This window comes from Leiobunum rupestre, chromosome 4 (assembly GCF_980474605.1).
Source record: "Leiobunum rupestre chromosome 4, qqLeiRupe1.1.hap1, whole genome shotgun sequence".
Taxonomy (NCBI): Eukaryota; Metazoa; Arthropoda; class Arachnida; order Opiliones; family Sclerosomatidae; genus Leiobunum; species Leiobunum rupestre.
The window spans coordinates 17,476,798-17,548,886 of NC_143387.1; the positions used below are offsets into that span (position 1 = coordinate 17,476,798).

Sequence of the window (72,089 nt, forward strand, 5' to 3'; positions counted from 1 at the left end):
CATGCAACAGCGATGAGGACTAATTAGATTGTACTTTAAATATTATATACTGTATATTCATAAATTTAAAATATATAATATATTTAAAATTTCGTTCCTAAAATGGGTGTATTTTTTTATTTTTCACATTTCAATAGAGCGACATTCTGCCATCCCCCTTTGACTTTTATTATCGTAGCACCACTAATAAGTACACTAGCGACTAGTGAAATACCTTAAAATAAAGATAATAAGATACAGAATACATTGTATTCGTTAATAAAAATCTAGGTGGCGCTGTTTAGTACTGGGGAAGCCAAACGTAGATGTATAACGGAGTAAAAATTTGGTTTTTTGAATTTAACAGACAAACTAATCTATTAACGATAAATATGTACAAACATAAATTGAAGAATATATTAATATCTGTAATTTAAGGTACTGCACGTTGAGCTGCAATATTAGGCGACTAAGATACGACCGTTTGAAGATATGTTTCCCACGCCATCTTTAATGGGGCGCCATTTTTAACAGCTGGGCGCTAGAGGGCGCCGGCAAACGGTTTCTGACTCCTGATACACTACTGTATACAGAAATAATATTTTCGTTTGGTCAGAAAATTTATTGTCGAATTTTCACCTGGCTCACGGACTAAATAGAGGATCACCCAGTAGTCTCTCACAAATAGCGCAACCTAATGCTGCTCCCCCATTTGGCGTAAATCATGAAACTCAAATCCCAATCTTTTATAATTCTGATCTTCCAATGACTGTAATGTTCCAAAGAAGAGTAACGTGAATTTACTCAGAAAACAACTTTACTGCAATTTTAATTAAAATCAACTACCTTGACGCAATCAAACTGGGCTACAGCAGTTAAGAGAACTGGTTTATTGGTCGCAAGAGAAAAAAACCAGCCGCAGACAACATTACAATAAAACGTACTTTTAGTATCAGAAATATTTCAAAATCACTAACGAAAATAATGTTATGGCTTAATCGGGTTTCATACCACTATTAGGAAACCGATTTCCCCGATTTTTCCAGGTTTTCCTATAGTTTTGTCTATGATTCTTAAAGGTGCAAAGACACCCCTAATGTCTTTAGAAAACCTATGATCTTATGACGTATTAAACCTTACCTAGTGTAACTCTCTGTCATTGCTTACTTAACCAATCTTTTCATATATTGTTACACATTATACTAAATTGCTCCCATATCATTATATATGAGAGAAGTAATAAAATCAATAAAATAAGAAAAACTTATTGATTTACATTTTTACTGTTTCTGAACCTTCATGAATTTTCCGGTTTTTTAAATTGTAATTTCCTTGACTTTGTGGTCGCCAATCTATTTCCCAGATATTTCCAGAATTTCCATGTTTGTATGAACCCTGTTAGTTTTAAATTTTTTCTTTACTGACAAAGGCTAGAAAATGTAATTCATTAACCAACTCTACATGTATATCGAAATAGTATTTATACATAATTACTCTACTCTTATCAAGTTCATTATTTGTTTAATTATAAAAAATTACTTTTAAGTTACCATTTGACTTTTCAAAGATTAATAAATGAGCAAATTTCCACACATTCAACCTGCTAACAACAATAAAAGACTAAAAACCGTTAGGAGGCAGAGCTGGCAGAAGAAATTTTACCTCTATGGCCAAATGCCTCTCAAACTAGCCCGATTTCCGGAAATATAGGTATTTTTCAAACTAAACAAAATTCTAGCCCAATTTTGTGTATTATCAGATAAGAAAACACGACCAGTGATAGTTGATTATAAGATATTAATGTCAAATAACATTTTATTGTTATTATCCAGGTTTGTATCTTTAACTATAAGATATTGATCAGATACGCATGTATAGAACGCTCAATACTCTTTTATTATTTGGGTTTAAAAGGGCGAAAGCTGAAAAAGGAGTTGTACCTAGTATATGCAGTCTAAGACTGAAAAGAAAAGAAGAATTTTAGTTTTGAAACTACAAACGAACGAGTAAGTTAACCTACATGTAGTGCTTCTACGCTTGTTGTAAGTGCTACTTACAGTACTTCGGAAAATGTCCTTCACGTTTCTGAAATTGAAGTCTCCAGAGAAATTTATGAATAAAGAAACTCAAAGAAACATACCATCCAGAACTTTCACATTCAAACATTTGACATCGAAATATTTACTCGTTTCACTTGTAGCGACCATTTGGTCTTTCATCTCCGTCTGGCGGGAAAATGCCCAGTCTGAGACTGGTAATGGTTATTTTTTCAAACTCATAGACCCTTTTTTCATTTCAAAAGCGCTTTTAAATCCCTGCTTTCCAAATGCGTATTTCTTTGACCTTAAGCACTAGCTCTCTAGAAGGGTCGTCTTTAGACCTCTGGGGCAAAGCAATGCGCACTGGGCAGCATATTGAGATCCTAGGCGTTATCTAATTTTCCCATACATTAAAAATTTATAATATTTTCGAACTCAGAGCCACTTTTCGGCTAGGAACAGCCCTCAAGCCTCCATTCCAGTCGGTAGAATACTCGCATATAGTAAATATGTTTAGGCTATAGCGACGAGAGCTAATTTAGGTCGGCACTCGGAAATAAATAAATTGCTCATTTCGTAAGTATGTAATATTATAGGAATTTTTTATGCTAATCTCGGAATAAAAGTGTTTCTAAAGCCCGTCGCGCACTGACAAAACATTTCTTCAAGTTGACGCTGTCGACGGTTATTAATTTTTAATCTTAATTGTTTTTCCCCGTCATCGCCAATAGAAGCTGACGCTGATGTTAGTTTAAGTTTTGGCTATTGCACACTATGCTTTCGCTACTACCGGAAGCAGGAACAACGTAGGATGCACGCGCATTCGTTTGTTTTGATTGCCATGACTTAAATTGCGTTTCCTATTTCTCAAAATTCATTTTAACCAATAATAATTTATTATTATTAAATGATTATTGGGATACTTGGATAAACCAAATATAATTTTTCAAAATAAAAAATATAATAGATAAAAATACTTAAATTAATAATTTTATAAATTGATTTATATTTAATTACCGTTCTTTTCTAGTTGATAAAATATAACAAAATAAATAAATTAATAATATTAATAAATAACGTGGTTGAGTTAATAAATCAGTCTTTTTTATCCGGGATTGTAACGTGTGGGACAATTCAGTCCGCTCGTCCACCTGATTAATCAGGGCGAGATATGTGTAACGGCCACGCCAACGGGGGATACGTGGGGACACCGGTGGCGGAAGTATTCCGACCACCCGTTGGGGGATTGGTGGTCGTCCTCACACGGAAATCCACAAACTCTGCCTCCCAGACGCCACTACACCCGGCTATCAGTCTTTTTTACAACTCTACAATATCGAAGAACATAAAGAAACCAGACAACGTTACTTACGACGATATGCTACGTGATCAAATTTAGTTTACATTTTTGTTATAAGATGGCGAGGAAATGCCTGATTTAAACTTAAATGGTGGCCTTCTCTAGCTGGTACATCTCCCCCAATTCAATCGCGGTTCTAGTCTCATTACTATTTCAATGGGGTTTATTCTTCGGATGAATTCAACTAGACCTACTTTTATAGTGGTTTTATGAAAACGGATATTGTGGTCCAAAAACCTTTGATTAATTTACTTCTGACAGAAAACAAATAACCGAAGCTATCGGTAGGTTCTCTGAGCGGGCGACACTTTCCAGGCGGGTCTCCCCTTTTCTCAAGAAACGGGAAATTTTCCTCGACGCGCGAAAACATACTAACGCGTTAAAGATGCAGAAACGTTCATCGGCACCTACTCGGCGTCTCGCGAGGAAGAGTGCGGGATGATGCTCCGTCGGGGATATCATCGCCGATTTCATAATAAAGGCTAACCGATTGATAATGTTTCATTACTTCTGCTTCTGACAAAATTGCATTTCGATTGATGCGATTTCAATCGACAATTTTAAATAAACAAACCAGAAATTGATAGCTCTAATATATATTTTTCGCGACAACTAAACTTCAGCGTTTGTTTTATTCCCCGTTTACGTTGTCGTTCGTTTTATAGAACCGTAAGGATATAAACGAGGTTGGAGTTAAGATCGCATTAGACCAGTTATTTGAAAAAACCCCGGATATTAATCATTTATAGGTCCACACCAACTTTTGGTATTTCCTTCAAATGCAAACGCCCTGATCGTAGCTCCTCCAAATGCATATACCCTCTTCAATCTGAACTATAACGTTTAAGCAATTTTCTATACCCATGAGTCTAGAGGAAATCTATCTCTATGATATGTCGATTCAGGGGAACATACTGAAATTAAACGTTCTAGGAGACTTTTAAAAATATTAGATGATGCGTTGTAGCTTTAGTGCAAGTCATGGTAGAAACAAAACACTAGCGATTGGATTCTTCATTATTTAAACATTTAATCATGAAGCACAAGAGACAATAAATTTGCGTAACTAGTATTACATATATCGAAAATCAATCAAGAATCATTTCTCTCCTCCTTTTTTTGACATTTCGTCAGCCTACGACGAAATAAGTCTGTTAAATTTCGGGCGTGATCAGCGGGAATCGCGTTAAACACCGCTGTTATCATACTTCTTAGGTCTCCGCTCGAAGTCCGTATCCTCTTTTTCATCAGCTAGAGAATTTCAGACCAAAGGTTGCAGGTTGGACAGGTGAAATAGCCTGCAGGTGCCGGTTGGGTAGATCATTGGTTTTAGGAAAAATTGCAGGTTGCAGGTGGTACAGGTTAGAAACTTGGCAGTTGCAGGTTGGACAGGTCGTCGCAAATTGCTGCAGGTCCCACCTTTGACGCAAGTACGTTTTGGGGCGCAATCGACATTCGAGCTGGTTTACTTGCAGGTCCTTTCTTTCTTTGGTTCCAGTTTGTCGAATAGAATGGGCTTTATTTTTAGCAGAACCAAAGTGGCTTAATTTTATCGAATTCCGTTCGAGATGTTTAATGGAGTTAATGCATTTGAATAGTTTGTTCTTAATTATTTATGGTGACACTAAATAAACGTACTAACATAATAATTATGAGATGGTTAAGAGGATTGAATACATTAATCAAGAGTTTAATTCTTAACCTGTAGGCCAACCTGTTACATTCACCAAAACAATAAACAGAGATATAACAAAAATTAAACAAGAAATATTTAAAAGTAATATTTTGTTCCTGAGGCCTTTCTTAACTTATTTTAAGTTTATTAATTTACTTTTATAGGGATATGAATCGTTTAATTTCATTGTTACGTTTGGTTATAAAAGATTATATTTGAAAGATAATTCCAATTTTCGCCATCTTTTATTTTCTCTGTGGATCCAAATAAACATTTTTACTACTTGTTCAATGGAGGCCTTACGACGTTTGTTTTAAATTCGGTAGGAATCTTTGTGTGGTCTTGTATTTTGTCTAATAATTAGCGTTACTCCATTATTTAATCTAAAATATCAATTTTATTTTAGCACTAAGCAACCTTTTTGGAAGATTTTTAATATTGTGTTAATTATTTACATTGTCATTTGAAATTCGAATTATTTTTACTTCTAGGTAGGTTATTTGAATAAATATTTAAACATTTTGTTTTCGTTTTCCCAAATATCTGCCTTTATTTCGTTCAATCCAAGATTCATAGGCATTCCCATCGAATAAAATAAATGTAGAATTATAAAATGTTTTGGGTTGATAATTTAACTTCCGGGATTTGATTTGATGTATGACTCTTAGTTTAACAAGAGCCATTAATAAGCCACAGTGTTAGTGAAGTATTGGCTTCGTTTGTCAAAACCCTGGGTTCGATGATCAGTCTAATTTAAATGACCAGGTAATTAAAGTTAAACATTAAATATTATAAAAAGTGTTGGTAGGGGAAACGGGAGAGCTGTGGCAAGGAGCTAGCTCAATGGAAGTCTACCTGTGGCGCTGGCGTTCAAATAGAAACTTAGGAGCGGCAGGTTCGCGGTGTGGAGTTTCTCAACCCGCACTATTCGTGTCATAATGAATCTCCGTTTCTAAAAGTTTTGTAAAACTTTAATTCAGTTATTATTTATGAAATCAACTCCACGACTGGATCCGTACCTCAGTGTCCTACCAGTCAAAGATTCCGGTGATTGGGTTGAATTGCAGAGGCAGGTAAGTACCTTCGTTTAATTTAAATTAATTTTTAGACAAACCGAAATTTTCGAGATACTTGATTTTGGAAATAAGGTAGCGAAACGTGGACCCTTTAATTACAATTAATTTTTAGACAAAACGAATTTTTCAAGTTATCTGGTTTTGAAAATAAGGTAGAGGAACGCGAACGAGTTATATGGCGCCTGTATCAATTGGCAAGAAATTCATAAGACAATAGTGCGTACGCGGTTTGAGGGATCCCGCGAATTGGTCAGAAATCTCACTTAAAATTCAACTTTCTAAATGCAACTGAAAGTAGTTCAGAAATAATCTGTACTAACTAAAAATATAAAAACCAAGTCGTTCCTAATCTAGGTTTGAAGGCGAAAATCGTCAAAAACCATTAAAATGGAAAAACGATTAACTTCTTAGCCTCAGATTAAAAAAATATATATATTGGAATACCGAGGCCTGTAAATGTAGAATCGAACTAGATATCGTTGAAAAATCTAACCATATCTTTTAAAGAGGTATGTACGACACGGCGGCACCGGATTGTGTGTAAAAAGGCGGGTTCAGGAAAGCCCAAGAAATAGGCACTCTTAATCGAACTAGATCCCGCCTTCCCCAGTCTGGGCATTTCGCTAAATATTGTATCTGTATAATTTATTTTTAAAGGGAATATAACTTCTTTATGGAGGACCCCCACAATTTTTGGTATTACAACAGCAGCAGACCACTAAGCAGCGCCGAAGATTAGAGTGTGACAGAAATACTAAATGTTACATTCCCTTTAAGCGTACTCATTTATTTTTCAAGTTTTTGTTGTACAAATTATATAATCAAATCAACTAGCTGGACAGTAGAAAAACGTCCTCATTTAGGAGTCCGTCACCTACTGGTCGGAAACACGCACTTCCTGTTCGAAATCGTGCGGAGCAATGTGGGTTACTTTAGTCATTCAAGGTCATCTGACGCCGCCCGCGACTACAAAGCTGCGATTCAGTGGCTAGACTCGCTACGTTTGTTTCCTTGGTTTTAGTTTTAGTTTTACATATGGTTTCCGACGTCGTTATTGGGCTGAGTAATAGGTGTGGTCAAGAACGTATATATGTATAAGAACGTTGAATAAAAGGCATCGCTTGGGTTATGATTTAATCAGTTTTAGATTAAATCCGCCCTAAAATCCGCGTGCAGCGCGCGCTTGAGCTAAAAACAGTTTTAGCCTTCAGCGCGCGCTGCACGCGGTTTTTTGGGCGGAGTTTTTCCGTAACCGATTGCATCATGGCACCAGGCGCCAATTTGATCGTTCAACGTTCTTATACATATATACGTTCTTGATGTGGCCATTATAGCTCTTTCATCAAACTGAGTGGGTCAAGGGGGGGGGGACAGACTCGCGCATGCGCAGATAGCCCTTGGGGGCAAAATTTGCAGACGACGAATTGTTTCTATGGCGATTTAGTATTGTTTACTTACGCCGAGTAATATTTTACACTCAAGTAATGTCTAGTTGAGTTATATAATGTATATTTTTATTTAAATACGTAAAATAAAATCAACATATAAATTGTTAATTTGTGCGGTTTCGTCAAAACTACCATTAGCATATTTGAAATAACTACCTGGAAGCCTTGGATAGCTAAGCCTTAGCGATATGCTTTCATGTTCGGTTGTCGGATGTAAGAGTTACTCTTCATCCTCCAAAACGGCCAAAGATAAAGTTATATTTCATTTAATAAACTTGTTTAAAATGTTGGAACTCGTCAGTAGGGTTTTCGAGCGGGTCCCGGGCCATATACAGTGGAAGGCCTCAACCGGTCCCTCCCGTCCCTCCCGTCCCTCCCACACCGCCCACGAGTACAGTGGTAAATACTTATGTGGTGAACAGCCAAAGGTAGGGGTGATGATGAAGGGTAAATACTTAGGTGGTGAACGTACAAAGGCAGGGTGGTGCTGGGTGGTGAATTTCAAATTCTTCGAGAAGGATGACATCCCAGGATCATCATGCTTTTTCAGCGGTTCTGAAGTGAAACGATAAACTTATTACTTTAAAAACCTTTTTAAATGAAGAATTTTGTAAATGTATGGTCGCTAAAATAGTCTGCAACGCTAAACAACTTTTGTGAATAAAAACTTTTTGATTTGAGAAAAATGTGTCATTCTTTAAAATGGATTTCAGCTTGCAACATCCTTTTAATGGTCTGATCGCGGGTGCGACACAGTCTGGGAAATCCTTTTTCGTGGCTAGTCTTATCAAATATACTTGTATTTCACCCCCACCAGAGATAATTATATGGTGCTATACGGAATATCAACCCAAACTGTTTAATTCGGTATTAGATGATACACCCACAGTTGAATTTCACGAAGGGTTATTAGACGTGAAAATTTTAGACCCAAATGTCAAGAATTTTGTTATTCTTGATGATTTACTTTGTGGAATATCAAATAACAAGGATGTCACGAATTTGTTTATAAGAGGTTCTCATCATAAAAACACGTCGGTTTTTGTACTCATGCAAAATTTGTATTATCCTGGGAAGGAAATTAGAGCGTTAAATTTAAACGCGCACTATCTGATAATTTTCAAGACAACACGTGACAAATCGGCGATATTTCATATAGCTAGACAGATTTCCCCAACTAACAGTAAATACGTCATCGAAGCTTTTCATCAAGCAATTGCTAGAGACTTTGGGTATTTATGGGTGGACTTGAAACCAACTACGTCAGATGATCACAGACTACGAACCGGACTTTTACCAGGAGAAGAAGCTGTCGTTTTTATCCCAAAATGAAGAGAATTCATAATCATAAGGAGTTTTTAAAATATCTGTTTAAGTGTAATTCGTGTCAGAGAAATGCTGCCATCAAATTTGCTAATAACGACGCGATTAAAGCTATTGTGGAATGTTGTATAAATGTTCTGCGTGGCAATGTGAAACTGTCAGATTATCATAAGAAGCGATTGAAGCTACATTGTCAAATTTTGCGTAAGATATCTTAACCCAATACCATCGCAAAACGGAAAAAGATATTAATACAGAAGGGAGGATTTTTACCGTCACTCTTAGCACCACTTCTTTCAATTGTGAGCAGTTGCGGCAGGCGCGGCTATAAGTAGAGCTATCAAAAATGGCTAGAAAGATGATCTTAGTTCCCGAAGACGTTTATCGACGACTCAATTCGCAACCAAAACTTGACGAAAACTTGGATACGAAAACAGTTTTAAATAATCAAAATCTTAATTAGTCACAAAAAGTAGAGTTGTACAACCATTTATTACAACGCAACAAAAGAACTAAGAAAGTGAAACTCGTTGAAGAACCGAAAAGAAAGAAAGACTGGTATTCGGAAATAGCTATCGCGATACCAGATTCGCATCTGAAACCCGTCATTGCTTTGTACAAGTGTATTGAAAGAAACAGTAAAATTGAATGGTCTACCAGTGGTGAACTTATTTATATAGTTAGATCTAATATCATGGACATTTTACAAGAATCAGTTAAAGGATACAAAACCAAACCGAAACACGAAATTGTTGGATTGGATAAATTTTATGAATTGATGTCAAAGAAAAATGTACCCAAATCACTTGTTAAAAATAAATTACCCTTTGAATCACCCATTGATAATGTACCTATTATTTCTAGCGATTCACCAGAGAAGGTATACGATAATTTAGATTATTTTCCCTCAAGTCCCGAATCAATGTATGGCAATGGATTATTGAGTTGGATAAATTTGAAATAAATAATATAACCATATATCAAGTTTCAATTCTTTCACTTACGTTTTCGACTTCAACATGGAAGGAGGCAACGATCCTACTCCGTCTGGGTTGATAGGCTCTTTATTTTTTTCTTATTTAAAATCACCTAAAGTTATAACGGCGTTTTGTTATTATTTATTATTATCGTTTTTGAGCTATTTGAGTTCGCGTACTGGTATTACGAACGGAAACTGAACTGTACGATGAATGGATAAGTTAGAAGAAATATACTTTAGTGTAAAGGACCCCGGAAGTTATGGTGGAATACACGGTCTTTATCGGGCTGCCCGAGAGAGGGGTCTTAAAGTTTCAGGAATTTCTAAAACGTCAGGATACGTATACTTTACACAAGCCGATAAAACATAAATTCAGAAGAAACAAGACAATCGTATAGACGAACAATGGCAACTCGACCTGGCAGACCTGCAAGATATCAAAAACCACAATAGTGGATATCGATACCTATTATGTTGTATAGACGTATTTAGCAAATACGCTTTCGCTGTAGCTACCAAGGATAAGAAAGGAACGACCATACTTAAGGCTTTTAAATCAATCTTGGAATCAGGTCGAAAACCAAAGATTGTACTATCAGACAACGGGAACGAATTCCTTTGCAAGGAGGTACAACGGGAATTAAAACGTAGGGAATCAAGTTTTTCGCAACGCACTCCGAAGTAAAATCTAGTATTATAGAACGATTCAATCGAACATTGAAGTCTCGAATGTACCGATATTTTACGGAGAAAGATACGTACATATATATCGACGTATTACCGGATTTATTGGAAGCTTATAATAACAACTACCACAAATCAATTAAATGCAAACCCGTTGAAGTGAAGAATGAAAATTCGAAACAAGTGTGGCAAAATTTATACGGGAAAGATAATTTTTCCCCTCCCGTTTCATCCCCTTTTGAAATAGGCGACTTGGTTCGTATAAGCAAGAATAAAACCACGTTCAAAAAGGGTTACAAAGCCAATTATACCGAGGAAATATTCAAAGTAGCGCACTGCATACCAAGAGACCCTCCGGTATATAAACTGAACGATTTGAAAACTGAGCTAATTTCGGGTGTTCTACAAGGAGAAAATACAGAAAATCGGGAAAGACCTCGACAACTGCTTATTTAAAATCTAAAAAGTTCTAAGGAAAAGAACAAAACCAGACGGAACTAAAGAACTACTAGTACGTTGGCGTGGTTACGGTCCAGATTTTGACTCTTGGGTGCAAGAAATCGCCACATTGTGAGTTTCTATATCACGTTACCGTCCGACTCTTCTATGCGCTATTTCAAAAACAATACTATAAGCAAGTTTAGAACGTATTTACCAGAATGTATACGGCTCGAGGGAGCTTACGAAGTTGGACTTGCTGAAATCAGTTACCCAAGAACTTGGAATAACGTTCAAGAAGAGTGTACAGTTCGAATTTGGAAAACTATATCTCTACCGGATTCCTTAAAAGAATCAAAGACTAAAACACCTAAGACACTGAGAAAACACACTGACATAGAAAATTTCAACGACGTAATGGATTTCGTTAATATAGTAATACCACCAGGATATTACGGAGTTGAAGATTTACTGGAAATCATGACTACTGATGACGACGGGCGAAATATTAGCTCTAGAGTCAAGTTATATTACAACAAACCAAACCATCGTGTAATTGTTGAACTTTATGAAATGAACCAAGTTTACATACCACATGAAATCGCCATCATATTATGATTCACGAGAACTCCAGGCCAAGATGTAACTGTAGTGACTTCCATGACGGCGCCTTTCAGCTGTGATATGGACGCTGGGTTTCATTCTCTGTTCATATACTCGGACATTATACAAAGTCAATCGGTTGGGGATTCAGATGTTCCATTATTACGTATTATAAGTATTCATGGAAAAGACGGAGACACTGTTGAGAAAGAGTTTTAACGACCACATTATATGCCTATTGCGCATAACAATTTTCAAACCATTGAAATTAATATTATGAGTGAAATGGGTCAGCCTGTACATTTCGAACGAGGAAAAGTTCACGTCACTCTTCATTTTAGACCCCGAAGAACCTGGGCTTATCTATAAAATCAGGTGTAAAATCTTACTTCTGTTCATTTGTGGTTAGCGAGTCAAAGGAGAAACATGTCTCCACGTAATCTAGATCACGTTTCTGTAAACGATTATAATAACTATTACTTAAATCAAATTGGACACGGATCAATTCCGGTATACCGTGGAGTAGCCGTGCAAAGAGGAAATGGTCTTGGAAATATATTAGCCTCGGCATTTCGGTCGGCCATGCCTTTACTCAAAAAGGGTGCCACATTCCTCGGTCGAAAATTTTTAAATACCTAAGCAAAAATTGCTTCCGACGTCTCGAGTGGTGTGTCTATTAAAGACGCGTTAAAATCTCGGGTGAAAGAGGCGGGGAAAGAAACCTTAAGAAGAGCCGCCGAAGCAGTGAGTAAACTTAGTGGAAATGGACGTAAAAGGAAACGAAAAATGTCTCCCATCATCAGTTCAGTTCGAACCAGGAAGACGAAAAGACGTTCTCTGCTTCAGTCTGATATATTCTCGTAATCATTGAACAATGTCGTTAGCCCACCCCAGTTTGCAGAACAGCATTAGCTCGGAACTTGATTTATTTCACGTACCTTATACTCAAACTGGCATAATAGGAAGTCAATGGGTTGAATATAATCTAACATCAAACATAAATGAAAACCAAGCAATTATCTTTAGTATCGCTGGAAACTCGGAGACGTACATTGATTTGAAAAATACTTTACTTCAAGTTCAAGTGAAAATTGTGAAAGCAGATGGAACTATACCCAAACCCGATATTCACGACGCTGTATCTAAAACCACAACTCCTGCGGACAAAGTTGGTCCAGAAAATCTGTTTTTACATAGTCTCTTGGCGAAGTTCATGTATCATTGAGTGATAGATCAGTTACGTCATGCCCTCAACAGTACCCTTACGAGAGCATGATTCAAACGCTCTTGGCACATGGTGGGCCAGCCAAGGAAAGTTTCTTAACTGCGTCTCTATTCTATAAAGACAAAGCTGTGAAATTTGACGAATTTTCCAATAACGACGGATTTAAGAAACGTGCAAAATTTGCCCAAGAAGGTGTTATTGACATGTTAGGAGTTGTACGAGCTGATATATGTCAACAAAATCGACTTATTCCTAACCTGATAGACCTAAATTTCAAGTTTATCAAAAGCTCAAACGAGTTTTATTTACACACAGATGGTGAAAAATGCAAAGTCATTTTCACACACGCATCAGAAAAGTTAGATTGACGCCAGAGATTGTTATCCCACGCTAAATCTTTAGAACTGGCAACAGTGAAATATCCAATCACCCGTACGGAATGTAATTCATTTTCAATTTCCCAAGGGAACAAAATATGCGTCAAAGACAACTTATATAAGGGTCAAATACCGAGTAAGGTGGTGATCGGATTTGTAGACCAGAATGCGTATTTGGGAGACTACAAAATGTCACCTTTTAACTTTAAAAAATTTTAGTTAACTCAAATTTCAATGATAAGTTGTTTATACGATCATACGCTAATCTCTTTCTTCAAACTGGTCAATGGAATATTGACGAAGTAAATTTCATTGACCGTGATGAATTCTCCAATGGAAACGCACTATTCGTATTCGACTTAACTCCCGATCTCAACGGAAGTTCAACTGACTGTTCAACCTGGTAAAGGACGGGAGCGTTCGTCTCGAATTAATATTCGAAGAATCATTGCCGTCAACAGTTAGCGTGATTTACTCTTCCGAATATCAATCATGGGTCGAGATCGACAAGAACAGAGCAGTTTTACATGACCAAAGTTCATAATGGACGCACAACAACTTGAAATCATACTCAAGAATGACCCGTATACCAAATATTTATTCAGAGGAGTCTTCCCTGCCGATAAACTTCCCAAGAATATGAAAACGTATCCTTCAATTTACATCGTGAACACTGATACGTCCAATGGGGTAGGAGAACATTGGTGTTTGATATATCTCTCAAGATCGCTCAATTGTACATTCTTCGAGAGTTTCGGGAAACGCCCTGATTTGTTTAAATTTAACTATTTTATAGAGCGAAACAGCATAACTGTGACGTATAATTCTGTTCAATTACAAGGAAATTCTAGTAAGACCTGCGGTGGTTATTGCGTTTATTTTTCTATTAACTTGTGTCGGGGAATAAAATTGTTTAGTATGTTGGAAAGATTTTCTGAAAACAAAAATGTGAACGATCGTATGATATCTGAATTCATGTATAAGAAATACTCAATAAATTTGTTATAAAAATATTTTATTTAGTTTTATAAGCCCATGGGCTAAAGTTGCGATACCGTCATCCAAAATATAACGTTTGTCATAACAGGGGTTTAGGCATAGTTTATTCTGGCACACAGTTGGCACAATATGTTTATTACTAACTATGCGCTTCATCTCCGCGATAGTTAATTTACTGTTTAGGAGACAGTCGTGATATTCCGCGTGCGGGACGCGCTTTTGCACCACGCGTTTGCAGACACCCTTTTTTCTCACCTTTGGCGGACAGGATGCTGTACATTTTGGGTCGAAGTCCGCAAAATTCTCCAATTGGTGTGCCGTCCATCTCGTCTTTAAACTTCCCGAGTCTCTTTTTATTGGTTTCGTCGAACAGAGGGTGATTTTTGGGGTACCCAGAAAAATCGTACATTTCTTTCTGTTGGGCAAAATCTTCGTACAAATCCAGTGTTTGGATTTGATATGCGAGGCTATCTGTATGCATCGAATAAAATATTAAACGGAGACTTTGAAATGGCTTTAGAAGATTTGTGTACTTACCAGTATCGGTAAAAAGTAGTTTGGCCTTTTCACTATACTGTTTCTTTATGATATCATATGGAATCTGTACATCAGGAGTTTAGATATATCCTAAATGGTGAACCCCGTGTAAAGAGATCGGCTTAGAATAAGATTTTTCATGGCCGAATGAATTCCCACGAGATCATTTTGAAAAATAGTGAATTTTTCAAACGCCGGGGAACTTGCTTTCTTTACCGCCTTTTCAGCTGAAGTGACTAGCTAGAAATCCTTACGTAAACGTAAGTTTTCCATGGTTTTTTCCTTAGGATAACCCAAAAAAATAATAATAATAATTTTTAATTTTAATTTTAATTTTTAATTTTATTTTTATTTTTAATTTAATTACTTACCGAAGACTGCATTGTTCATTAATTTAAAAAGAACCTTTTCAAAGTCATTAGCCGCCATCTTCCTTTCCTCCGTGTTGAAGTCGATGTATGTCTTTAACCAAGCCCCTGCTCAAATTTCAAAATTCGGTGAATTTTTGATATTTTGAGTCCCTTTTCTACGTAGTATTTCAGGTTTCGATAATGAACTACGTATCGTTCTTTATTGAAAAGGTTGGGGACTATATTTCGGTAGGCTTTCTTTGATTGGAATTTTCAATTTCGTCATCTTGGTTTTGGAATAGTCGGATAATAACTCGGGTTTAATGGACATTGATTCGGGTGCTAGCGGGTTACAATTATGTAACACGCTTGGATATTCTAGGTCTACTTCGACAATAAAACCTTCCGGTGCATTGTCAGGGCAAATTAGAATTTAACGTTCACTGTCTGGAGACTGCTCAACCCATTTGAAACCCTTCATGGGCATGGCGTAACACATAACGGTTCCATACAAGTTATTTGCATCTGTTAATTAAAATTATTATAATTAAATTTTTTATAATTTATTTTTTTTAATAAAATTTTTTAAATAATTTTTTTTATTAAATTTTTTTGTATACTTAAATGAATTATTAAAAGTTTGATTATTCATACCGAGATAACAAATATATTTATCAAGCTTGGACAAATGCATGTCCTCGTCTAGAAAGAGGTCTAAGCGTACTTTGGTCATAAAAAGGGCCGCCTGCCACGCAAATCCTGGACCGGTGTACGAATGGGCGGGATCTAGACAGTATGAGTTCGTACACATCTGACGGAAATTTTGAAAAACGTCCTCTAGTAGGAGTGTATCGGACAATACATATAGATCGTGGTACCCTCCTTTAAAGATATAAAATCGTTAATTTATTTAAACTAGCAATAATTAATTAATTCATACCCACATTTTCTATGTTAAACGTTTTCCAGACGCTTTGAGAATGTTCTTAGTCGGCTTCACTCAGAGGTTCATCGGTTAAATCATTGTAAAAACAGTTGATAGGTGGCAGTTGTGTTTCTTTGAAATGATCTTCAGAATCCATATATGCAGTGTTTCTTTCAGAAAATGTTCTTCGGGGGGGTTTCCCAGACATCCGGGGGTGCCGGTATCCAAAGGCGAGCGTAATACTCCCTGCACGCCTGGCAGTGGCTTCGGAAAAAGGGGAAGCTCCGGTGGGGCGGTAGACTTTTTCCGGGGAGATGCCTGAAGGAAACACTGCATATATGAATATGGATAAACCCCTTTGCGAAGGAGAAGTTTAACTTCTTCGGGACTAAACACAGAGTTGATCGCGGAAAATGTTTGGGAACCACCAACCAACGTTTCAAGGGAGGCAGGCAAGAATCGGATACTGTCAACAAAACGCAACTTGCCAAGCGTAAACGAAATGTACGTTTCGCTATTGGTAGCGATACAATCAATATTTTTATTTTTAATTTGGGAGATTTGTTGCATAATAAGATGCGCGTCGTATCTGTAAGATTTTCAACTTGAAAAATTGGTTTAAATTATACATAATATTTTATATTACCTGCTTAAGTTGTGAAGGAAAACGGGGATAAATTTCGGAGCTTTCAACTTCAGATTACAGCTTTGACACGCGCATCCTCTATAAACCCCCGTGTAATGATCATGGTCGCGGGTTTTGATGGAAGGTTTTTGAAAATTCATCGGGATATTTTCCTTCAACCCGGCCACCTGAATTATAGGCTTTAAAAGTCGCTCGATGACTTAGGCCGAAGGTGGTGCCTTGGGTATTAGCCTAGCTGATTATTATTATTATTATTATTATATGATCGAGGAGTCGTCCATAAGCATTTTCAAAAACTTCAACGCACCATCGTTTCCCCGATATGTTTCGTGTTTTACCAGTTCACCTATAATAAAATCTTTAGATAATGCCTTATTTATGTACTTTTGATTAACCTAACCTGTTGGTCCGATAATCACGTACGAGAACCCACACGTGACGTGCAAAGATAATCTCGTGGTTGAGGATAGAGATGCGTCTGGCAAACATGTAAATATCTTTGATTGCAATGATTCAAAATCCGCCAAAAATTGTGTAAGGAACCTAAAATGTAAGGGTAAAATTATTATTTTTGAACATAATACATTGAAATTAAAATTAAAATTTGGATCATCTCGTAGTTTTTGAATTTCAATATTGGTTCCTTGTGTGGCATTATCACACGTTGTGGTTGGTGAACATTACAGTCGCGCATATGGTCTTTGATAATATTTTCAGAATTACTCCTTTTTACCCTTACATCAATATTCCTTTAGATTCTTAAGAAAAAAAAAGGGAAATTTTTTTAGAAATTCTTAAGGAAAAATCATGGGAATCCTTGGTAAATTGGCACCTTTTTCCCAAGATCGTTCTTAAGAGTTTCTTTGGAACAATTCCTTTAGGATTTCTTTGCACCAAATCCTTAAGGAGTTCTTAAGAACAAATTCGTAAGGAATTCTTAAGAATTTAAGGTCAAATTTTCTTTAGAATGTGAAGAATAATTTTTCTTTAGATTTTAAAGAATAACTTCTTAAGATTTCCAAAGAGTATTTCCTTTAGAGATAACTTGAACAGAAGCCTTTTATTTTATTTAAATTTGCTTATACTTAGTTCTTCCATTTACATTCATTTTTCTTGTACATTTTCTACCTTTTCTACTTCATTGTCAGAGATTCTAACACAAAATCGGTTTCTCCCATTTCTGGCTTATCAACACACTGAAGGAATTCCGTCTTGGCGAGGAAGAAGCAGCCGATATCAGTTAAATAATATACATCCAGGGTGCCCTATATGTCAGCAGTCCATTTCTTTCAGAGAATAAGGTGAACCGTCTACTGTTGGAGTCTCTGGCTGAAATTTTGACTTTTGATATAGTTCTTAACGTTAGATTTTCAATCGGAAACCCGAGCATAAACGTTGTCTGCTGTATAGCGACCGCCATGCAATAATAGGTGAATAACTTCATTATAAATTTCAATGGATGGCTGACATTTAGGGAGCCCTGGATGTATATTAGTTTAATGATATCGACAGCTTCTTCCGAGTAGAGGCGGAGTTCCTACACAGTGTTGATTAGCCTCAATTTGTGGTAACGGTCTGCGGTTCGAATGTCCGACTGAAATTTTAACTCTGAATATATTTCTTAACGTTAGAGCTTCAAATAGAGGCTCGAGCCTAAAAGCTGTCTGCTGTAAAGCGACCGTCATGCTATAGAAGGTGAATAACATTGCTGTAAAATTCAATGCACCGCTCGCGTGTGTAATGGTTAGCAACAGTGGGAAATTTTGAATGGTGGAATAAGTACCTTCACGACTGAATATATATCAAATTTCTAATGGAGTAATCCAGTTCTTTGGGTCAAAAATATATATTGGCTCTTTTAATTGGGCTCTTTTTCAATCAACCCTTTTAATTGGGTATTATAAACTACCAAGATATTTGAGTTAAATTAAAAATTTAACCTTAAAAATTGGGCTATTTTGAATATAACTCATTTTTGGGTTAATATTTCATTACCCAAAATTTTGGGTAATTTTAGATTGACCCACATTTGGGTAATACTTTTTGCCCAATTTAGGTATTTTATGGTTTGCCCAACTTCTTGGATAGGTGCAATAGTGACCATAGTTTTGGGTAAAATTTTACCAATTTTGGGTACCATTTGACCCAACCTTTTTAAGAGTGAAGGAAATATATGTTGGGGTTTTTTGAGGGAAAACTACAGAAAATATTCGTAGGAAAATATACTGTTGCGATTTCTTAAGAAAAACATCAAAGAATATTTCCAAAGAAATATACCTTACGAATTTCCAAGGGATAACTTCGGAAAATATTCGTAAGGAAATATACCTTACGAATTTCCAAGGGAAAACTTCGGTAAATATTCTTAAGGAAATATACCCTACGAATTTCCAAGGGAAAACGTCGGAAAATATTCGTAAGAAAATATACCTTACGAATTTCCAAGGGATAACTTCGGAAAATATTCGTAAGAAAATATACCCTACGAATTTCCAAGGAAAACGTCGGAAAATATTCGTAAGGAAATATATCCTACGAATTTCCAAGGGAAAACGTCGGAAAATATTCTTAAGAAAATATACCTTTCGAATTTCTAAGGCATAACTTCGGAAAATATTCGTAACGAAATATACCCTACGAATTTCTAAGGGAAAACGTCGGAAAATATTCGTAAGAAAATATACCTTACGAATTTCCAAGGAAAACGTCGGAAAATATTCGTAAGGAAATATACCTTAAAAATTTCCAAGGAAACGCTGTAGGGAAAAAATCTTAAGAGATTATCCTTTATAATAGTTAAAGAGTTTCTTAAGGCATCAATGGTAAAATGTCCGTTAAGGATTTAATCCCAACAACACCTTACAATTCCCAAGAATTTTCCGAACAATCCCTTAGAATGTTTTTGTAAGGGTAGACATCGGCGACAATAAAACGTCTGGCCATTATGTTTGGAGAATCCACTGAACAAACGACTTAGGTGGCGGATCAAGACGTAATGATTATTTTTACCGTTTGTTACCAAAAGTAAATCAATTTCCCTCTACTCGGTTACACGATTTTCACTCACATAACGTGGAAAATAACCCTTTTCGTACGCGAAAGTGTTAATTGATAGGTTATTCGCCTCTTCGAACTTTTTCAATTTATAAGCGTCAAGTTCAAAAGGAAACGTAATCCCGCACAAATCGAGTTCGTTTTCGTATCGTTTATAATGACAAATACGGTTAGGGTGGTTTTTAGCTGGATGTAGTTTGGCCAATATTGACCACAGGAAACATTTCTTGTCACTTGGGTCTTCAGGGTCAACATTTACTGTGGCACGTTTACTTTCAATTACAGGTGGAAAGGCAACGGGTAAGTTAACGGGTGGGTTTGCGGGTGAGTTAGTGGGTGGGTTAGCGGGTGGGTTAGTGGGTGGGTTAGGAGCGATGACTGCTTGTTGGTCAACAACGGCTGAACCAACTGCGATTGGTTGTTGGTGTTGGGCTTGAATATTATCCCAATGCTCACCATGAGCCACTCGTCTTCCGCTTGAGACTCTAATAGATGGTTTAAGGGGTCGTAGATTTCCGATTGTTGAATCACTTTGTCTTCTTGACCATCTATAGAAAAAAAATACTTTATGTAACAAATAATAAAATTTTCTTTAAGAAACTTACCATTTTTAACTCTTTTACGAGAAAAAGAGTCTGGAGATGAGACCCTTTTACAGGCGAGTTTGGTGGTGGTAATTCATGTGGTGCGTCTGAACGAGTGAATGAAGGGCTGGCAACGATACGAGGTGCCAAATCGGACCGTAAAAACGTCTCTAGCCTCGGGGGCGGCTCGAGCCGGGAAAACGTTTCAGGTCTCGAAGACGGTCCGGGTTGAAGAAACGTCATCGGCGGCGGTGGATGCGGAGAATTCGGTACCATAACGGGGACCGCCCCGTGATTAAAATTACGTTGATGACGATTTAAAATGTCACGTCTCGAAAATGACTTATCACATACGGAACATTTTAACCTGGTATTACCATGAACTGATATCATATGACGGTTGATTTTACCCTTTTCGGAGAAAACGGTTGAACAGATACTACACGAATACATCTTGAATATACTTTTTTCACCTCGTACAAGGCCTTTTTATACCCTTTTTAGACATGATGTGATTTGCAAACTTCACCCTCACCCCGCCTTTACGCGTTCACCACCAAGATTATCATTGGTTAAAAATGACGTATGCCTAAACGGTGTCCGAGAGGGTGGTGAATTCTATGTTTACCCCAAACACAATATTGAGCAATTTTTCCGTTGCATCTCTCTCTTTAACCTTATTGGCTAAAAGTGACGTATTCAAAATTTAGAGGTCCAGTTAGGATAATGGGTTTCTTCGGGACACTTTGGGACTCTCTATAGCTTTACACGTTCACCACCACTGATGTCTTATCTTTACTAGTTCTTCACCCAACGAAAGCGGGGACTGTCAATCAGGATTATAACCCTTCTTTTCGACGAGGGGGTAAAGGGATGAGTGTCAACCATTAATACACAAAAAGGCTGCTGCCTTTACACGTTCACCGCTCAACCGTGTAGCTTTGGCTGTTCACCACCTAAGTATTTACCCTTCATCATCACCCCTACCTTTGTCTGTTCACCACTTAAGTATTTACCACTGTACTCGCGGGCGGTGCGGGAGGGACGGGAGGGACTTCCACTGTATATGGCCCGGGACCCGCTCGAAAACCCTACTCTCGTCGAGTATCAAAAATCATTTTTCATTTATAGTCGAGTTATCTTCAAGTAGTTCCTTAACTTTGGCGAAGGACTGGGCTAAATGTTCAAGTCTTAGAAATGGGTGAAAGCGGGTTAGAGTACTCGGGCTCTAACAGCCATCTTTCAAAAGGAAATAAAGTCAGCTGGTGGTATGAGGGCTTGTAGAGAAATGATCTTACAAGTTCTTCGGCATAAATGTAAAGCTGTTCGTCAAATTGCTCGTGGTCAAATCTGCTAAACCCAATCATTTGGAAAATGTCCTATATCCAGTGAGCATATTATTATTCAAAAATTTAACTCTTACCTGAGCAACAAATTTGGTAGCAAATGTCTCCTGCATTCTGGTGAGATATAATTGCCCTTTCCAATCCTTTTCGATCATTGCGTTTGTTATTCTCAAATGTAAAATGTTACGTTACTTCTCGCAAAAGAATCAAATATGTGATATATATTAGTGGCTGGTAAAACAGATATATCTTTAGTACAATTAGAGGGCGTAGTTTCATCCAGATCCGATATTATACATTAAGTTCGGTAAAATGGTAAATTTTCCAATATTTGGTTTTCAAGAACAAAATCATTTTGAGATGAGGAGGACGCACGAAATGTTAGTTTTCTACTATTTTCATCTTTTGTTTGTTTAGCTTTTGGAACTAAAACGCGTTCTTTATCGATATTATTAATGCATTTAAACTTTGAATTTTTTTAGCTAACTCTATTGAAGTCATTAAGCCTTGGTCGCCCGATTGAATGTTTTCAACGTCATAGAAGTGAAGATAAGCACATTGTGAAAAACTAAATGAAAAGATACTTAAAACGGTTTTAAAATTCACAATTTATTTATTTAAAAATAAATAAATAAATAAATTGTGAATTTTAAAACCGTTTTAAGTCTCTTTTCATTCAACGTCATAGCTTAAAAGTGAGTTATTATAAACTTGTTTCTTACAGTTCGATTTAAAAGGTATATTTTTAGTTAAACAAATTTCTTTGAGTTCCGAAATTTTTAATTACCCATATACTGAATTAAGTTTTCATCGACTGTCTTTCACCATTTATTTTCCCGTAGACAAATAGTCTTGTCTGATAACTAGGCCCCCAACGCCGTATTGCGCAGGCGTGCATAAAATTACGAAAAGGGCTATTGGTATGCCAGTTGACACTTTTTGAAGGCCTTCACGTTTAGTCTTGGCATTTTAGTCTAACATATACGTTTTTGAGGGCATAGTGATGGAAAATATAATTTACAGTATTGACAATGATAAGGAAGATTTAATTTATAACTAGGAAATTTCAAATGAAGGCTTTTGAAAATATCAATTAGTAAATATGGTATGATGAATATTGCGTAAAAATTAGAATGATTTCCACAAGAAGTGTATTATGTAGGCCTTTTAGTACTGCAATATAATAGATCATATTAATGCAATGGTATTTTTCGAGGTCTACAATTTTCTAAAATAAGAAAAATTACCTCCCATATAAATTTGAAAGAGCTTTACTATGTCATGCTTCATTAAACATTTTGGTTTATCGGAGACATGTCCAACAATAACTTAATTATTATGAGTATGCTACAAAAATGCATAATTCACTCAATTAATAGAGCTCTATTTCTCACATATACAAAAAAAGCTTTTGCGCTCAAACCAAATTTTAAATATATACCAGCTGTTCAATTATCTTACCTGCCTATTACTGTACAGAGATTATCATGGTGCCAAACAAATTATACAGATATCCTCATATCATATTATCATTAAATTTTTCAATTTTGAAATATATCAACATAAATGAAAAAAAGCATTCATTTAAGAAGAGGCTTAAACAATTGGTTCTTAGGGACTAACTTCGCTTTACTCGTTTTATAGAAATGAATATCATAAATATTTTAACATATTGGTTTTAATTTTTACAGTATTGTTTTTAAAAATGATTGTTATCTTGTTTACACAACTTTGATGTTAAAAGATACAAGTTAAGGGCTTACAACTTACAAGTCATTTCGGACTTAGCCCAGCTACTTCTTCATGTTCCGAAACTTTTATACAAAATAAAACGTATTCGGTTTATGACTAAAATCGTGACTTTTATTTTGATTCTGATTGTGGTTCTAATTCTGAATATTGTGAGGTAGTTTGTGACAGAACTAATTCATATGCTAATACCAGAAGTATATAAATGAAACAAGAAGTTTAGTACTTAGTTTAATTTTAAGCCTTCCCCATGCATTCCATGCAATTTTTGAAGCAGGTGACGGTCAAAATAGAGGTCACCAATGAGGATAGCAATTAGAAAAATTAGTGTTCCGAGGTCAGTAAACACGTAATGGCGTCACCCGATACGAATTTTCACGCTTTCCGGGTTATAAACATGTATTAATTTTAAAAGTCGTGTTACTTAATTTTAAAACCGATTTATATTTTAAAGGTTTTTATTGTCATGGTGTTTTAATTTGAATTGAATTTAACCCGGTATTTAGTGTTTTTTCGAAGTAATCCCAATGTCAAGGTCTCAGCCTTGGTGGTACCGTGGTATTTTAAAACCGGTTGAAACTAGTTTTTAGTTATCATGAAAATAACGTTATAATAAATTCTGTCATTAAATTTTGGTAAATAGGTACAATTTTATCGAGTTATTAATTTTTTTACCAAAGAAATGTTTATGGTGTTTCAACAAGTTCTGCTGCCTAAAACAAATACATCTGCTAGTGTATTACCTAGAACTTTACTAGTGCAATATTTCGTCTGTATCTAGAATATTCTAAATGTAATTTTTAACTAATAGACATAGTCGATAAATCAAAATGTCAATCGAAAAAACCGACTATCGTTTAAGGAAATTATTCAGGCTAAACAAACATCCACCATTTTTGATGTTAAGAAACCGAACCGCCAGGCAAAGAAAAGATAGCAGTGTTGTCAGACTCAGTTTATTTTGTTTCAATCTTCCGAATGTAGCCAGATTTCGTTTACTCAACAAATGTGCCGGTAGAAAATAAATATTAGGTGAGTACTATCGACTTGGACTATTGCGAGTAAAATTAATATTCCTCTATGATCTGGAAAGTATGGTCCAGGAGAATGACACTGCCCTTAGTGACACCACTGTCAGACCCAGAACAGACTCAGCATGGCGTTGACACTTAATTATATACGTTCCAGACAATGGTGCAACCAATTAATTTCACAACTTTGTAGGACGCCAATATTATGCATTTTGTGGAGTTCTTCTAGCGATGAAAGATTAGTAGGAAATCTCAAGAGTTACGCCTTTGTTATATTTGTAAGTATACATGGCGTTTCAGAGAAATCTGGCACACATTTTCTGCCTCGTTCTTTGGGTAACAAGGATTGAAAAAGGTCTTAAGAAACGTTTTACTGAATTAAACCGTATCCGAGTAACTGGCCTTCAAAAATCAGACTCCAAAACGTCGAAAAACGCAGTTTCTACTATACCTACTAGATACATAAGGACTTACTATTCGTCTATGAACAAAGCATAGTGATAATGTTATTATTGACACTAAACAAAAAAGTTAAAAGGTCAAAATAATTAATTACACCTATGTTTCAATAATTCCTCGTGCTGTGAAGCAGATCTCGGGCCAAGTAACATTATTGCACACAGAGGAAAAACGCTGTTTTTTTAACAGCAAGGTAGTGGCGTTCGTAGATGCCAGTAAAGTGCTGTTTTTATAACAGTGAATCGACATTGTTAAAATAACAGAGGAAATTACAGTTTATTTTTAAACAACCTCGCTGTTTTTGCAACAGCATTTTGGTAGATTTTTAACATCAAATGCAGTATAATAAACGGTTGCATATATTGTTCGAATGGTGTTTGCTACTGTTTGGTTAACTGTCGATTACTATTTTTTTTTGTAAACACCACGCTGTTTTTGCAACAACATTTTGGTAGATTTTTAACATCAACAACAGTATAATAAACGGTTGCATATATTGTTCGAATGGTGTTTGCTACTGTTTTGTTAACTGTCGATTACTGTTTTTTTTGTAACCACCACGCTGCTTTTGCAACAACATTTTGTTAGATTTTTAACATCAACAACAGTATAATAAACGGTTGCATATATTGTTCCAATGATGTTTGCTGCTGTTTGGTTAACTGTCGATTACTGTTTTTTTTAAATAACTCGCTGTTGTTGCAACAGCTTTTTGGTGCATTTTTAACATCAAATTCAGAATAATAAACGGTTGCATACAGAGGTGGGCATTTTACGAATATTTTTCTATTCGAATATTTCCTTCGCCCAGTGAAGTTTACAATTCCGCCATATGAAACCTTCTTATTCTGAAAGAAGAATAGGACTCTACCTTTCGAAACCACGGAAACCTTCCTTGCGCGAAGAAAACTATAACTCAGTGAACGAAACTTCGTCTTTACTACGCGAAACTGTTTTATATTCTTCCAATGAACATGGTCTTCGTTTGAAGGTTTTTACGGAGTTTTACAAAAGCGTTTCTTCGCAAGAAGATATACATATGCTGATAGGCTAAAAAAAAGATATTATGACGATTACAAGTAAACATTCGAAATAGTTTTGCTATCTAGAGTGAAGGTTACTCGGGCGATAAATTGTTGAAGGTTGATATTGATAAGAAAATATGTTTATTTACTTTTCAGTACTATTTTTTAAATAAACGAAAGGTGTTGATAAAATTTCATTATTTTTAATACAGTTTTCTAGTCAACTTTCCATTGAAGTTTTTCACTGGACAATAAAGATTAAACTTCAACTGCAAAACGTATCATCCGTACTGAGAAAAAAATTAATCTTTCAAAAAAGCTGAATTAGAGTTCAAGCAGTCGTAGCTTCAGCCAAGCTCATCATTGTTTCTAGCAGTGGCGTAGACGTATAGTCCTTTTTTAGAAAAAAAAAGTTATTTGTTACGAGAGTATTAACAAAGGAATCGTCCCCGGACTTACCTATTAACGTTGTCACCATTGTTATAAATTTAGAACATACTTGCTAGTTCGGGAGTTTGTGTTAGAAAAAACGGATTCTGTCGCTTCGAGTGTCGAAAAGAAAACTAAAGTTAACGAAGCGAACCCAACCGTTTTTGACACTGAATTTTCAAAACAATTACACAGGTCCCCTCTCCCGGGCAAGCATAATCTTAGGGAGATTGCACAGGTCTAATAATCAGCTAGGCTAATACCCAAGGCTAGGCCTAAGTCATCAAGCGACTTTTGAAGCCATTAATTCAGGTGGCCGGGTTACAACGCGTAGGAGGGTGGTGGAAAGCCCTACATGCCACGCGAGCCAACAGCTCCCTACACTAACTATTACCGTTAACCTCAACAAGGTCCCCTCTCCCGGGTAAGCGTGATCTCCTGGGAAATTGCACACGTTTCTCCCCCTTTCAAATGAAATTTAAAAGGCCCGCTTATCTCCAAGACCACTCTCGCTGTTTTGCCGTACACTCCTTTTTACACACAATCCTAAGGATTTGTGTGTATTAGTCTCACGTACAGTGTAGCCGTTGCCGATGCCGCCGATGCCGCCGTGTCACGCATACCTCTTCAACGGTTAGGGCTAGAAGAGTCAATGATATCTCGTTCGAATGTACAAACATCGGCATTGATAGCCTTTCATAAAGTTTTCAAATCGGAGCCCAAGAAGTTGGGCATTTGCCCAATTTACTATTTTCGGTGATTTCCTTTATGTGGTAGATATTTTCATTAAAATTAAGTCCGATAACGTTAAAAAAATATTATTGGATAGGTTAGGATTCACTTGAAATACAACTTCGGTTATATCAGTAAATATTAAATTTAAGTATAGTTTTCGGTGTTATTTACCGGACCCCAATGTTCGTGGTTTTATATTTCCGCCTGAAAGTCGACATAACGTTGCTTAATTTAAGTCCGATTTTCATGAAAGTTATATTTTTGAATAGCTGTGGTTTACACTTAACCTAGAATTGCAAATACGTTCCTTAAATTTAATTCTAAGTAAGGTTTTTTGGGCAGCGTATACGGACCCCCGCAATTTCCAACATTGTAAATCCGCGTGTTTATAGAGGTCTACGCGCCCGTTTCCCTCTGGCGTTTTTCAAGGCGCTTTCAACATATGAGCAGAAGTAACAATTAAGTATGACACTGATCGGCCTAGTCTTCGGCGTATGACCAGAAGTAACAAATAAGTGTGATCAAAAGAAACTAATAAATGTGATCAGAAGTAACTAATAAGTTACTAGAAAAAATAAGTGTGATCAGAAGTAACTAATAAGTTACTAGAAGAAATAAGTGTGACACTCAACGGCTGACTAGTAGTAACAAATAAGTGTTATCAGAAGTAAAAAATAAAAGTGACACTGATCGAAGAAATTTTCGATGCTTTCAAAGTATGACTAGTAGTAACAAATAAGTGTAAATATGTTTATATGTGTGACCGTGGATATATTTTGGTTGCGATACCGGCGTTGCAGGTTGCTGTGAATAGCTCAAACAAACTTAACACATTAGAAGGATTGTGTGTATTCCGACCGTCGTACGTCTTGTTTTAACTGGATTCTTAGATAAACAGGAGAAAAGCGCAATATTAATCTACCTATCGATAAAATGGCAATTGGACAGAGGTGGATTGGCCACAAGGGAAAGTAGGCCCATGGAGCCCAGTGCACCCTGGTACATGTAGGTCCAAATCCATTTGCGCCGTGACGACATTTTTCTTAAAGTAAGTATATTACAAAGTGCCGTGTTTTTGGTGGATTAACGAATTTAGCCTTTATGCCACCAATCTTAACTTGACAATTTTAGATTTTTCGCAAGTTAATTTAAAACCCAGTCATCACGGTTTCGATTCTCTTCATACTCCCTTAAGGCATGAGCCAATAAAAGCAAGACATGACTCTCTTATAACTACACGGACAATAAGATAAACAGATGAGCTGGTAGTGCCACCCAACGGTAAAACTTAAAAAATAAGGAAAACGTCAGACCTGAAACAAGTCACGTGAGTTCTTTTTGAATGGCTTCGGGAAACGTGAGACCAAGGCTTCATTACCGAATTGTCTTTTGTAAATTATAATAATTAAAAAACATTATTACAATGTAAATACCCTATTTTATGCGGACACCTAATATTTTGTATTAGTTCAGGTATTTGTTTTAAAATTAAGAATTAAAACCCCAACCATATTCTCGTCAAACAGTATCAATGTTGTAAGTCGGAAAATTTTCCGGAAAATTACCGATACCCTTTTTCCGGAAAATTTTCCTTTTTTTTCTACAAAAAAAAAATTTCCCATTGTCACTCGAAAATCTGCCTCAACATGGGCCAATAAATGATAAATCCAGGACATGACTGCTGTACCTTCCCACGAACTAAATCAGCCGGCCAGCCGAATGAACAAGCGGCTTCCCGGGAAACTTGTGGAGGGGAAGGAAAGGGGGATAAAAATACATTTTAGGGGCAAATTACGCCGGTTTCATGAGCGCCATCTAGCGTTAGATAAATCGGATTTTTGCACGCTAATATCTAAAAATTCGACATTTGAAAAAAAACGACGAAAGTAAACTGAATTTGACGGGAGCGTGTTTTGACTTAGTTTATTTAATAATTTCAAAGACTTGTTCGCGCTTTAAAATGGTTTCAAAAAAGCACTGCATTTTCCCGAAATGTAATAGTGATAATCGCTACTTACATAAACCGCATATGCTTGGAGTAGATTTTGTTGCTTTTCCTAAGCCTAAGCAGAAGCCCGTCCAATGTAAAGAGTGGGTTACCTGGTTATCAAAGTTTAAACGTGGCTTTACAGTTAAGAACGTGAATTATGATACCTTTTATCAAGAGTTTCAAAAGTGTATTGGCGAAACATTCTAAAAAAAGGGTATTCAATATAGCTTTATATGAACAACAATTTATATTTAAGTTAAATTAGTACTTACTTCAATTATTTTCTATAATCCCACGCGCGCGTTTAATAGGAACAATAAAACCGTTAAATTTTTTCCCTGCCCGCCGAAAATTCTTCGCTCCCCCCCCCCCCCCCCCCGGAATTTCTTCTCAGGTGGTCTTTAAAAATAAGCCCCTGATATGACCTTGGAGTAGATAAACATGGAGAGGAAATTAAAACTATAATAATTCATAAAATTGAATTCAAGCAGTAAACTGTTATTGTAGTCGAGTTTGTATACGAGCAGACGATAAGTATACGTTTTTTCGAATATAGGTGTCGCCGAAACGTAGGACCCTACCACAACTGCTAGGAATTATGGTAGTCCTTTGGTAGTAATGATGGGGGACGACACTCAACGTTAGAGATACGGAATTTTCCCCTCCATGTTTATCTACTCCAAGATATGACGTAGTTCGGCTATTGCGCTTTTTCTTTCCACCAGATGGCGATACTTTGGGTATTAGAGCTAGTGTCCGCGTTTTGGGAGAAAAGTCATGTCCTGTACAAAGAATTTAGACCCCAGGAATGGAACCTGCAGCTCCACCTAGTATAATTTGCTTGTCCCTAGCCTCCAAAGGCAAACCTAGGTTGACAGGCTTATTTCCGGTTCTATTGATTCGCCTAGCCGGAAGCTCTCCCGTCAACTCGAAACCGAGACATTAACGGTTTTTCTTTCCATTCCTGGGGTCTAAATTCTTTGTCCTGTATTTATCATTTATTGGCCCATGGCCTCAACAACCCCTTGATGCCCCGTCCAAAATTTTCCTCTGTACTCTCGAGCCACGCTTAAGTTTGTGCGAATAGTGCTTCTTTTAGGAATTTGGCAAATACCAAATACGTCGGTTTTTGGGAACAATCTGTCGGATCGAATTTCGAAAATCACTAAATAATTTGACCAAATAGGGCGACGTTTAAAAATTGGATCCAAATTAATTTTTTTATCAAATTATTCTATCAAATACAAAATTTCCGCTTTAAAACAAAGAAAGCCTTAAAGGTAATGCACCCTTTATTTATTATTAAAATTAATATATTTTCTTCTTTCTTGTCACCCTCATGAACAAAATAATATAATAATACAATAATAAGAATACAATTTCAAAAAAAGATAGTACATAATCACCCCTCCCAAAATGGTTTCTTCCACTCTACAGTGGCCGCGTTCAGTAACAGCAACGGTTGAACCGTTGAATGCACCTTCGTTACAGAACGATTTTGTCCACTTCCGGTTTTGACGTCACGTTTGTAGAATAAGCAATCCATAGAGCCGGTTATTTTGTTGATCAACGGAATCCGGACGTCACAGTCACAGTACGCGGGAAGGCTAACTGCGAACGACACAGCGGACGACACATCGGACGACATTTCCCTTTGGAGTTACTGTCTTTATTATTACAATACGCGCAAAACACCATCTACTCCCGGATTTGTGAATTTTCGATTCTAGAAGACGCTACACACAAGAAGTGGCTAGAAAACTTTAGCACCGCAGCGCTATCTAAAACTATTTCGGTCGCGAATTTACAAACGTCAAGATAATTTTAAAATTTAAATTTTGTTTGCTTCGTCAGAATCGTCATTCGCCACTAGTGACTCGGGTTTGTGTAGTGTATTGAATAGCGCTTTGGTGTGCCCTGAGGCTTAAATGCCCAGCTGACAGGTGCCATTCGATGGCTCCTGGTAGTGTCGATAATCGAACATTTAAAAACCAAATCCAAATTAATACATAAATTATCCAAAGGTTATTGCTAGAGAATCGATTTATTCCAGGTTCCTAGCCAGGATTTGGTTTCGGGAGGGGCGCACATTGAAAAAAGTAAAACAAAACATAAAAAAAATTGTATATAGAACCATAGGTTTCGGTGAGGCACGTGCCCCCTGTGCCCTCCCCTGGCTACGCCACTGATTTCATCCACCCTAGAATCTTAGGTCAAATAGAAGAATTAATTAGCAGTAGATCCACCTTCTATCAGGGTGTAAGTTACCTACTGGTGGAGGCGTAGCCAGAATTTGGCTATGGAGGGGGAACACAATTGAAAAGAAAAATTTAGTAAAATATTTGTTGGATTACGCCACTGCCTATACTCGACTTCTGTTGTTAACTATAAATCTTGTGCCAGTTACTTTTCTGTAATTGAAAGTGTTTATCTATTCGCTTTAGCTAATTTACGAAAGTTATTAATAAACCCGAGAGGAAACTATAAGTAGCATAATGCCTGAGTAAAATGCTTCCGTTTTCACTTGATGCTAGTTATTTAACGATGGTTTGTCTCACCAATCACAACATAAATCATTTATGTGGCTAAACACTAAAAACGGCTCATAATTGTTTGTTGTCTTTGAAACTGCCAGTTAACAATGCACTGAACTAATTTTCATTGTATTCCAATTAACATAAACATGGCAGCTGTCAGCACTTTAGTAAGCATCGGCTCAATGATGTCAGCAACGGTCCCACTGAACCATAAGCGGCCGTTCAATAGATTTCAAGAAATCACAATGGTCCACAAAACCAGTTTCAGGGGTGGGCTAAGGACATTAGTTCCGCAACTGCCTGCGATAATGGATAAACTTATTTGAATTTACAAAATATCAGTATCAATGTAGAGCAAGTAACGAGAAACCTATAGCTATCGTGTTCAATGCATTAAAAATAATAAAGCTGGCGTGACAGTACGGGTTATTCTTAATTAATGTGTACATCAGAAACGTCAATGAAACCCGAGGACTATCAGATTTGTCACTCCAGCGGCTCAAAAATGTCACCCATCTAATACGATAAAATCATAAGGGGTCAATTGTAAACGAACCATGTTTATTACGTTTTCCATCAAGTCCTGTAATGTCTCATTAAAATCTTACCGACGAAAAATATAGAGATTTTTAGGAAGTTTCGTGAATTTATTTCGATTCTATTGAAAATTTAAACGTTACAAGACTGAAAAAATGACCTGGTTGTGCTATTTGAAACTTTATTTATTTATATACCACGCCAAATATAATGACGATAAATAACAAATTATATTTATTTATAAAAATATGTCCACCAACAGACTCATAGTCTCTTTAAATACGGTAACTTTAAAAAACATTGCCTCACCAGGCAGTGGCGCTTTAATTGACATCCAGGGTCTTCGGCTTGAGCTTCAAAAGGGTCCTTAAAAGTTAGACTTTCCTTTCTACAATCCTCTCAGGCACTCGTCTTTAAGCAAGTTCCTGGATCTTTAGTTTTAAACCTTATAATTTTTGCGCTTAAAACATGTGTAAATAGTTTAAAAAAAATTATTTATGGCCTCACGAATTTTAATCACGTTAATACTTGCATACATTTTTCACACTATTGCGATGTCGCTAGAATCAAATAAGTATAAAGATAGTACGAATTTTAGTTTGAAGAATGAATGTTGCTATAGAAAGAACTAAAGCTTTATACTTCGAAGCTTTCACATAACTCATTCACTAAAAATTTCTTCGTTCGACGGTTTTCGAAGCACCTTTGCGTAATTTTTTAACGATTGAAGATATTTCAGACCATTTCGGTTAAAAATTAGTATGAAACATTTTTTACTACCATCTATAAAACCGAATGGTGTTCAGGAAAATGTTTGATTCACAACTTAATTTTTTTGAGGGATGATATTTTTAACTTTGAAATGTTGGAACGAATAAACTAGATACGTTTTATTGTTTTAAAACTTTCAACTTGTGAAGGCTACTCGACTTTTTTGTAGGAATTCGATTACTTCGCGAAAAAAGTCTAGTGAAGGTAAATTGTTTCTTCAAAGGCAGTCCGTGAAGCGAAAGTGCCCAACTCTGGTTGCATATATTGTTCGAATGGTGTTTGCTACTGTTTGGTTAACTGTCGATTACTATTTTTTTTTGTAAACACCACGCTGTTTTTGCAACAACATTTTGGTAGATTTTTAACATCAACAACAGTATAATAAACGGTTGCATATATTGTTCGAATGGTGTTTGCTACTGTTTGGTTAACTGTCGATTACTGTTTTTTTTTGTAACCACCACGCTGCTTTTGCAACAACATTTTGTTAGATTTTTAACATCAACAACAGTATAATAAACGGTTGCATATATTGTTCCAATGATGTTTGCTGCTGTTTGGTTAACTGTCGATTACAGTTTTTTTTTAAATTCATCGCTGTTGTTACAACTGCTTTTTGGTACATTTGTAACATCAAATGCCGTATAATAAACGGTTGAATATACTGTTCCTATGGTGTTTGCTGCTGTCTGGTTAACTGTCGGTTACTGTTTTGTTTTCTAAATACCTTGCTGTTTTTATAACAGCTTTATGCTGTATTTTAACATCACCTGCAGTTCAATAAACCGTTGCATATACTGTTTCAATGGTGTATACTATTCTAATGGTGTTAGCTGGTGTTTAGTTAACTGTCAATTACTGTTTTTTTAAATACTGATAGCTTCATTATTTACAATGCTCACTTTTTCTTGGAGCTGTTTGCTGTTTTAAGAACAGTAGTTTGTTACTATTGTAACTAATTAGGAAATGTTTATTGCACGTTGTCTGCTGTTTTCAAAACAGTTTTGTTGCTCATTTAACGATAACTACCGTTCTTAAAACTGTTGAATGCAAATTTGTTACTACTGACCATTACAGTAAGCTGCTTTTAAATAGTTATATTATAAATAAGAAAAATCTAGCGTTTTTAAAAATTAAAAAATAAAAACAGAACAGTCATTTTGAAATTTTATTAGATTTTCTTACAAAAATTTAGTCATCTTCTAAATTTCTGGAAATTAGAATAAAGTATATTAGTGATTTTATCAGATAATTATGACATGTTTATGATTAACACACTTTTCATTGGTTGAGTCGTAGTTTCCTATTATTGTTATTAGAGAAAGACCTTTGGGTTTGTTGGAGGTGGCTTTAATTTAATTTATTTATTTGAAATAAAAGAATATGGCTACGAAGCTAGTTATAGCTTGTGTGTAGCCTTACAGGAAACATTCTGTGACCATAGGGTACCAGAAAGATATATACAAAAGTATATTTACATACAAATAGTGAACCCAAAAGTTGTGACACTAAGACGGAGATAACAATGAGCGCGTGACACAGTCAAGGGCACTTGGGGGCAGCACGAAACGCAAGGTACCAACGGCGGACATTTGTCTTGACACGTGGCTTAAAAATCTTAGCGCGATGGCCCAGTGTCTTTACTCTTGTGGAGAGTAGAGAACTGGAAGAGAGTTGAGGCGGTTAGCGCAGATTCACCAGACCACATGCTCCAGATTTGCACAACGTCGTTAATTGCGTGGCGAAGTAGCGGGGCATCAAGGCCAAGGCGCGTATCCCGTTCGTCTGGCGGTAGAGTGGCAAGACCTTTAGTTAATTTGGTGAAGCGATTACGCGCCTTCGTTAGTCGAGTTTGGTCGCCTAGCAGCGGCGGGAGGCATAGTTAATTTGCTCAAGCACGAAGGAGTTGTATAGCGTGCGGATAAGCTTCGGGGAGCGAAAGAAAAACGTTCTACGTGTCAGGCCTTTGATTGAATTAAGTTTTTTGACAACACATGTTGTGTGGTTACTAAATGTTAAGGAGGGATCTATCCATAATCCCAAATCGCGAATGGGAGCGTCAGGGTTAAGAAGGGGGGAGCCATCTACGCGATAACGCTCGCGGGGGTTGTTGGTGCCCAGATGGTTGACACCACTTTTCTTGACGTTAAATGACATTCCGTGATTATCCGCCCATGCTGAAACAGCGGCCAGGTCTTTCTTTAGCTGGGCTCATTCCAAATCAGTCACTACCGCATATTTTAAAATCTTAATTTAAATATATTAACAACATGCAATTGTGAGAAGTTTATAACACTTCCCAAAAATACTGTTTACAATTAAAGCATAACTTTACCTCTGAAGGAATTCCAATGTGCATTTGCACTCTTCCGGGTACTCTATGTTCATCGTGTAATACCAAGTCTATCGTAGCAACACCTTATTTACGTCCGAAAGTAGATAACGAGAGCCCCTATGAACCACGGCGATCGGTTTTAAACGTCTCTTCCAGTTTCCAAACTAGAATTTCTCATCTCTCCGACCTAAGCCGAGAGCCCGACACAGCAGTCTGACAGTGTCCCGTGAACAAAGTTCAATGCTAGACTAGCGCGGTTTTTCCCCGCCTGCACTCGATGTCAACTTCCCGAAAGCTTTATCTCGAAAACGAAACTACAAATAACGCCGTAGGCCTATGACGCACCCTGTAAAATATTTCCAAGGTTTAAAAGATAGCTATCCAACGGCAAAAGTAAAAAAAAAAATAATTTAAGTTGTCACTGCATCACTGATGTTCCGGGTGGTACATTTGTACTTTTTTAAAACATTTTAGATTTTGAATACGTATTTAGTACATTTTGTAAATTTATTATAGAAAAGTAAAATTTTTGATACGTATTAAGTACATTTTTAGGAAACTTTGGACAGTTTTTTCATTCAAACCACACCAACACTGTAATACTTGGTTATAAAGCACGAACTCGTCGGTCTCTTGAAGCCTAGTCTAAGCTATCTGTTTAATTAGTGCTGATTTTTCTATCATTCCGCGCAGTAAGGTTCGCTGTTAGGTAAATCTGCATCGCTATTTATTCCTATTAACGTTTCGCGCCACCTAGTAGTGATTTTTGGAACCTGTGGAAATCTATAGGGGCAACTAAAAATTTAAATACATAAATATCATGCGGTTATTTAATAAATCTTGTGCCGAATATTGAAACATCACGCCAAGATTTAATAAATATCGCGCTGACATTTTAAATGCTAGGTGTTTTTATGAGAAATGTTATAGTTACAGTAATTTTTTACTAACCAATAAAGCTCGTGAATTATCTGAAATAGTTTTTAAATCGCGCTCTTTTATTTTATCGTATGTCTATTTTATTGAGGCAACGTTATATTTAGTTTGAAGTAACGTGCTGTTGCTTTGGCTGCAAGGTACTGTTTCGCTTGAAGCTCAATTTGAGGCAAAGTACTGTTTCGCTTGAAGCTCAATTTGAGGCAAAGTACTGTTTCGCTTGAAGCTCAATTTGAGGCAAAGTACTGTTTCGCTTGAAGCTCAATTTGAGGCAAAGTACTGTTTCGCTTGAAGCTCAATTTGAGGCAAAGTACTGTTTCGTTTGAGGCAACGTACTGTTTCGTTTGAGGCTCAATTTGAGGCAACGTACTGTCAGAGATCCTAGCAGTTATAGAGATGCGAAACTCCGCCGAAAACCTGACAAAAAAATGCAAGCATCAGCGCCGCCCTTCGGCCGGAAGGAAGCGCCCGTTTCAAGCCGAGAGACGCAAAAATTGTAAACAACGGTAACAATCCTAGGATCTCTGCGATTACTCCCCACGTACAGGCGTCGCTGCGATCGGCAAAAATTTGAAAAAAAAAAACTGGTTTGCTTAGGGTATAGGGAGTTTCGCCTCTCTATATCTGCCAGGATCTCTGGTACTGTTTTGTTTAAGGCAACATACTGTTTCGTTTAAGGCAACGTTTGGTGTATCTTGTAGCAATTTACTGTTCCAAAGGGAGTAGTGTAATGTTTATTTTTATACCATTATATTGTTATTTTCCTAAAAGGTTACTGTTATTATTACACCAACTATTTTTTCTCTCAAAAAACACTAACACATTGTGAATTTAACTGCAAGTTGCAATAAAGTATCGCAAACCACAAACTATTGTGTTTTGAGAACCCATAACTTTTAAATTAACAATATGAAGAAGTACTTTTGAGTGCTACATACTGTGATTGCATAAAACAGCATAATGTTGTATAAAATACTGTTAATGTTGTATATTTTCCAAAACAGCAGCATGCTTTTATTTAAACCGTAGTATTTACTATTGTTTTGACAGTAAGGGATGAGTGTGTGTGAAATGACCTTTGGAGTCACGATACGGCAAGAGACGATAATTATCTGGCCCAAGTCGTGAACCGTGGGGTAAGGCGTTTGATATACGTGATCCAAGATAAAACCCCGCAGGAAGGAGTCGGGCCATCTCTTGAGAAAGAGATACATCTGATACTACCAGCTTATGTAAAAAATTCGGATATCTGCGAGAAGTGTTCAGGAGTCAGTTGTAAAAGTAAAATCTTTGTTCCATATCCCCATCATACAGTTCTTGATGCAGGGTGGTTCAGAAATCATGGAGGTGGTGATGGTGGTCAAGAGCTCTCCAGAAATAACCCCTTGACAATCCCAAATCGTTGCTAGCGGTCCTGACGCTTGCTCGATGGTAAGCAGCAAAATATGCCAGATCGATGACTTCCATGTTGATCGGAACCTCGGATTGACATGATTAGGTCTGCTAATGGGACAGCGCCTAATTCTTAACAATTGACTAATTCTAGTAGCATCACGATTGCCGTCACCGAGAAATAACTCTAGCATAAACGCTGGCTATCCCAAACAATAACGAGTCATTCCTAACTTAATAGAACAACTTGTCAGAATGTTTTTAAAAACCAAAGACTTGACTTTAAATATTAAATTAAAAAAACTTTTAACTTTTTGAACTTCGCCAAAAAACCGGTTTTGTTGTATTAGGTCTTAAATGTCCAATGGTTTGATCGTATAAACAAATAATTTTTTGGTACACGTATACCTTAATTTTGAAATGGCTAGGCAGAAGTTATTTTAGGTAGTACCAACTTGTTTCTGTTCATATTGTAAATTCTTAGTGAAAATTGACCTTTTTCGATGGAAGAGAGTTTATTTGTAGGTTCGAGAGTACGCTCTACAACTTTCTCATTGTCACGTTTCGTCTGATGCCGGTCGGCGAAAAAACTATTTTTCGAAAACTACGAAATTTATACCGATTTTTCTGAAATTTACGATTTAAAACGTTCCTTGTCAATAAATATACTCTGAAAATTTCTGAACTCCAAATAAAGTGGTTTTTGAGAATATTTTCCCTGGCCGATCAGCCTGAGACACCCAGTACACATATATATAGTGATTGTAACGGGTGGGACATCATTTAGTCCGCTCGTCCATCTGATTAATCAGGGCGAGATATGTGTAACGGCCACACCAACGGGGGATACGTTCCGGCCACCCGTTGGGGGATCGGTGTTCGTCCTCAAACGGCCATCCACAAACTCTGCCTCCCAGACACTTGGGATTACACATCTTTCCATGAGTTTTAAACGAAATCGGGCATTTGCAACATAGTAAATAAATAAATAAATAAATAAATAAATCGTCTGCTCGATGGATTTAGACGAAGAATCGAGACTAGTGGCGTAGTCCGCTAATCCGGAGCGTCTGGGAGGCAAAGAATGTGGATGACCTTGTGAGGACGACCACCAATCCCCGTCCCTATGCCCCCGTTGCCATGGCCAGAAAACACAAATCTCAACCCTGAATAATAGTTCTTTCTATAAATTCGAGAGGGTTGAAAGGGGAAAGGAAAGCATGCTTCTGGCGCGTCACGGGTGAGGTCATTGTGACGTTTTTAGAATTTTCCGTCTGCTTATTTTCTTATCGAGTTTCCGGTCTCACAATTTTATATTATAGCATTCAACTTCGGAACTCAGAAACAAAGTTAATTTATAATTTTTTCCTCGATTTTGTCTTATACAGGTTAGTAACATGTGTTTTTATCAAAATTCAATCGAGGCTTAGATATCATTGTAATTTTAACCCTGATATCTAAGCCTCTAAGTCTATACTATTATTTATTATAAGTAGACTGATACTAAAGAAGTTAGTCATTCATAATGGATGTTTATTATATTCCCTAGATCCAAAGTAAAATTTCTATAAGTTTTATACTTAATTAAGCTTCCTTTCTAGGAACAAACGATAATAATGGTAGGGTGACGATGTTGTGTTCCTAGTTGTTTAAGTTCAACTATCAGAAACCCAGGTCTGTCTTTCAATACTTTTCCGAAATGAAGCACTTCGAACTAAATGGATTGATGCTATAAATTTAAATACTCAAGAAGTTAAAGTATCTGAGAGAAGACCGTGGTGTACACCAGTGTCGTGAAAGCCTTTAGGCCAGAAACTTTAAAGACCATCTTTTCACGGTATTGTGTAGGCTGAAAGTAGGTCTTCTTGAAGAAGATTTGTCATATCGCTTCCATGTTTCAGTGTCAACGGTGTCTAACATTTGTATAACATTTTTCGATTTATTGTACCAAAGACTAGCGAGGTTGCAGATTTGGCCTTCTCTGGCTTTAGTAGATGAGTACATGCCCCAAGAGCTCAAGGAGAAATACCATAAAACTCGCGTTGTGGTGGATGCTTCGGAATTATTTATCGAAAAACCAAATGACTTCAGAACCCAAAGCGATACACTGTCTTCGTATAAGACTCATAACACTGCCAAAGGGCTTATAGGCATTACGCCAAATGGCTTCATAAGTTTGGTTTCGGATTTGGTGCCTGGGCGGATGTCAGATAGAGAACTTACAGAACGAAGTGGTTTACTAAATTTACTAGAGAGGGGAGACAGTATAATGAGCGATAGAGGATTCGTGATTGAAGAGCTGTTAAAAGATAAAGGAGTTGCACTGAACATGCCCCCCTTTTTGTGTAACAAAGCGCAACTTCCCTATGAAGAAGAAATGGCAACAAGAGAAATAACTAGTGTACGGATTCACGTCGAAAGAGTCATCAGAATAATTAAAAAATATCACCTATTAAGTACCATTTTTCCCAACACAATGCATGCTCAACTTAATAAGGTGTGGAAAATTTGTGTCTATCTTGTCAACTTTTGTAACGAGCCCCTACTTGACGTAAAAAAGGAAAACAATGATGTTACCCTCAAAAATAACGTTCAATAGTATACTTTTATAAAATTTTATTTAATACAGTGAAAATTTTTTTTTTGTAAATTTGATTTTAAAATCATTAAATCAGGTACATTTGTATATTAAATGAGATCCATTAACTATCACTTCTTAGGTTTTCAAGGTACTAAAGTCCATGGTCAACATAAAATGAAAGAAGTTTAGGGACCATTTTCTGATAAAACAAATTTGAATCAAAAGTGATTATCTCACAGTTGCCCTTGGATTTGAAAATAATGGTTATGATTTCGATTTAGAATAATCTTACCATTTTCATCAATTTGTAAAAAATTAGCTGACGGTTCTTTATTTGTAAGAGCTTGTTCAATACTGAAACCCAACTCATGGCATTTCGCTAAGGTTTTTATTTCCAAAAGTCCAAACCCCACTCCATCTAGAAAGACTAAACGATCGGGAGATGCCCCAAGCATGGGAAAGGAAGGATTGACACATAGGCCAACAGAATATGTGGCAACGTTAGGGTGGATAGATTTATATTTTCGAGCCGCAACAGATTCATTTTTTAAACCAGCTGGGACGTATTTATTTTTAGATAAATCAGTGCGCTGAAATAATGATTTCAACAGAACTTCATTTGCTTCCTTCTTTCTCTTGACAATTTGACAAAAATTTAGAAGCGGTGATCCTTTCTTTGCGCTCTGACATCCATAGTGAACAGTTTGACTGTTCCCGAGTCTCAAGTTCTAATATTATTGCATTTTCTAAAGATAATTTCACCATGTCTGGTGTTTTATCCAAAGCTCGTGCAATCAGAGTATTGAGAGTTTCATTTTCAGGTACTTCAAGTAGGCCTTTAGGGAGAGGTATTTGTGGCACCATAGGAACTTCAAATGTAGGAGTTTTTTCTTGGGTAGGTAGATTCACTGCAACAGCTGGGTTGAAATTATTTTCTTCTTGAATTCGAGACATAAATGATAGTTTGTTTTGCCCTCTAAATCTTCCAGTTACCAAACTTTCAATACGCAAAGCCATTGTACGATTATCTTCAATGAGTTCATTTTCATCTAATTGTTTTAAACTGGAGTAAGTTTTTGGGCTTTTAGATCTCTCTTTCAAGGCTTGACTAGACTTTCCAGGAGTATGTCTAATGAATTCTAGTTCACTAAATGATTTCTCATGGAGACTTCCTTGTGTTGTAGGTGCACTCCAGGTTCGGGCTTTTTGAGTGCAGGCTTGATCATCCGGAATGAATACTTTCCCATCCCTTTTACAATCTAATATAAACCACAAAACTGCACCTACATGTTTACAAGCTCCTCCGGCTCCAGCTTTACAGCCACACCAAGCTGATTCTACAAAACCAGATTCCGTACTTAATTTAATTGCTACATTGTACTTGGAATGCAGAGTGAAAGAGCAGGCTTCTACTTTGCTTTTGATGTATATGCTGGTCGGAGGAGTTTCAATAGTACTGGTCGGTGGAGTGCAAGTAGTGCTTGAACTTAGTAGATTTGAAGTCGTAGAGCCAGTACTCAAGAAAATATCTGATACTTTACTAGCTTTAAACATTCTATATCCTAGAGTAAGATGCTTTTTGGCTTTAGAATTCCGATGATGTTTTGTAATAGAATTTTCCTTAAATATTTTTGGCACAACTTTAAGCTGTTTAGTCCAGCCTCCAATAGGTAATGGAAGCTTGTTGTTGATTGCTTTGTCTTTAGCGAATTTCTTCTTCTGACTAATGATATTAAAAATAACCGTATTAAAATCTACTTTTAATTATATAGATTAATAAAAGCTTACTTTGAAGTTGATGAGTCCATTTCACCAGTAATAGAGAAATAACTAGCCTTTACTAGATCATCTAAATAAATCATCCTTCACTCAACTTTGTTGTACGTACTAAAAAACTATTTGATAATTACGAACCTTGATAACTATGTGACGTCAGAGTAAAGGTCTTTCCTATATATATATAAATGTTACAAATTGTAAATACATTAGATTTCAGTGACATGTAATAAACTATCATTGCTCTAAATAAGTGTGCTGTGTATAAACATGCTTCACGGTGTCAGACGTTTAACCCAGCTCTATGGATTCTCTATGCTATGAAGTGAAGCCACCCTGCTCTGTCCTTACCGCCTCTTCAACTACTTGTTCCTGATATGGTTTCTGCTTTTCGTGGGCCCGAACATTTTGACCTGGGAAGCATTAATCCCGCCGCGGCATGGGCCGCTTATAAAGACAACTTTCAGATTTTTGCTACGGCTTCGAAACTTTTAAATGAAACCGCAAGTATTCAAGTTGCTACATTTTTGTATACTCTAGGCCCTGCCGGTCGGCGCATATATGATAATCTGGTCATTCCTCTTCCTGCTGATCGACAAGACCCGACATTAGCGGAAATCTACTCTGCTTTTGATGCATATTACCAACCATACAATAATCCAGACTCACATCGATATGTGTTTTTTCATATGTCTCAGAAACAACACCAACCTTTTGATTAATTCTTGACTGAGCTTCGGTCGCAGTCACGACACTGTGATTTTGGCCAACTGCAAGACTCGTTGATCCGCTACCAGATATTATCTGATATTCACAAACCTGAGCTTCGCAAGACGTTATTTTCCCATCAAAATCTAACTCTTAACCAAGCTATTACGATCTGTCAAGCTGATGAATCTTCAACTAATCATGCTGCGTTACAAAGGGTTCCACAACCACCCATACCTGCTGGTATCGATGCCTTGTACAACCGCCCACGGCGATTGCGCCCTGCTTCTCACCAGTCTTCCTCTCAAGTCCGTCCGGGTGGTTATACTTCCTCCCGTTCTTCAGAGATCTATCGTGCGCCACGACACCAGTCATATTTGCCCAACCATTCTCAGTCTGCACCTTATAGAGGACACCAGTTTCATCCACGGCCACAGCTTCACCAACGATCTTCTCACTTGTCATCTACTTCTCCTGCTTGCACGAACTGTGGTCTTCAGCATCTGCGCCACGTTCGGTGTCCGGCAGCCGCGTCTATCTGTCACAACTGCCGCCGTAGAGGACACTGGGCGAGTCTTTGTCGCTCTGGAACTGTTCGTTCTCTCGTCGCATCTCCTAATACACCGGATGCTGCTGGCTTTCCTGGCTACTCCTCCCTGCATGAGCTGTCGGCTTCACATACTCGTCAACTGGATCCTGGCATGACACTGCAGCAGTATTCCTCTGGTGACTACACGCAAGGGCCATACTCTGAACAACTCTTCAACCCGTCCGATGTGCTACATCAACCTCAAACCTACTTTCTCGACTCCACCAGTTTTCAACAAGATGATGCCCTGGACTTTACTATCCATACTCTTGACTGCTGTATGTGATGAGATGACTGAGCCTGATCACTTGCCAACCGAGGACGAATGGTATGAATCTATATACCTAGATAATATGCCTGTTTGCTTTAAATTAGACTCCGGCTCGCAAGTCAACATACTGCCACAATCAACATATGACCGTTTTCTGAACCAACCCTCTCTGCGACCACCGTCTCGCCGCATAGTAGCCTATACTGGGCATGATGTCCCAGTCTTGGGTATGGCGGACTTTTCATGTGCCTCATTCGTAAGTAGCCGAAGATTCACATTCTATGTAACTGCTACTAACACAGTCCCAATACTGGGCACCCATGCATTGACCGCACTGGGACTGGTTCAGCGAGTGACACGTACTGGATCATTGCTTCCGCCGCTTTCTGATGCTACTATCACCAATATCCATTCGGATCTAAATCCACAACATATCATACAGCAATTTCCAGAAGTCTTTGACAGAATTGGAAAGCTTCCGATAAAGTACCAGATTCACTTAAAACCAAATGCCATACCATCTGTATCCGTCGCACATAGACTTCCTCATGCTCTCCAGCAACCAGTCCTTGACGAACTCCAGCGGATGCTGCGCGATGAGGTCATTAACCCTGTCTATGGTCCGTCAGAATGGGCACATCCTATGGTAGTGGAGCGAAAGCCGGACGGTGGTATACGCATATGCCTGGATCCTCGTAAACTCAATCCTGCCATCAGACGCCAGCCATTCTCATCGCCAACTGCTCAAGAAATATTTTCCAAAATACATGGTAGCCAAATATTCACGGTGCTCGATGCGAAGAGTGCCTTTTGGCAGGTGGAGCTCACTGAGGAAAGTTCGTACTTATGTACGTTCTCTACCCCGTTTGGGAAATTTCGTTATCTCCGTCTTCCCTACGGTATATGCACAGCGACAGAAGTATTTTAGCAAGTAATTTATCAAATCTTTCCTCCTGAAAAATTTACAAACACATACATAGCAACGGATGACTTTCTTCTAACGGCTCCAAATATTACAGACCATAATCAACTACTTTTACGTATTTTACAGACTGCTCGTAATAATGACTTGACTTTTAGTTCCAAAAAACTTCAACTCGCTGTCAAAAAGATCAAATACCTGGGCCATATTATCTCTCCAGAAAAAAACCGAAGTTGATCCCAAGCGTATTAAAGCGATCATTGACTTACCGCCTCCAGATGACAAACGAGCCTTGCAGAGATTTCTTGGGATGGTGAATTACATAACGAGATTTCTTCCTGCTTATTCCGAAAAGGCGCTACCATTGCGGGCTCTTCTCAAGAAAGACGCCGTATTCAACTGGGATTCAAGCATGCAGGTCATATACGATAGAATCAAAACATTAATATCGGCAGCGCCTATTCTAGCAGTATTCAATCCTACTCGTCCCTGTAAGATAACGGTCAATGCCAGCTCAATCGGTATTGGCACTGCTCTGCTCCAGGATGATAAAACTTTAGAATTTGCATCCACATCGCTAACCGAAACCCAAAAAAACTACGCCCAAATTGAGAAGGAATTACTCGGCGTCCTGTACGCCTGTGAAAAGTTTCATTATTACATAGTGGGGTCCCATGTGAGTATAGAAACTGATCATAAACCTCTCATTGCAATTGTCAAAAAGCCCATGCATTTGCTGTCACCTCGCCTACAGAGGATGGTTCTGCGCTTACTCCGCTACAATTTCTCTCTTGATTATGTTCCTGGGAAGACCCTAGCGATTGTTAATACTCTCTCTCGTGCGCCTCTTCCACAGACGTCTATTGACACTACCAAGATGGAAGGATCTTTCGCTGCCATCCATGCCTTGACTGTTCTCTCTGACCAAAAACAGAAGATGTTTCAAACAGCATCACGCGATGATTTAGTACACCAGATATTGCGAACGTACATTTACCAGGGCTGGCCAACGACCCAGAAGAAATTGTCTGGAGCACTGAGGTCATATTGGCCCCATCAAGAAGAATTTCACGAAGCTGATGGTCTACTTTATCGCGGAAATCGCCTTCTTATACCTGGAACCATGAAGACGGAGGTTATACGGCAACTACACTCTGTACCCCAAGGTACCACGGCGTGTATAGCCAAAGCGAAGCTCCATGTCTACTGGCCGCAGATGACGGTAGATATAACTAACTTTATTAAGGCGTGTCACATTTGCCGCTCTAGAGACCCTTCAAACCCAGCGATACCGTTACATCCACACTCGGTACCTGATCTTCCATGGGAAAATGTAGCCACGGATCTTTTCCAAGTAAAAGATAAGAAACTTATTATCCGGGTTGATTATTTTTCAAAATTCATAGAGGCTCGAGAGATGCGTTCTACTACGTCCGAGGCTGTCATCCAGTTTCTTATTCCTCACTTTGCTAGATATGGAGCACCGCAGCGGCTGTTTTCTGACAATGGGCCTCCTTTTGGATCTTACAAATTCAAGGAATTTTTACAAGCATGGGGTGTACAACATATAACGAGTAGTCCCTATTACCCAAGATCAAATGGAATGGCGGAAAGGTCAGTACAGACAATTAAAAATCTCTTGATCAAGGCCCAGAAAGAAGGTCGTGACTTAAATTATGTTCTGATGGAGTATCGGACGACTCCAGTTGGGAACCTACCAACCCCGGCGCGGATGCTGATGGGACGACAGATTCGAACCGAAAGCACAACGACCAAGGAAACGTTACAACCTCAGTATCCTATCCAACAGATCCAAGATACCCTACATGAAAGGTAACGTGCTATGGTCCAGGCACAAACTCTTTCACGCCATCCCTTTCCAGCAAAATTTAACCCAGGCGATTCGGTGTACTATCAGAATGCGCATCGAGAATGGATACCGGCGACGATTTCTCATCAGATGGCACCACACTCTTATATTATCAACTCTCAAGAAGGTCATTGTCTTAGAAAGACCAGAGTTCACCTACGTCCTAGGGTAATTAACACTCATAAAAGAGAAAATAAATGTTTGAAACTACCAAACAGAGTGCTCCTTCCAACGCTCCCTCCAACTACCTCTTCATATCGAGACTTATCCATGGATAAGGTTTTCCTAACGCTTCCGGAAAGACGTATCCAGCGGATTGAGACCCCGCTTGAAACCCAACGACTCGACCAGACACCTACAAAGCGAGTATCAGTTCCGCGAGAAATACAGGAACCGACCTCACTAACTCAGACGTTCGAACAAGGAAATTCTACGTCGTCATTGCTCCAAGACAGACATAGTCCTATTCCACCGTCGCCCTTTCCTGCACAGTCAACCCCATAAAGAGATCCCTACTGGCACGAAAACCAGATGTACAACGCCAATGGCCTCACAAGACTTAACAACTACTCGTTCTGGTCGTATCGTGAAGAAACCTCAAAAATTTGACTGTTACAAAAAAAAAGTTGTTGTACGTACTAAAAAACTATTCTTGAACTTTGATAATTACGAACCTTGATAACTATGTGACGTCAGAGTAATGGTCTTTCCTATATATATATAAATGTTACAAATTGTAAATACATTAGATTTCAGTGACATGTAATAAACTATCATTGCTCTAAATAAGTCTGCTGTGTATAAACATACTTCAAATTTAAGCCCTACCGAGTTTCATTTCCTGTTAATATAATAATAATAATATTATCAAAAATATTTAAACTACATTTCTAAAATAAATAACTTACTATTAATCAGTAGTTAACATCTTAAGCCTTAGCCGAAGGATTTAAGAGCGAATTACCGGAAACCGGATATAATAACTGTCAACTTGGATTACGCGTAAATATAGTTGGACGCGTTGTGACGTTCCAGTGACGTGTCAGAGACATGTTAGACAAGTTGGGCAAGTCTAAAAAATTTATAGAAAGAACTATGGCGATGTATCTGCACACCGATTTGGCGTGAAGCTCGCGATTTTCCGAAACCACGCCCCCTTTCTGTTAATTTAGCGAGGAATCACTATTGTGCGATTCTTAAAAACGTCTCTGCACCGGGCCCTATATCTACGGTCCCATCTACTCTAAAAAAATAAAATAAAAAGATGTACACGAATAAATCGCTATCACATTTCTTACACAATACACAAATTGAAAATCCGAAAATTATGGATTTTAGAGAAAAAAGATAAAAATTAAATCGTGCAGAACACGGTTGATGCGCATTTAACGAAAGAGCCGACGCGACGACGTCACGAATAGCTGCCAAATTGGCCGTCGAGGCGGTTCAGCGGAAGCGGTGTGAAACGCTTACACTGGCAACTGAGCGCTCTCAAGGTTTTCGCCGTTCTGACGATGAGGGCTAATTTATACGTTTAACGCCTTACTATGTGTCCCTACGCGTTATTAATATACTCTGAACGACTTTGTAGGGGTTTGCGATCATAAATATTCGATGTTTACTCGTGGCAATCTCAGTTTGTAATTTTGCTTCTACGGATGTTGTTCCGTTCCTCACTTTTGGACGAATTCCATTATCGTCATCTTAGTTCAATTTCGATTTTCGCGTATGAGTTTTAGCTTTTGTTTTTAATTTTTATACAACACTTTGATTAAATTGTTTTTGGATTTTAACACGAATTTCTATGGAACCGGTATCATTTTAATTTTAAATTTTGCACCGTGCCGCACGCGTTAAGGTTATTCATTTCCACGCGTCGCCGTCGATTGGCTCCACAAATAATTAGGTCTTCGACTTCCGTTATTTTTCTTCGTAATCTCCTGTTTTCCTCCGTCAGCAAGTGACCAGTTTGGTCGATTGCGGCTCTCTGAGACACTCGTCGCGCTGCTCTCTTCGTCTCCCTTTGAGTGGCAGCTACGTGTTGATCCTATCGTAAGTACATTTGATATGGATTAAATCCAGTTCCCTATTGGCCTTATGATTCCGGGAAGATAAGCCACGCCAATTCGCCCAACCTCGTGTAATATTTGCCCCTTTCTGCCGGTGAGGGGTAATATAATTCTTGATAATGTCTCTTAAAGACAACTGTTTGTACGATACGAAAATGAATCGAGTACCTTCACAGATAAAAAGTAATTTCATTGGGTTCGAATTTCTAAAAATTTATTTAGTACATAATTCAGTAATTAAATAGTAAAATTTACACTGTGTAAGGCATTAACTTGTCTATAAACCCAATTTTACCGATAAAGTGGGATTAGTTGGCTACAATTTAAAGGCGCCCACTATATTCTTCCGGGAACATGTTCAGGCATAAGCCAGAGGGAGCCTGCGGAGGTGCGTGTTTTAAGCGAATAACCATAGCTCGTACGAGGTAAATTATAGACTTCTGGTGTTCGTACGGAGTAATGCATTTTCCGGTATGGGGGATCAAAAATGAAGACTGGGTGAAGTGACATTAAGACTGCTTTATTTTACTTAAATATCGCCATAATTGAAATATAACGGTTACAAAACTACTACTAGAGAACAACTCTTCCCAAATTCTTTTTTTCGACGAATTTCGTTATTCACTTAAAGTACAGTATTTTGGATAAAAAATATATCTATCTATATCATATCAATTAAACCTTTGCCGAGATGTTGGGTATAGTAACATTGACCTTTTTATATTGTTGTCTAAAAAAATTAAAGTCTTGCAGTATTCTTGATAAGAACTAAACAGCAATATTGATATGGTTTACAAAGGCTTCATACCAATTTTATGTATTCCGAGGCGAAATTAGACAAATATTTTTAGGTTAGTGAGGACTTTTCTCAATAAACTGCGCACCCTAAATCGTTAGGATAAAAATCAGTGTGCAGTATCATTATAAAATATTTGACTTTCCACCCAATTTTAAAGTCCATATTGTAGAAAAGTGAACCGAAAAAACAGGCTTCCTTTGGCCATTCATAAAATATTTAGCTTTCTTATACGAAAATATAGACATGTGTTAAATTCCTTTACTGCAAACGATTATAAATATTAACGAAAATTTCAGGCTTAAACATCTCTTAATGAACTTTTATTTCTAAATTTTCCTAATGTAGACAGTGATGACTCATTTCCGTATCTTAAAATTGTCCCTTTGGAGCCGCGCAATGAAGTCCAGCTGAAAATTGTAAATCGAACATAATCATGGTTTGATTCGTAATCGAGACTGTCACACCAGAAATAGCTCAACCGTTCCGAATAGCTTTTCTCCAGGGCTATTTAGCGAATTTAGTGACATAATCTCGATGGCAAAATCATTTTTTCCGCTGCTGTGATGTTCCGACTGCCTCGCGTCGGAATCCAAGCCCATGACAAAACTGTGTTTTTCCATGTGAATTAGTTTGTGTTGCTTTTTTAACGTTTTTGTAAAATTTGTCTGCCCTATTTCTCGCGAAAAATGAATTTTGTTTTAAGCCCAGCGAGCCTTTTGTTAGCCTTTTAATTTTTGTGCCAAATTTTAATTTTTTTGTGTTTTGTTTTTATTGTAATTCTTAATAGGGAGCGAATTTTATTTAATAAATATATTTGAATTCCAAGTTCATTTCTGGTGAGTTTCTTCTTGGACCCAGCTTGGCCCCTAAATTTATTTTTTTTCTTCGAAGTTTCACGTTTGTGGAATACCTACAATGAAAAGACGAGAAAACTTCAACAATGAGCTATACTGAAGAATGTTCAATTATGTAACCTTTGATTTCTAATATAATGCTCTTATTTATGTTTTATATTGCGCTAAATGAGAACACTTATTTATTTGATCCCAATTTAGCTTAATTTTAATTTAATTTACCCATCGAAATACATTGAATTGTTTAAAAAAAATTAGGACATAAAATTTGGTTCGATCTCTCCTTGCCATATGATCGAGACTTTGAAATTAATACAACATGTATCAAACTTACTAAAATTTTAATTAATTTTTGACTGAACATAAAAATGTCAAACGCTGGGAGCTTCATCCTGTATTGTACCACTTTTGTTTTCCACAATCAGGAAGGGACAACTTTCAACAAGTGCTGTTGGGTTTCCCACCTCTAACGTCAATTTCGAAAGTTTGTCCTGCGTTTATAAGAACTGCATATTCACGAATGGAATATAGCTTATGTGAATACTTCCAAATAGCTGGAGATTGAAATAAGCACTTGAAAACTAGACAAGGTGGTGCATTCCATAATACTAGCCTCATCTCTGACCTCTACCACTGGACTGTCCACCCTCACATGCACTCCACTCTTAAATTCGGCGGGTTCCGATTTCAAGGGTTGTTGAAAATGGTTTATTTTTCCACATGAAAAATACTTTCTCCATAACTCCAAATGCGAAATACAACGTGCATTTTGAATTAGTAAAATGGTTTTTGCAGCTCAAAATAAAAATGGAATACGCATTTTTCATAATGCAAAATGTTTTTACAAATGCACTCTTTTTACTTTTAATTATTTATATTTTAATTTCAAATTAATTACTATTATTAATTAGTCATTAATAATATTAATTAAAAATGCTTTTATCAAAGCAGTTTAAAGGTAATTTATGGGGGGTACAGATATTTCTTTAGATTTTAAGAGATACTTTAATAACCTTATATCCGGCCCATTGTTTTAAAACAGTCGTCTGCTACGGTGTCGTCACTAGTTTGAATAAATAAATAAGTACCCAGTTATTGTAAAGTATTTATCATGCTTTTTTATTTGTATTTAATTAATATGTAAGCGAGTTTTACTTTCATTTAATTTATAAATTCTGTCTGTTTGCATTTTATAATATTTTAAAAATGAAGTGGCACTTGGTTTTTATTGTTATTTTTAGGGCTTGATATTGCTTAAAACTTGTTGTACTATGCTACCCAATAAATTAACTCCAGTTTACTTTTATACTGAAAACTATATATATTAAATTTATAATATTTTCACATTAAATTAGAGTTTGAATCATGACTAACAAGATGCTAGCCTGTGGTTTGTGACTTTGGTATTAGCTTAGCTGATTATTATTTTTATTATTATTAGAATAAAAATCCTGATCAGTTCTTACCTTTTTCTCGATATTACTGGAAAACATAACACTCCCTTATATAGTTGCAGTCTCTCACATCTCAATGGGTGGAGAACAATACTAAATTAATCATCAAATTAGGGGCTATATGTAGTTGAAAATATTCTTGATTAAGTTCATTATAAAACATTTATACTGATTTAGTAGTGTATTTTCTTTGGTGAGTTGCAACAAATTAAATTTTAATATTTTATCAGTTTCCTGTTACAGTTTCAAGGCTCAAATTTAAGGAAAGGGTTTTAAAATATATACATTTCCATCTGATAAATATGAATATCAATTTGTGAAAAGGAGAGGAAAATTGATGAAATGTAATAAAATATATTTGGCTTTTGAAAGTAATTGCAAAAAAATCTCTTAAAATCTAAAGAAATATCTGTACCTTTCTAGGTCCATCCCCCCCCCCCCCTATCAGCCAGAGTTAATTTGCGTAGAGATTTCAAAACCATCCTCGCAGCCAGCGTGGGAAATACTGCGGTAAGTGAGTAATTGAATATTGCCATCTATGATTACTTGGGAGTAAATAGCCGACCAACTTTCTCTACAAGAGCTGCGATGATGGTACTTGCATAGAGTAACCCACTCAGTAAGAGTGGAAGGCCCTATGGAAGCGCGTGAAACATTAATCCTACCTGGCTAACTTGCTTTCGAGTCGTGAATAAATATAATTCGCAGAGCGATGGTGTTGTTTTTACATTTTTTAGAGTATAGACTTACGTTTTTAAACAGATATTGTACATTACTTTAGGTCAACTTGTTTATTTCACGCCTCGAAAACTAGACGTTGCGTACGAAAAGTGTTAAAAATTTCGCTGTTAGCCTTCCACTCTATGTGAGTGGGTTACTCTATAGTACTAGTGTAATAAAAGTTTAAAAATAATTTTGAAATTATTTTTCCACATTTCAACTCTGCCGGTTTCCCGGTCTAGAGCATCAACGAAAATCAATTTCGATTCATAGTAATTACATGGAGAGGCATAAAATATCCTCGAGGGCTCCCAGTTTTCCAGTCCAAGTGTTTCAGAGCGCTTCCGTTCAACCGCTTCGACGGCCAGGCAAGCTGTGACGTCACTAAATCGTTGATCAACGAAAAATCTGTTCTTCCAGCCGATGACTTCGTTGACTTTCCAACGAGCAACGTGACGTCAAACCGGAAGTTAGAAAAATTAGTACATAGGAATATCACCCTCCACTGAGCTTAGCGTTGAGCCCGTTAAGGGTTACTGAATGCATCCCTGTTTGGCACCGATTCGTGACGTCACCGCTTCGGCTTTAAAAACATCAATCTCTAATTTTTTCAGCACGATATAATTTTTATTTATTTTACATAGAATAAATAATCTTCGGATTTTCGATTTTTTTAAATATTTGATACAGATTTTTTCTTGCTTGCACGACTTTATGAACGAGGCTTTGAATCGTAACTCAGACCCGCGTGCAGACGATTTCGCTATTTCCTCACTATGTTGCGCACAAGCGGCTGCGAGATCAAAATTATGCAAAACATTTCCGAGGGTAGGTGTGAACGAGGCTTAAATAATGTTGCTGGTACCATTTTTCAATAGACCAGAAGCGAAACTGAAAGGTTGATAATAGGTGAAAATGTGGCGCTGGGTACCAATAAAGTGCTAGAAAGGGCAGTTAAGAGCAAATGGGGCCATTTCCAGGGACCCCAGTAAAACCTGTTACTGTTGGGTGGGTAGAGGACCTTCAATGCTCTGAAAACTGCCAAACCAACGGCGTTCAAGGTCAAAAACATTCCCATTTGGAAGCCAGTGGTTTCGAAATCATAAAAGGGGCCACGTTTATTTAAAAGTTAATCTTGTAGGTTCGCTGGGAAAGTATGAGCGATGTGGTTTTCTTAAGCTAATGTTAATAAAGACCACCTATGGACTATAGCCCTAACAAATTTAAAGAAATAATAAAACGAAATACTCGGACCAATAGCTCTTCGAGTAAAAAACAAATAAAATTGGAATAGCCAGAATTTCCAAGCGAGAGACCGGTTTCGCCCTATTTGGAGCTCATCGATACTGCGCAGGGAATTTGATTTGCGACTATCTAAATCGAAAAGAGAAACTAACCCTAAAAATTAAAAATTTAAAAACGAGTTGCGTAGTAACTGAAAGCCAAATAGTGGGATCATAGAAATCTCATAGGTACCTAGAATGCTCCCGTCTATGGCCGGGCCTGTCGCCTGTTCATCAGGGGCCGTTCAGCCAATGAGAGGCGATAGAGTGACTACGCTACGCCCGACGCGTCATCTCTCGGCGGATTAATATGAAACCTGCAGACGATGCTATCGATAGACTAGCTCGGCAAAGTCTCATAGGATTATGCTGGGTTTTTTTTTCGATTTTGAGATCATTTTGGAAAAATAACATAATTATATATATATCAAGTTTATTATTATTACCTCTCCGAAGGGACTAGTCCCAAGGAGGGGTATTACAATCACCGTATCTGTCCGGGGCAAAGGGTAATCACCGCGTTCGCAGTTTTTTTTGGATTTCGTAAATAGTTCCCTAAAACGATTTTATTTCCAAAACCGCGCATCTCTTATTTTTGGCGGTTTGTGAATATAGTTCGGCGGTTAAGTGGTTTTTTATATACGGAAGCGCTTTTTTTCGATATCCAATTGAGTGTATTGTGTCACGTGGTTTCGCGTATCATGTTCGTGTATGATTGGTGTTTTTGTGTTATGCATGTACTGGCTTACTGGGTAACTACTCCCCAACTTCTACTACTTATTGACTTTTGAGACGGATCGAGTGCAGAGGGTTACGGTAAACGTCTCAACTTCCAAATGGCAGGGTTTCCACCAAATGTTCACGGTTTATGTCTTATCATAGACAATAAACAGAAGGACTAGAAAGTGGGATGAAAGCTGACCGCGCTTTTCTAAACTGGGTGCTATCTATTTCCGGAAAACAACGCCACCTGTTAGATATTTTTAGAAGTAAATTTTAGAATTGTATCTAGGCACGTGAAGAAAAGAGGAATTTCTTCATACATTGCAAACAGATTTTGTGTCTTATATTTCTTTCGCTTCATTTGCTTCTTAGGTTTGACATAAATGGAAAATTTTTCTGTTAGTTGATGCCTCGTCCCCGACAACAGCTATAATCCTAAATCCACTACATTCTAATCTTCTAATTGCTTTCCAAATAATGCTATTTAATTCTGACGCAGAAGCAGTTTTTGTTGGGAAATGTGCAAATGGAATCTTGATTCCAATAGTGACTCCTCTTATCATTAATTGTAAAATATGTGTAGCTAGAGGAGGTTTCTCGGAGTTGGTTACTTCACGTTCTACATCATCCAGTTGATTATGATTGTCGTTAACATCAAATAATTCTGTTACAAGGCCACTACTCCTATTTAATACTAGATCTTCCTTTACGCTTACTTCATCTAGTGATAAAACAAAATACTTTTGATGATCTGGAAGGTTATAAAGTTTACATTCTTTAGCCATTTCCTCGAAAATCTCAGTTGAAAAGCCTGATTTGCTTATTATGGAGTGGTTATGGTTATACCGGGTTGTTGTAGTGGGTAGAGCAATAAATTTGGATTTTCTAAGAGCTTCATAAGACGATTTAGATTTATTTTTCATATAAATGCACCATTTAATAAATGTTTGGTCCCACCGCATGCCAAATTTGGATTTCTGGATGGCTCGAAGCTGTTGCCTTAAAAATACTGTCAAAAGCGAGCCTGTTGGTTCATCTTTTAGCCTGGCTTTTAGAGTGAACACTAAGCTATTGATTTATTTTTTAGAACTTTTAGTTTGAACAAGATATTTCTTATTTTTTCACTAGCTTCTTGTACGATCTTGATTTCTCAGACTGGCCTTGCATTTTCAAATTGTTCCTATTCCGCAGTTTTCTTAAGCTTGAGCGGTACTTTGTGCAATGGAAACATCTCTTTTTTGAAATGTTTATGAAACCTTTACAGTTTGGGCTAAATATTCCATTCGGTTTTCACAATTCGCCACCGAAAACTACAGCTGCGCCACCTAGTCACACTGCCTAGAACTATATTTGGGTGATACGGGTAATGGCGTTATGCGAAAATGCGCGTTTTATAACATCAATTAAAACATTTTACCAGAGATTTACTAACGATTTTAGCATATTTTTTAAAGCGTGTTCTAATGTTTTGTATTAACAAAGGTGTATATACGACATTTATTTATTAATTTTGAACTGTCAATAGGTATTGAATTCGTAAATATAAGTATAAATATTCGAGTTTAATAACACTATGAGTAGGCCTTGGAGAATTCATACAAGGGATCAGTTTGAAAGTTTTAAAGGTATGTAGGAAATTTATTATTATCTTCACATTAGAACAAGCCCAGATTGTTCTAATTTCATAGACTAGTAGCTTCAGCATTTTGTATAATGTATAATGTATTTTAAATAATTTTATTTGGTATATTAGTGAATCGCTCCATGCTTGAAATTTTTAAGTATATTGGAGAGTAGTCTACTCTTGATCCATAGAATAAGGTGTGCGGATGCTTAAAACAAAAGTTAAAATTTGAAGTTGGTGATGGAAAACACAGCATTGAAAGGTCCATTGTTCATGCAATAGTGGGTAAATATATTTTTATTAAAACCCAATTCTTTAATGTAACCTGTTTTATTTATTATTCTAGAAATTCAGGCTTTTGCAAACATGCAGTAAATTGCTGGTCTATTTTATATATAAAGATACTGAGAGCTATCCCAACTTTCTGACTTTAGAAGTGGGGTAAAATGAAGGAAAAGAACTAACTGTGCCTTCGGTATTGTACGGTAATAAAATGTTTAGAGTTGCAAGGGTTAAATTTGCCTGGCTCAAAAAGGTTTATGTACTCTTATTTGGTCACTTAGTTAGTCTCAAAAATTTATTTCTAGCTTTTAGTCGGGATGAAATATTTGTGGAGAGTCCATTTGTAGCGAAGATAATATCAATTGAAGAGGCAGTGGCACAAAATAACTAAGTTGGAAAGGAAGGAATCTACTGGCTAACGACTGTAGAGGCTACTATGGAAAAATTCAGCTAGGCCTTTTCATTTTTTTTGTCTATTCTCGCAAGGGCTATTTTTAATTGATATTAAGAGAGACTGACAATATTTGAAGAAAACGTTGTCCAAATATATAATTTTTATTTTAGATTTCAGTTAAAGAAAAGTTGTAATTAAATTTTCATTTCTAGTCAAGGAAAGTTATATTTTTAATATGTTAAATTAGTTCCTATTTTAAATTTTGGCCAATTAGTATTTGTAGATAACAAATGAACTGAACTATTTATGTTATGAATTTTCTACTCAAAGCCATGTTAACTAAAAAGGCAAAAACAAATGTATTATAGAATTAATTCAAAGTTAAAAGCAATTAAATTCATTGAAGAAACCACTTAATTAGAAATTACAATAGAAGTGAATAAAATGTTAAGATATGCAAATAAGTATTAAAAGTAAAAACCATTTGAATTTACAGTATTATTTTTAATCATATTGGGATCTGCGGCAATAGCTCGAAATGTTATTAATCAACTCGAAAACTCATACCGAACCATCAGGGTGGCAAAGATAGGAAAATTGGGGTCCAATACAAAATAGAAAAATATGCCCTTTTAACGCATAATTTTGTGGGCCTCAATGTAATATTTTTCAGCTATAATGACAATCGAACGGCTTGACCTAAAATTAATTTAATTCATTAGCATTTCCTTATTTTGCAGTATATAATAAAACAGATCACCTTTAAAACGATTCACAAAACGTAGGGTCCTCTCTTTTCATTTAGTTACATTGGATTTGTAATAAGTCTACATGGTAAATTATTGCTTGGAATGGCACTGCATTTCATGCGTCTCTTGAATTCTCTTCATCTAAATGACAGTTATTATGATATATATTTAATAATATTAACTTTAAAATCAGTAATAACAAGTAAAATTTGTGTCTCACCATTTCTTTCTAAAAAGTCTTTATCTTTAAAATGGGCGCTGCAAATCTGTGCCCACTAACTAGGCATCTTCCCTGATTTTATATTAGTTAACCACACATTAAAAAGATTTTTGCATTTCGGAAAATTGTGAAACGATAACTCCAACGTTCTTTTCTCACCATTTACTCGAATTGTAATATTTTTATGGGCAGTATTACTACAGAAAGGTACTTCGCAATTTATGCCACCTCTGCGCCTACAATCCGCCATATTAATCGTTTGTTTTGATCAACAAAGTACGCAGACAAACCAAGCTGCAGGGGTAGCGACTGTGGCGCCGCCTATACCCGTTTCGCTAGCGAATCGTAACTTTGGGTTTTTTCTTCTTTGTCGACTTTCTGGTTTGTGCTTTTAGATATTTATCAGCTCCGAATCTTGATTTCCCAGACAGCAAGTGTATTCATTCGCCATTTCCAGCAACTCATAAATATTAGAATTGTTCTCTACTATTAATGATTTTGGATTTATTTTAAGTGTTCCGCTTAAAATTGGAATTATTATTATTTTTAAATTGAAACTTGACCACTATGAATTTCGACTGCAACTTAAATTTTTGTAAGGCCACTTTTTGATGAAAGTAGTCCGCTATTTTTTTTAAAATAGACCACTTTGCTAAATAAAACATAAAGAGAATAGATTTGGATAACGGTACAAGGATAAATTACGATTGTAAATATTACCGAAATCGCCCGGCAAAAGTAATTTGCTATTGCATCGTAAGTAGATATTTTTCAATATAAAACGTAGAAATTTAAGTTCATCCTTCTTTTTAGACCGTGACACATCGGTAGGGTTTTTATTAACTGCCATTCGATACCTATGAAAAGAGCAAGACTTGATTGTGGGTAGTTGAGTTTAATCCGTTGATATGGGAACTGTCCTCATGTAAGGGTCCGGTTGCAAGCATGTTATGGGTTAATCGATAGTTAACAATTTATTTGAAGTTCCTGACACGGCAAAAAATGTTCCAATAGAAAACAAAAGAGGTAGAGGGCGTCCTTCGAAAAATAAAAGAGCTCTTCTTATCGATTAGTATATATTTAATACATATGACTTAAAAATATAATTACACATTCCAATTGTTGTGTGGGGTTTTTTTATAACACGGTATTCTAAATCAGATTCGCTATCGTCACTTTCGTGTGGAACAAGCGATTGAGAGGGGACATGAAGGACGTCCATTTATTTCAAGATATTGTAAGACTAACTTCAGCAAAGAAAATTAAATAACTTAATAATTTCTAAGATTTTGTAGATATCTTATCTATTATTGTAAACAATACCTACTATTTTAAATGTAAACATAAATACCAAAAAAATGTTTTATTTATGAAAGTGGTCTATTTTTATTAAAAAAGCGGCTTTAAAAAATATAGCCAATGATTTTCTCACTTCAAGCTCCAATTTTACTGGCTTATTCACAATAGTAAGATTTGCAGTAATTTCTTTGTTGCGGTTTATCTCAAAGATGAATTTCATGAATTGGTAATTATCCTTCACTTTGGAAAATACTGCACGCCTTTCTAATAACTCTTAAGACCAGCCTGGTGGTGGGCTCAGGTGTTTGAAATCAACAGGTTTAGTATTTTGTTCCACACCCTCTGACATAGCCTGTGTATTCCCTTCAATCAAATCTTGAATAACATACACTGAATCCTGGTTACACTCCCTAAAGGATATTTTTTTGAGAAATATTTCTTTTGGGAATTAATCTTGGAGTTTCGGATACATTTGGAATTGGATCCGGGTACAAGCGGAAGTCAGCAGCAGAAGTTTGGTGTGCGCATTGTTGCGGGCAGTGTCCAGAAGTTAATACCATAGACATAATAAAGAAATAGACCCAAGATTCTACGGAGGGTTAATACGGGAGTGATAACTAGCAGACAACCGGTATTTGTTCCGTATTCCTGTGGTACCACGTTCAAGCGACGCCTGTCGATTAGGAGAGAAAATAAAAAATCATCACGTGACACGTCACACTTGTTCATGTTTGTAATTCGCGAATATTTTGGCTGTGAGAATTTAAAATAAGGTAATTTTTATTATAATTTTTAAATAAGTCAATTAATTCTTTCAAATCCCAAATGATCTTATAATTAAAAACAAAAAAATTCTAATTGTGAAATGATATTTTGTCAAAGGCTTAAGTAACTCGTGTACTATCCGGAGTGTTGTTATGGGAATATTCTGAGATTCTAAATTGTAAACAAAAGTAAATGGAATTTTGATGAAATGGATGATTCTACCTTGGATTAATAATATGATTCCAAGATTCTACTAAAGGTAGGTAGCTATTGTCTTTGAAATAAAATTAGCTTTGACAATTTAAGTCTGATGGCTTGACCCTTCATTTCTAGATTTTTGTCCTTCGCTAATTTGTGGAGTCTGAGCTGGCAATATAAATTAATAACTTTCTTAATGATGTTTTTCGATTCCAACTTCAGCATCAAACATGTTCGTGGTGATCTGGGAAGATGTCTATGCCAACAATATTTCGTAATACAGCAAGTTCTAGTTCTTAGACTACATTTATTTTATAGAGAGAGGAATATCTCTTCATAACAACTAAACAAAATTGGCTAAAAACCAAGGAGATCTTGCTCAAATTATAATAACATAATTAAACCTACACGAAATGATCCTTAGTCAAAATTTAAAGGTGAGAAGTTAGCATCACCGGTTTTTTCTATTTCACTTTCAACTGGATGTAATTTCTTTAAATTAAATAAAAAAAATATTTAGACTACTGTTACTTGTTTTAATTCTATGGAAACCAAACCAGAGTTGGAATGACTTTTGGTGTGACCGACCTTTTGCCATTTACAATTTGTATATCCCGTTTTATAAAGTGATCATTACAAATTAAATCATGATTTGAATGTGTTGCGATTTACAGCAATTGTCCATTGAGAAAGTATTGTAGGTTTAGTTATAAAAAGATTTTAAATAAGAATGAATATTCATCGAAATAATATGATAATTTAATCCTACTTATGGAATGAAACCTTTTCCAGTATTGTTTTACTTGTTATTGCAATGCGTAACGAGTTGGCAAGCCAAAATATACCTCTCCTCGGAAGTATGGTCCCTAGTGGTATTAATTTCTCGACACGATCCCCAAAGATATCTCCGCAATTCAGAGTTATTTATAAAAAAGGCTCGACTGCCAAGCCGAATGGTCTGGGTTCGAAACCTGGGTGGCGCATTGGTTTTTAATCAATAGAGAAACGCTAAATTAGAATTTCTTCGATGCAATAATTTCAATTTCAATTCTATTTCAATTAAACCAAAATTTAGTAAGTAGAAGGAAAGTGATGGCGAGACGCCACTCCCGGGTTCGGGTTTGGGTTCGGGATCGAAATCCGGGATTTAAGGGATGAAATGGGGGTAAAATCGTCAAAAAGTCAATGTATTTAGGGTATTTCTCGCGACGATTTGTTTTTTCGTATATCAACATATTATGTTCAGGCCAACTTGTTTATTTATCTACGCTTATCTCGAAAGTCACTTGAACGTATATTTTATCAAGTTTTATCGTACGGAATAAGTTGAAATGATGTAAAAATTGATAACCTAGGCGACGCGTGCGCAGATTACCCCGGGGGACGCGGTTAATTTGAATTTAATAGTGTTTTGACGTCATGGAATATTCGTTGTTAAAGTAGAATGGAAATATTTTTAAACTTCATTTTAATATCATTGTAGTACGCTTGGCACTTGAACCAATCTCACGAGTATTTCTTAAAACGAATATCTCGATCGCGTTTTATCGTACGAAATAAGTGGAAATTATGTAAGTTGTATGATACTTGATAACCTAGGCAGGAAGATAGCGCGCGCGCGTGCGTGGATTACATGGGAGGCGCGGATTGCCCGGGCGCGCGGTTAATTTGAATTTAAAACATGGATTCCCTCTCCGAAATAATTCATGTACCCAAAATTGGACCGCAAGTTTTTTTTCTTTTTAGGGGAATCTCTATGGGAGTTTAACATTACAGTAAAGCTAATAGGTCCAGTTTGGGGTACTTTTGGTCCGAAATGGGGTACATAGGGCCGAAAATGGTGACTTTGGTCGTTTTTAGGGTACTTTTGGTCTAATTTGGTCCATTTTTGGGTACATCAGAAAAGCAGTTGGAAAACGAAGAGCCTTATTTTTTTTCCACCCATCTATATATATATATATATATATATATATATATATATATATATATATTGGAATTGTTACAAAAGGTTCTTTTAAACGTAACTTAGTACATTAATTTATTTTGGAAGTTCAAAACGTATTAAGAGCCCTTCAGAGTACTATAAAAGGATTTCATTTACAAACTAAATTAATATTTTCTTCAAACTTTCAATTCGTTATAATTTGAATTTAAATGAAAACATCATGGATTATAGGTGCGTAATCTACTATTAGACCGAACTTATTAAAAAAAATACTTAAAGTAAGTGGTTTTACTGATAAACTCTAAAGGAATTTTGGAATTTTCTAGAATAGCAAAGTAAAACTAAAACGTAAACCAAGTTTAAAACGAAACTAATAACTGGGAAAAAGGTTGAAGTAAGTAATTTTTTTGATTTTTCGTTTTTTAATTTTTGAGTTCCCTATATTATTATAAACTAAGTTAAATATAATTTTTGAAAATTTGTGATAAATACGTTTTGAACTTCCAAAATAAATTAATGTACTAAGTTACGTTTAAAAGAACCTTTTGTAAAACCGTGATAAATAGTAAAACCCACTTATTTTTCAATAAATACATTTCAGATACACAAATTAATTAAATAAAAGTATTTAAATAAGAATTGCTTCACTAAATTATGCATTTGTTCTTTAAATAATACCTGATTTTGAAATTATATTATAATAATTATATTGTTAAACTTCTTTCATTTTTAAAAATGTAGTAGAAAATGAAAGATATTTTAATTAAAACATTTCTTAATTTCTTTATTACCTAAAAATATTTACAATATTTACAAATTTTTATATTGTTTAACTTCTTTCATTTTTAAAAATGTAATTGCTTGACTTAAATAAAGCGTGAAAATTATTAGTTTCAAATGATATTTACAAATCTCATCAACTCTAAAGTCTGTTTGTTTTATTTAAAAAATAGGCTTGTTCACTTTCGATTATTTAAACATTTAACAATTTTTATTTAACTATTGGTTATTTAAATAAATACCACTTTTATTCAAATAAATGCTTGGTTGGGTAAAAAACACAATTAAATAAGTTAAAATGATATTCTTTTTACCAACGTTTTTTAAATAAATCGGAAAGTTTGTGGATAAAAATTAATCGACTGCCGAACACTAGAAGCAATTCTAATTTAAATGCGTATATTTAAATAGGAAAAATGAACGATTCGATCGGAGACATATCATTAATTTAACGTATTGAACGTAGAGTAAGAGGCTTTTGTAGTAATTACTACCTATATTTGCATTTCAGAAATGTATTTTAACATATTGAACGCCAAGAAAAGAGGCTTTTGTAGTATTTACTACCTATATTTGTATTTCAGAAATCTATTTTAACATATTGAACGCCAAGAAAAGAGGCTTTTGTAGTATTTACTACCTATATTTACATATTGGAATGTAATTTAACGTATTGAAGGTAGAGTATAGAGATTTTGTAGTATTTACTACCTACATTTGGATTTCAGAAATCTATTTTAACATATTGAACGCCAAGAAAAGAGGCTTTTGTAGTATTTTTCCTCCTATATTTACATATTGGAATGTAATTTAACGTATTGAAGGTAAAGTATAGAGATTTTGTAGTATTTTACTACCTATATTGGCATTTCGGAAGTATATTTTAACGTGTTGAATGTAGAGTATAGAGAGTGTTGTAGTATTTTTCTTCCTACGTGACTACACCGGAAACGTCTCTGTGTTATTCGCTTTAGTAATCAAGCCGACTCTGAACATATGTTTTACTCTTTATTCTACGAGGTTTAAACATACACCATTTCAGTACATTCTTAACTTATTCCATACGCTATTTAAAACACATGCGATAAAGATAACGAGGAAACAAGTTAACTCTGAACATATATGTTATGCTCTATACGTGAAGGATGTTGTAAGCTTTAATTCATAATGGTTAATGTGTAGTATTTTTCTACCTTTTTACATTTTATAGTATTTCTTTATCTATATTTGTGTATCGGAAATGTATTTTAACGTATCGAACGTAGAGTAAATTTTTTTTTATATTTTCTTTATATATTTGCGTATCAGAGTTGTGTGTTGTCGTATTAAAAGAAGAAAAAGGAACTTTTCATAGTGTTATTCTACCTATTTACATATCGGAAATGTATTTATATTTTACCGTATTTAAAATATAGGTAATTGTTTTTATTGGCTTGACTTAAATAAAGCGTGAAAGTTATTAGTTTCAAAATGATATTTACAAATCTTATCCACACAAATTTAATTTAATTTTAATTTTAGTGTTTTATAGTATCTTTCTGACTATATTTGTGTATAAGAATTATATTTTACCGTATTTAAATAGTAATAAAAGCGAATTGAAAGTTTGAAGAAAATATGAATTAAGTTCGTAAATAAAATCCTTTTATAGTACTTTAAAGGACTCTTAATACGTTTTCAACTTGAATAAAATTAAAAACAATAATCTAAGATACCTTTAAAGTTAAATTCCTTTAGAGTTTATCAGTAAAACCACTTTAAGTATTTTTTCAATCCTTATACCTATATTTACATATTGGAATTGTTACAAAAGGTTCTTTTAAACGTAACTTAGTACACTAATTAAGTATTTTTAATTTACCGTAATTAAAATATAGTTAAGTGGTTTTTATCTTATTTTATACCTACGGAAGCGATAAATAAATTAAAGCAATAAATTTTTGGAGTTTGGAGATGGGTGGAAAAAAATAAGGCTCTTCGTTTTTCCAACTGCTTTTCTGATGTACCCAAAAATGGACCAAATTAGACCAAAAGTACCCTAAAAACGACCAAAGTCACCATTTTCGGCCCTATGTACCCCATTTCGGACCAAAAGTACCCTAAACTGGACCTATTAGCTTTATTGTAATGTTAAACTCCCATAGAGATTCCCCTAAAAAGAAAAAAAACTTGCGGTCCAATTTTGGGTACATGAATTATTTAGGAGAGGGAATCCATGTTTTAAATTCAAATTAACCGCGCGCCCGGGCAATCCGCGCCTCCCAGGTAATCCACGCACGCGCGCGCTATCTTCCTGCCTAGGTTATCAAGTATCATACAACTTACATAATTTCCACTTATTGCGTACGATAAAACGTGATCGAGATATTCGTTTTAAGAAATACTCGTGAGATTGGTTCAAGTGCCAAGCGTACTACAATGATATTAAAATGAAGTTTAAAAATATTTCCATTCTACTTTAACAACGAATATTCCATGACGTCAAAACACTATTAAATTCAAATTAACCGCGTCCCCCGGGGTAATCTGCGCACGCGTCGCCTAGGTTATCAATTTTTACATCATTTCAACTTATTCCGTACGATAAAACTTGATAAGATATACGTTCAAGTGTCTTTCGAGATAAGCGTAGATAAATAAACAAGTTGGCCTGAACATAATATGTTTATATACGAAAAATCAAATCGTCGCGAGAAATACCCTAAATACATTGACTTTTTGACGATTTTACCCCCATTTCATCCCTTAAATCCCGGATTTCGATCCCGAACCCAAACCCGAACCCGGGAGTGGCGTCTCGCCATCACTTTCCTTCTACTTTCGTACTCTATTAAATACGCTTCCGATAAAGCTGAAGGTCTAATTTTCATTAAGGCGTAACAAGTGTCGGTGGTTCTGTGGTAGAACGTCCGCCTGTCAAGCAGCGAGTTAGACTTACTAAAACAATGCACAATTGAATTTAACCCTTTTTACAGTACATGTTTATCAGTTGAATATAATACTAAGCAAATTTTAATGAAAGAAATATCTACAGATGGTATTTGTATTTTTCTCGCTTACGAAATACTTGCCGCATCTTTAACGCTCATTTTAAAATCCCGCCAGATGCGATCGCAAATTGATACTAAGACGAATACCGTGTACAACTGGTGGAAACCCTGCCATTGGACATTGAGAGGTAGCATTACACTCAGCACTCGGTCCGTCCTAAAGTCATTAAGAAGAAGTTGGAGAGAAAACGCCCATATAAACACAACAGACTCAACATGCACAACCATCAGAACACAAACACAACAAATTCAACACTCACAACCTACGCATAAACATTACAAAAACGTAATACACCAAACCGTCACGACGATGAGCGAAAAAACACCATCCAAACCAAACCGCAAATGAATCCGTTAACGCTCACCGTCACACGGTGGTTTTGCCAACCCTTCGAGAAACTGCGAACGCAGCGATCTCGAGAAACTGCGTACGCAGTGATTACACTTTGCACCGAAAATGCGAACGCGTTCGCAGGCCTGACAGACAGACCCACAGACCCACAGACAGACACGGTGGTTGTATAACCCCTCCTAGGGACTTTTACCAAATAAAAACAGATTTTTAGTAGAAAACACTTTTTCTATAACTTTATAATAAAAAAATCACCAAAACGAATTACGAAACATGTTAGCTAACATAAAAGTACTACCCGTTTATCAAATTCACCCCTAAAGTTTTTGCGTCTGATTTTAAACCGGATAAATATTTTTAAGCGTTAGGTACTACGTGGCCTGGGCCAAGCGCTCACTGCTCCTCGTAACGTCTCCGTCCTGGCTTCCACCAGCCTTTGCTTCGTAACGGAGACAATGCCTTGTGGAAGGCAGGACGGATACGAAACAGAGAGCCAGTGGGCGCCTAGTCTAATGCGCCACTTAAGTTTAGTGGCGCTTTATAAGTAGGATTAAACTATCATATTATTTCGATGAATATTCATTCTTATTTAAAATCTTTTTATAACTATAGGTTTCCCTTATCTAAACCTACAATACTTTCTCAAAGTCCCCTAGGAGGGTTATACAATCACCGTGTCTGTCTGTCTGTGGTTCTGTCTGTCAGGCCTGCGAACGCGTTCGCATTTTCGGGGCAAAGGGTAATCACTGCGTACGCAGTTTCTTGGCTCACTGCTTTCGCAGTTTCTCGAAGGGTTGGCAAAACCACCGTGTGACGGTGAGCGTTAACGGATCGCTTTTCGGTTGGGTTGGGTTTGGATGGACTTTTTCGTCAACGCTCGCCGTCGCGACAGTTTTACCTCAGTTTGATTAGATATTTCTTTATTATAATATTTATGTGTAGGTTGTGAATGTTGAGTTCGTGTTGTCTTTGTATGAGCGTTTTTTCTCCAACTTCTTCTTAATGACTTTGGGACGGACCGAGTGCTGAGTGTTATGCAACCTCCCAACGTCCAATGGCAGGGTTTCCACCAGTTGTACGCGGTATTCATCTTAATATCAATTTGCGATTTAGTAGCGCCGGCCGGGAATCGAACCCGGGTCTGCCTCGTGTAAGAGATGTACTCTAACCACTCAGCCACCAACGCTTGTTAATTAACGGTGTTTTTCTAAAAAACAGCTTTGGCGAATGTCCTTTACAAAGCTATAACGTTAGGTACTATAATTTATTCTACATAATTTTAAATATTTATAAATTAAATTAATCTTATATTTAATTAAATATTTATAAATTATATTAATCTTATATTTTATTAAATATTTATTAATTATATTAATTTTATATTTTATTAAATATTTATAAATTATATTAATCTTATATTTAGTTAAATATTTATAAATTATATTAATCTCATATTAAATTAAATATTTATAAATTATATTAATCTTATATTTAATTAAATATTTATAAATTATATTAAGCTTATATTTAATTAAATATTTATAGATTATATTAATCTTATATTTAATTAATTATTTTAGTATTTTAATGTAAAACTTGATCGTGATCAGGAATTGAACTCGGGTCGCATTGAATCAATGCGGATAGTTCACCGCCGAGCCATTGACTTCCTAATTATTAAAGTAAAGGAACAATTATAATAAGGCGGGTTTTTTTACTAAACGGATTAATACAATATCTGTATATATTGTTTATTGAACTTTGTTTGTTTATTCTTTGGTACGGATTTTTGTTTTGTTCTAAATTTTTGTTAAATTCTTAACAAAATTTGGTTAAAACACAAAAAGTAGTTCATTGTTACCTTTTAATATCGCTTAGAAAAAGGATAATAGGCCTTTCAATGAAACCTGTTCAACACTCGCCAAGGAGTATTATCATTCCGCGCCTGGACTAACAGATTCCTTTTTGTATAGTCTTTGTCACTTGTTGTCGCTTGGTGCCTGAAATAAGGAAATATTTTTAACGCTGTAAACGTTAGGCCTAAGTTGGAATTTTCCTTCAATATATTCGGAGGTTTGAGCATTAACTGTACTTTTGCTGGTTTTGGGGTTTTGTTACCGTCTAGTGGCTCCATATCTCTCTATTTAACTGAAAACTATAAATTATTAAGTTATTTACATGAGATTTATTTCATTTAATTAAAATTTTAACTTACCCAACGTTAAATATCTTAACGAAGGACCACAGAGAACGGTAACGCCGCTAACGCGTATGCCGAGGCTTACAGTTTAAAGCGAAATCTTGGATTGAAATTGGCTGTTTCAAAGAGGGTTGGCTGAACAACTACCCGATAAAATCTGGTAGCCGTGTAACATAAATTAAATCACCTATTTCCGGTTTTACGGGGCGGGCGGGATGGAAGGGGGACGTAACTTTTATTGAAAGACCTATTATTCAAAACTCCCGCGGAAACTATATCATAGTAATAATATAGCGCCACCGTGTTTAGAACTATCACTCAAACCGGGTAAAAACTTTAGTCAAATCTCGACGGGTAAAAAAAAACACAAAATAACAGTATATAAGGCCGTTACCGTCTATATAGAAGATTTAGTCTTTCTTAGTTCTTGGCTGTCAGACGAACTACTACAGGACGGGGTCCTGGTGTCGGTCAAAAGTTACGAGGTAACTTTGCGGTTTTAATTAGTATGTTTGGTCTTCGGTCAAGAAAAGAGATAAATTGTGTTTCGCGTTTGGAACGTGAGTGAATGGACTTCAGTGTATGAACAGTGCGTGTTTAAAACTGAAAGTGTTAAAGTAATTGTGAACTAACTCAAGTCAGCTGTAAGATAAAATTGACTGTTATTATTTTTTGAATTGGAATAACTTAATTATACCCTTTAAATTATAAATTCAACCTGTGAGGGTAATTAAGTAGATTGGAAGTAATTAGTAGCGAACAGCTCTCAGCTGTTAATTAAGACAGAGTTTATAGTTAGGTAGTTTGAATTTTGTTCAAATTACTCAGTATAATTTATGATATTTACTTAAGTGTAAGTGTATTTTGGTTTATTTTTCAATCACGATGAACTAAGACAAATCTAGTATTAGACACTTGAGTACCAGTTCTGTACAATTACGTAGAAGGGATATATATTGTTGGGTTATTGATGGAAGTTAAATCTAGAACGTTCCATAGACTGTTCTGAATAAAAATAAACATTTATAATTTTGCATAATTCTGGTTGTCATTTTATTTTCTAATCACTCGCCCACAACATTACAGTTCTGGCAATCTCGAATCAAATAAATTTTCGATATAACGGCGACGGGAAATTATTCTCGTAAATTTATCGCGCGGCCTTAGGGAATATTCTTTTAACAAAATTTCGATAAACTATCGTTTAATTAAAATCGGCCCGATTCCGTTAAAATTATAAACCAACAAGTTGGCAAGCCAAAATATACCTCTTCTCCGAAGAATGGTCCCTAGTGGTATTAATTTCTCGACACGACCCCCAAAGATATCTCCGCAATTCAGAGTTAGTTACGAAAAACGTATTCTCATCTTAAACCCTGCCCGGTATAAAGTTTTAATTTTAATTTAAATAATTGAGACGAAACAATCGAGTTTAATTTCTTCAGAATATAATAAATTAAGTAGTTACAACAGCGAGTTAGACTTACTAAAACAATGCACAATTGAATTTAACCCTTTATACAGTACATGTTTATCAGTTGAATATAATACTAAGCAAATTTTAATGAAAGAAATATCTACAGATGGTATTTGTATTTTTCTCGCTTACGAAATACTTGCCGCATCTTTAACGCTCATTTTAAAATCCCGCCAGATGCGATCGCAAATTGATACTAAGACGAATACCGTGTCCAACTGGTGGAAACCCTGCCATTGGACGTTGAGAGGTAGCATTACACTCAGCACTCAGTCCGTCCCAAAGTCATTAAGAAGAAGTTGGAGAGAAAACGCCCATATAAACACAACAGACTCAACATACACCACCATCAGAACACAAACACAACAAATTCAACACTCACAACCTACGCATAAACATTACAAAAACGTAATACACCAAACCGTCACGACGGTGAGAGAAAAAAACCATCCAAACCAAACCGCAAATGAATCCGTTAACGCTCACCGTCACACGGTGGTTTTGCCAACCCTTCGAGAAACTGCGAACGCAGAGATCTCGAGAAACTGCGTACGCAGTGATTACACTTTGCACCGAAAATGCGAACGCGTTCGCAGGCCTGACAGACAGACTAACAGACCCACAGACCCACAGACAGACACGGTGGTTGTATAACCCCTCCTAGGGGACTTTGTCCCCTCGGAGAGGTAAAAAGTGAACGGTAGTTATAATACCCTCTGTAGATATTTCTTTCATTAAAATTTGCTTCGTATTATATTTAACTGATAAACTTGTTCTGTAAAAAGTGTTTAATTCAATTGTGCATTGTTATAGTACGTCTAACTCACTGTTGTAACTACTTAACTTATTATATTCTGAATTAATTAAAATTGTTCGTTTCGTATCAATTATTTTAAATGAAATGAAATTTTTATACCGGGTGGGATTGAACAGGGTTTAAGTTTTTAGTAAATAACTTTGAAATGCGGAAATATCTTTAAGGGTCGTCTCGAGAAATTAATACCACTAGGGACAATTCTTCCGAGGATAGGTATATTTTGGCTTGCCAACTTGTTTGAATTTCGGGCCAATGGTGGTTTTTTACACTATAATTGAGAAAATGTAGGGATGACGGCTGCCTTCAAAGAATGTGTTGAGATTTATATGATATATACAATTATAATAAGTAGATACAACGCAACATCACAAGAAAACAGGTAAGAAATAATTTTGTTTTTAACAATTGCTATAAATACAATTTTGTTTAATATCACATCCAACAAATTTGTATAACCTGCGTTACAGTCCCGTTTATGAGACAATTTGGGACTATGTTGTTTATATATCCACACTACGGTTTACATAGGGGAAGTTTCTCATAATGTATTTATGATTTAACAATCCTCATCTGCTGGCTAGGGACAAGCCATAAATTTCAATACAATCAAATTCCCAAGACATTTCTGGAATTCCAGTTTGGTTTACTGAGTCTTCTCTCCAACGCAACAAAATCACAACGATTATAAGGATAATTTTACTTTCAGCAATACAAGCATTGGGCATATATTTTGTAATTAAACTCAACAATTTTAAAATCGATCTGAGTCACTTAAATTGAACTCCGCATAAATAAGCTGCCGTTTTGTTAAACCTCGAAATGAAGTTATAAACAAACATTTCAAATCGCCCGCCGTTTCCAACCCAAGGGTTAAACCACTATATTACCTGTACAAGGAAACATTCACATCCGCCGAATATTTTTTTCACACGATACCGGCGGTAGTCGCTCTTTGAGTCCGGATTGGTTGATATTGGTCGATCGTCTGCCACGGTTGTTTGGCTATTTCTCAGTTACGCGGCAGCATTCTAGGTACCTATGAGAGTTCTATCAGTGGCGGATACATATGGGGGGGGGGGCGTATGTTCATGAAAAGTCGTGAACATTCTACTGATTTCTTGTACCGAGAACATCCGCCGAATAGGAAGTTAGTTTACAATCAGAAGCCGAAGTGTTAAGACTGAAGAGTGAAAAGTCCTAGTGGTTGCAAGTGTGAAGATTAGTCAAGAGTGATCAGTGTCAAGTATTACAAGAAGTGAGTCAGTACAATAGTGTTAATTAATCCATACTAATTTATCAGCAATAATATAATAGCGCCAAGTAATAAAGTACATAGTTCCCTAATCCGCAACCAAACTATGACAGCGTTTTACTCAGAATTTAATTTAAATAGTTATATCATACAGTCCACCACCTACACGTAATGGAAGTCCCAGTCACGTTTTAGCCGCCAGATGACCCAGAAGTACAGGAATTTCGTCGAAACTTCTGTACTGATTCCTGTAATCCCACGGATATTGGAAATTATATAGATATATTATCGTCGGGAAAATGTAGGGATGAAATAATATACAATCTTCTCACAGCTCCAAGGAAACCCGAACAAAGTTATATCCTTCCTACTTCCGAGCACCACAAGAGAGGACGGGTTGAACGCAGAAAGGTGCACGATAATCACTTTGAACCGTATCCTTGGCTGGTGTTCTCACAAGTTAAAAAGTTATTTTTTTGCATTAACTGTTCAC

The 72,089-nt window shown here is 36.3% G+C and overlaps 2 protein-coding genes and 1 long non-coding RNA gene across 3 annotated transcripts; all 3 read left to right on the top strand.

Annotated features, from left to right (window-relative positions):
- Positions 1-12,478: 12,478 nt before the first annotated feature.
- LOC149946522 (uncharacterized protein F54H12.2-like) lies at positions 12,479-13,197 on the top strand. The gene is made up of 2 exons (XM_090170798.1): positions 12,479-12,742; positions 12,802-13,197. Exons 1-2 carry the CDS (start codon positions 12,479-12,481, stop codon positions 13,195-13,197), a joined length of 660 nt encoding a protein of 219 aa, XP_090026924.1.
- A 26,378-nt stretch (positions 13,198-39,575) lies between these two features.
- Positions 39,576-40,172, top strand: LOC149946523 (uncharacterized). The gene has a single exon (XM_090170799.1). It carries the CDS (start codon positions 39,576-39,578, stop codon positions 40,170-40,172), a length of 597 nt encoding a protein of 198 aa, XP_090026925.1.
- A 15,642-nt stretch (positions 40,173-55,814) lies between these two features.
- Positions 55,815-56,555, top strand: LOC149946524 (uncharacterized). The gene is made up of 3 exons (XR_016480573.1): positions 55,815-56,101; positions 56,163-56,301; positions 56,404-56,555. It is a non-coding gene; the product is annotated as an uncharacterized LOC149946524 (long non-coding RNA).
- The last annotated feature ends 15,534 nt before the right edge of the window (positions 56,556-72,089 follow it).

What these genes read in the sequence shown, in the direction of transcription:
- LOC149946522 (XM_090170798.1), top strand. Translation starts at nt 12,479, where the DNA reads ATGTCGTTAGCCCACCCCAGTTTGCAGAACAGCATTAGCTCGGAACTT. An exon ending in AACCCGATATTCACGACGCT is followed by an intron (nt 12,743 to 12,801) that starts GTATCTAAAACC and finishes GTTTTTACATAG; the next exon opens with TCTCTTGGCGAAGTTCATGT.
- LOC149946523 (XM_090170799.1), top strand. Translation starts at nt 39,576, where the DNA reads ATGCCCCAAGAGCTCAAGGAGAAATACCATAAAACTCGCGTTGTGGTG.